The 72,089-nt window shown below is 31.3% G+C and overlaps 3 protein-coding genes across 3 annotated transcripts; all 3 read left to right on the top strand.

Moving 5' to 3' along the window:
• The first annotated feature begins 25,947 nt into the window (after positions 1 to 25,947).
• Positions 25,948 to 27,255, top strand: LOC112770527 (F-box/kelch-repeat protein At3g23880-like). The gene has a single exon (XM_025814871.1). It carries the CDS (start codon positions 25,948 to 25,950, stop codon positions 27,253 to 27,255), a length of 1,308 nt encoding a protein of 435 aa, XP_025670656.1.
• A 22,701-nt stretch (positions 27,256 to 49,956) lies between these two features.
• LOC112770529 (F-box/kelch-repeat protein At3g23880-like) lies at positions 49,957 to 51,231 on the top strand. The gene has a single exon (XM_025814872.1). It carries the CDS (start codon positions 49,957 to 49,959, stop codon positions 51,229 to 51,231), a length of 1,275 nt encoding a protein of 424 aa, XP_025670657.1.
• Positions 51,232 to 70,156: 18,925 nt separating this feature from the next.
• Positions 70,157 to 70,686, top strand: LOC140181491 (uncharacterized). Its single transcript, XM_072225105.1, has 2 exons — positions 70,157 to 70,369; positions 70,453 to 70,686. Exons 1-2 carry the CDS (start codon positions 70,157 to 70,159, stop codon positions 70,684 to 70,686), a joined length of 447 nt encoding a protein of 148 aa, XP_072081206.1.
• Positions 70,687 to 72,089: the final 1,403 nt, after the last annotated feature.

The raw sequence follows: 72,089 nt of genomic DNA on the forward strand, positions 1-72,089 counted from the left end.
TCATCTATAATGTCACACTTGAGGATAGAGTGATCCTCTGGAGGATGCTTCATAACTCCGTTCAGATTGAAGATCACTACTCGGCCATCTATTTCAAAAGAGTATGTTCCTAAAAAAGCATCTAATTTAAACTTTGAGGTCTTCAGGAATGGTCTTCCGAGTAGGATTGATGATGGCTTGTCTGAGTCATTTTGGGGCATTTCCAGGATATAAAAATTAGTGGGGAACGTGAGTCCCTTAATGCCTACTAGTACATCTTCAGCAACTCCAACTACTGTAATAATGCTTTTATCTGCTAACACAAAACGAGCTGCCGACCTTTTTAAGGGAGGGAGCCTTAAAACATCATATATAGACAAAGGCATTATACTCACACATGCTCCTAAATCACACATGCATTCAGAAATTATCACATCACTAATAGTACAATTAACTATACAAGGACCTGGGTCACTACACTTTTCAGGTAAACCTCCCATTAAAGCAGATATGGAACTCCCTAAAGGAATAGTTTCTAATTCATTAATTTTATCTTTATGTATACATAAATCTTTTAGAAACTTTGCATACTTAGGTACCTGTTGAATAACATCAAATAGAGGAACAGTTACCTCAACCTTTTTGAATATCTCTACCATTTTTGGATCAAGTTCCAGCTGCTTCCTGGGCTTCCTTGCAAGTTGTGGAAATGGGATAGGAGTGGCATTTTCTGCAGTGTCTGCGTCTTTTAGTGCTTCCTCCTGTGGTTGCACGTCTTCTTCTTCAGCCACGTCCTATATGTCTTCTTCCTCTTCAATATCTTCTATTTCCACTACCTCTTCAGCTGAGGCGTGTTCTGGTGGGTTTGGCTCCTCTTGGTTCCTCTCCTGCAGTGTGGTTCCGGACCTCAGAGTGATGACATTAATACCACCCTTGGGATTGGGTAATGGTTGAGAGGAAATCTCACTGGAGCTCAAAGGTTGGTTATTAGAGTTATTCATTGATCCTATCTGGGAGACAAGAGCCTGCAAAGTAGCGGTCAGGCCATTCAGAGTGGCATTAATGCTATTTTCCATGGTCTGCTATCTCCGATCAATAGATTGTAGTAAGTCATCATTGGCAGATGCAGAAGGATAGGTAAATCGAGAGGTCTGCTGTTGGGTATTCTGTGGTCCTTAGGACTGCCTTAGGTGAGGTACTCTGTAAGGCTGATTCTGATTCTGCTGCCTGTTGTTGTTGTTATTCCACCTCTAATTTTCCTGATTATCTCTACCTCCTCTGTTGTTGCTGTCTCTCCAATTCTAGTTAGAATTGTCTTGCCATCCGTGGTTGTAATTGCCACCTTGATTGTACCCTTGGTTGGGGCGGTCATAGAAGTTATATGTGGCTGCCACGGTGTTGTCTTCCTGCTGGAGCTGCGGACATTCATCAGTATAGTGGCCATAATCAGCACAGATTCTGCAGACTCTCTGTGGGATTAACTGTTGGTTTTGCTGTGGTGGAGAAGGTTGAGCTTGCTGAACTTGTTGTTGATTCAATTGCATCTGCTTCAGCAAGTTGGTCATTTCACAGATACTCTGAGTTAAAGCAGTAGTCTCTCTGCTAGAGGATACTTCTGCAACAGCTTTTGAACGGCCTTATTTCTGCCTGTGATTCCTAGTAGATTCAGCTAAGTCACTGATCAATTGCCATGCCTCATCAGTGGTCTTGTATTTTTTCATAGACCCATTGCTAGCACTTTCCAATGTGGTCTTATCTTGGGGCCTCATTCCCTGTGTGACATAACCGAGTAACACTATCTTGTCAATCATATGGTGGGGGCAAGCTTCCAGAAGATTATTGAAGCGCTCCCAATATTCATAAAGCGTCTCGGAGTCATCCTGAACAATCATGGAAATATCTTTCCTCAGTTTATCAGTAACTTCAGCTGGAAAGAACTTTTCCAAGAATTCTCTTCTCAATGTATCCCAGTTGGATACAATTGCTGCTGGTTGAGTGTAGTACCACTCTCTTGCCTTTTCCTCAAGAGAAAATAGGAAAGCTTTCAGCAAAATTGAAGTTTCATCTGCACCATCACGCTTAATAGTAGAACAGGCTACCTGAAAATCTCTCAGGTGCTTGATAGGCTCTTGAGCAGGTAAGCCATGAAACTTGGGCATCAAATTGAGCAGTGCGGTCCTTATTTCAAAGTCTGTAGCCACCGCTGGGTGATGCGCTTGAAATGGTTGCATTGTAAAATCAGGGGCTCCAGCCTCCTGGATAGTAACTCTCCTGGTTGCTGCCATGTTACCTGCACGTAAAACAACCAAATCAGTAGAACGGGGGCTGGTTTCTTTCTCAAATGACGTTTCAGATCCGCCCTTAGAGAGGACTAACCGACGCTGAGCTTGCCTTATTCATGAAATAGTTCTTTCAATCTCAGGATCGAATATTAGCAAGCTTGGATCAGGAAGCGAACATGTCATCTAACGAAAGAAACAAGCAGCTCATAGTAGCAAAATAAAATAAAATGCAAATAAATAAATTCCAATTAATAACTTTAGCACTCTATTGCAACTCCCCGGCAACGGCGCCAAAAATTGATGCGAGCGAAAATTGGCGAGTTAAGAATGATTATAAATATACGTTGCAAGTATAGTTCTCAACCAACCAGAAATCCGCTTATCAATTTAGAAGGGTGTCACAGAAATTAAAATTAAAATACTGGGAGTATGAACCCAGGTCGTCTCCCAACGAGTTGCAGAAAAGTGTGTTATTTTATTAATCAGTTGTTTTCAAAAAGGTTTGAGTTGAATGGTAGAAAATTAAATTAGAGAATTTATATAAATTTAAATAAAAGCCTTGACTGGGAGTTGATTAGCTGGAAGCCCTATTCGTGTTGGAGTACTCTCAAGATTAATTGACAATTGAGGGTTATTGTGTTTAGTTGTCCCTTACTAAGTAAGGGTAAGTCAAACGAGTTGGAATGCTGTTCTATCCACAAGTTCCAATCCACTCTTGGGAGGATTGGTGTTAGTGAATAGAGAGCAATCCAACAATAAACCCAATTACAATCTCTCTCTTGAGCATCCTAACTCAAGGGTTCCTTTCAATCAACTCCCCATCAAGTTAGGGAACTACTCGCTCATTGTAAATGTAAAATTCATAACATAAGAAAGGGAATTAAAGAAAGACATGATAAATAATGATCAAAAGATTAATTAAAAATAAAAGTAATTCTTATATTAATAAATGCTAAAATAATCCAATAGTAAAATTAAGTAAATTTAGGAACATGGAAGAGTAAGAGACAAGTAAAGAGAACGAACTAGAATGTCGAAGTCTTGATGAGGCAATAACTCTTCTCAATATCCCAATGTAAAATAATGAACATAACAAATCATAAAAACTATGAATGTGTAGAGAGAAAACCTAGAGGAGAGGAAAACTAGATCTAAAAACTAAAACTATGCGGAATGAATGTTGTTCTCGGTTTCTGCATGTTCTCTGGCTCTAGTCTGCTTTTATGGGCCGAAAACTGGGTCAAAATAAGGCCCGAAATCGCCCCCAGTGATTCTGCAGATTATGCAGATCGCGCATGTCACGCGGTCGCGTCATCCATGCAGTCGCATCATTCGGCTTCTGCTTTGCCACGCGGTCGCGTCGTCCATGCGGCCGCGTCACTCGTGCTATTCCATGCCGCGCGGTCGCGTCATCCATGCGGCCGCGTTACTTCTCGCTGGTCATCTCCTCAATTTCTTGTGTTCCTTCTATTTTTGCAAGCTTCTTCTCCAATCTCCAACTCATTCATGCCCTATAAAGCCTAAAACACTTAACACATAGATCACGGTATCGAATGGAATAAAGGAGGAATAAAATATATAATTAAAAGTCTCTAGGAAGCAGGTTTTCAATCATGCAATAACTTTAGGAAGGAATTATAAATGCATGCTTATTTAATGAATAAGTGGGTAGAGATCATGACAAAACCACACAATTAAACACAATATAAACCATAAAATAGTGATTCATCACACGACAACAGTAATGGCGGGAGCTACAGCAAGAACCCTCTTCTTCACCATCTTTCTCTCTTCCTCCTCCTTCACGCACCTCTCTCGTCGCTCCAATCTTATCCCACTCCTCACGCGCTCTAAGCCCATCATCAATGTTCCGCCGCCACGGTTCAGGACCTTCTGTTCCATTGCCACCGCTCTGGAAACTTCGAAAACTGATCACCAGACGAAGCACTCCATCCTCCTTGAGAAGCTCAGATTGAGACATCTCAAGGACAGTGCAAAGAGCTCAGAACTCAAGAATAAGGACCAAACAAAGAAGAATTCTTCTTCTTCTTCTGGTGAAAGTGAGAATTTTGATGGGGTGGTGGTGAAAAAGAATAAACTTTTTGGGAGTTTTGAAGAATTGGGTTTGAGTGAAGAGGTTATGGGTTCTGTTCGGGAAATGGGCATTGAAGTTCCCACTGAGATTCAGTGTATTGGTGTTCCTGCTGTCTTGCAAGAGAGTAGTGTTGTGTTGGGTTCTCACACTGGCTCTGGCAAAACCCTTGCTTACTTGCTTCCCCTTGTTCAAGTATACTCTTTTTCATTCTCTATGGTTCATGACTCACTTGTGTTAATTTCAGCTCATAAATTTGCATTTTTTGAATATTTGCTTCATGATACTTCCATTGCGTGTAAATGGTTAATTTTAGTTGCTTTATGTGTGAGATAACTTTTTACATGTCGGTCTAACTTGTTATTGAAATATTTGTCTGCTGCATTATATTCGTTTCTCCTGTTATTGAGCTTTATGACTTCAAGCACTAGTGTGTGTTTGAATGAGCTTATTTATTGGATTTAAAATAACTTCTAATCAAAAGCTTCCTGAGAAAAAAGAAAGAAATTATATATTCAAACATAATATTTTGCAAAACATGCCTTAATCTTATATTTGAGCCTGTTGAGACAACGCCAATTTGTTGCTGTAGTTGCTAAGTAAATTTAAGGGAATAAAATTCTCACGAAGTTGTAGTGTTTTATTTCTTTCTTTTATAATTGCATCACTATAATCTCTTCAATCTTCCTTCTATCATGTGAAGATATAAATATTTCCTATTACAATAATATAACTATATAATCCAACACATGCTTGTGTTCAATTGTAATTTCTGGCTTTTCAGAATATACTACAAATGTACAATAAATAAAGTGCATATATATGAATCTGGAAACAAGATATCATGTAATGATCTTTGTAAGGGGGACACTATAGTGATTATGTTTTAGAATGTTGCTCACTCACCTTCCATTTGTTTACCCTTGGTTGAAATTGTTCTATAGCTAGAAGCTAAGAGTAAGTCATCAATCTGACTTTTTTTTTAAGTCTTGCATGCTGTGCAAAAGCTAATTGATGAGGAGTTTCAGGGCATTGTACATCTGCGAACATCAACATTTCATAAAAAGATTTCTTCTGCTTGTCACGATTTTATTAAACTTTCGAGTTCTGAGAACAAGCTGGAAGCATTACTTCAGGTATCCTGCATTTTTCCACCAGTCTCATCAAGCCAAACACATTGATCTTTATGGTTTATTTTGGGAATCAGTGTAGCTTAAGTTATAAACCCCGGTTAAATTAGTAGATAATTAGTCAATAAATTAGTTTTTAATAAGGAGGATTAGAAATGTGAATATTATATTAAATTAGGGTAGAGCTCATCAAAACAAAAATTTTGACACCAATTTCGAAAAAAAGATCCAAGATTGGACCGAATGGGCCGAACCGGTTGAACCGGACCCAACCGGACCAGCCCTTTAAGTAAACCCACGTTCTTCTTCTCCCCATTTTTGGCAGCGTCGAAGAGCATCAGGGAGAGGAAAGAAAGAACGTCAAATTGTTACGCTAACTTCCAACTCCCGTAACTTTTCCGTCCGAGCTCCAATCGCCGCACTGTTTGCGGCCACGCGTTCACCGCGTTGAGCTCTACATTTCTACCAGAATAATTTCATAGGTAACTTGCTATTTCACTTCAGCCTCTCATTTCTCCCAATTTTCGAGTTTTGAGAAGGGGTGTTGAATTTCTTTTATTTTTGATGTTTTAGGATCCAATTAGCTTGAGGAAAACGTTCACTCTTGCTTATGTGAAGCTTGGGTAAGGTGAGGATACGATAATTCTATTTTATTTTTATTGAATTTGAGCTTTGAGTATTAAATTGGATATATATATGTTATGAATGTGTATTAGGTTGTGAATAAATAATTGGAGCTTGAAATTGTGAATACTGGAACTTGGAGGAAGCGGATTAGTTGAGTTTTGAGGGGCTGTCTTGGTTTTAAATAAATAGCTTTGGTCATTACGTGGAAATTGGCCAAGGTATGATTTAGGTTTCTTGCATTTAATATATAATATTCTGTGAAAACTTAGGCTAGACGACCATAGGATAAGTTGGAATGCAGGTGTATGTTTAATGTTTAGTAATTTGTCGATGAATATATTTGGTTGAAGTTTATTGAATAATTAGTTATTAATTTTGGATGGTGAATGTTGTTATGTTAATTTGGAAAGGATTATGGTTGAATGTTATTGTTGATGAACATGGTTGGTTTGGTGCTTGTTGATTAACTAATGATTTGGTGAATTATTGATTTGAGGTATAACTATTGTGGAGGTTGTTGTGATAATGAGGTATTTTGTGTTAAAAACCTAGGATTTGTGAACTATGATTCTTAGTTGAATTTTGGGTTGTTGGATTTGAATATTGTATGAGTATAATTGTTTATTCGAGGTAGATTTATTGTGGTGATTGTTATGATGATGAGGAAGGGTATGTTGAATTGAAATGAAAGCAGGTTTGGACCCGAAAAGGGTGGCAAAATCCGAGTTTTAGAGGAGATACTGCCGAAATTTTATAAAAATTAGAGATTTTGTTTATATGATTATTTAAAAAGATTTAGATTCAAAGGTTATATGGTTTGATTTTGAGTTATTAAGAAAATGAGCATGTTTTAAGTTTGATTCATTTAGAAAAGAATGAATTATGTTTTGAATTGGAACTATTGATGGACGGAATGGGAGGTGTGATAATGAAGGATAAGGATTGAATATGATTGACGTATAATGATGAATGAGATGCGATTGAGAATGATGTGGATGTTGATGAATTATAATTGAATTATTTATATGGCTTATGAATTTGAATAATCTGAGATACGAGATTCCCTGGATTAAGTGCCATGGCTTGCCACCATGTGTACCAGGTTGAAAACTCGATACTCTATTGACCCTACGACGTGTGACCGGGCACTATATAAATTCCCGGGAATGTTACCCCCATTGAGCAATATTGATTATTTGAGAAAAATCTATGCATAGACTCTTGGGGATGCACGTCGGGGGACAGTCTAAGGACAATTCAGACTTGTCGGGTTGGCTGGATAACCGACAGATGAGCCTCATCAGCCATAGGACAGGCATGCATCATATGCATATTACTTGAATTACTTGCTTGTGTATTAACTGGGTGTGCCTAAATGTACTTGCCATGTTAAATGTATATTTGTTATCTGCAGTACTTGTAACCTTCTTGTGCTTGCCTTTGTCTGTTTAATTGTCTGTGAAAATGCATGATGGAGTCGGAGGTATGGAGGAATGGCAGAATGGGATTTAGATTTAAGGTTAAGTTAAGTTAGGTTTAAATATCCTTAGTAACCACCTTTTATGGCTTATGTTTAATACTTTAAGCTCTACAATCTGAGTGTCGGCATTCTAGGATTGCCTCTGGCATTCCCAGGACCTTATATATTATGTGTGTGGCACCTTTACCATACTGAGAACCTCCGGTTCTCATTCCATACTATGTTGTTATTTTTCAGATGCAGGTCGAGAGGCATCTCGTTAGGCGTCTGGACTCTTGAAGCGGAGTGGTTACAGGGTTATTTTGTTATGCTATGATGTATATATATATGTACTTAGTTTTCTCTCCGCATAACTTGTTCTTTTGATCCTCCTAGAGGTTTATGGAGAGGCAGGATTGTGTATATGTACTTTTGGATTTTGGATATGTATGTATATATATGTAAATATTCTCCGGCCAGTCTTGACTTCGCAGGCTGAGTCAGGAGCTTGTTATTTTGTATCTTTGGCACTCTATTCCTACTTCTGTCATCTTATGTTTAATAGTTATGGTTTCCTTAGCACGCAGGTTAACCCGTTCCTAGAGTGTTGCGTTTTTATTTTGCAATTTTTGTTTCCTCTTTTCTTCAAGGCTCCTAGCATATTATAATTCTTCTGCTATTATATGTACTCATTTTATTTTAGAGGTCGTAATACCACATCACCTCTGTTTTACGACTTAAGCGTAAAGTTTTGTGTGGTAGGGTGTTACATAAGTAGCACAAATTGACTTTCTATTCATGTTAGGTAGTGGAATAATCAGTCGTTTGTTGCTGGTGTTAGTTAGGAGTTAGGACTTAGTAGATATTGGCATATTGGTGCTGTGCTGGCAATAAAAATACAACATCTGTCTCCCTTTCATTTTTTAGCAAGTAAATATCACTACATGTATCCTTTTCCTATCCAATGCAATGCCATTTCGTTTCTTTATTATCATCAACATACCGTTTCTTTATTACTTTGATATTATGTAGGTATCTAATATGATAGAATCTGAAATAAATACAATTTTAGCCATAGTTACTTTTGCGGGCTATTTGGCTTGTATGCGATATATGATTCGGCAAATGTCTTGTATTGAAAGATCAATCACCCAATCTCAACGTCATAGTAGAGAACAAATACGTCGAGAATTGATTGCTCAATTAGAAACACATTATAACTCACGTTCTATAATACGTATGAAAGACATGACTATGGCAATGAAAGATATTGCAAATGCTATCATAAGTTCGCATCCTGAAGTTTGGAAGACATTTGATATGAGGGAAGCTTTAACTAAATTAGGTTTGCAGGGCCGCTCATTTTGTGAAGCTCTTGAATGGCTTGTTACTCATCCTACTCTTCTAGGAGTATTTTTTGGCTTACCGGAAGAGCTTCGTCTTGAATGGTTGAGGAAAAAAATGGATTTTGAGTTTTAGAAATTTGTGGCAATGTTTTTAGATTTAAACTAATGTTCCTTTTTTATGTTATACTTAGTATGATGAAATCTCTACTATTTAGACTTTTATGTTATGTTTAGCGTGATGGAAACTCAAAACTTCTATGAAGGTCATGTGAGGTTGATTTATTGATATGGATTATGAGTATTTTGTTTTAAATTAAACTTTGTTATGTTTATGGCTTATGAAGTTATCTCATTTTTAATTTTATTATTTTTTAACAAAAACATGATCATATCAAATGAGTGTCATAATCACACACAAATAAAATTATAGAAAAAAAAGTTATGAGATGTTGATTTTTTTTAAAAAATAATTTAAATTTCTTATTTTTAAAAAAATTTCACCTATCATGATTTCATTGGTGAGATGGATCTAATTGGTGAGGTTGTGTTAGACCAATTTTACTTATAAGTGATTTATATAATTATATTATCTAATTTAATTGATAAATAAAATTATACTTAATATTTATTGAGGGGTAAAAATATCTTAGAGAAATAATGTAATTCATCAACAATTCATTCCAAATAATTGAATTCAATTCTATCTCATTAAATGAGTTAGTTGTTCCAAACTATGGAATTGAATTCCATTTCTTTAGGAATTCATTTCTTGATGGAATTGAATTCTAATTCCATCATTTAAAGGTGTCCAAACACGCTGTTTGTGTTTCTGTTGCGTTGGAGACAAAATTAAAAAATATCTCCCAACTGGTTACGAGACAAAAAAAATGTCTCTTAACTTATTATGAGACAAAAAACATAAATATCTCCTGAAGTTTCTTTGAAAAAGCAGTAATTAATATTCAGCAAAAAGGGGCTAAGATTCAATCTCCCCTTCTCTTAACCACTGATTACCATCACATTTATATATATTAAAAGAATTCAAGGAACAAATTTTAATATACAATTCCTATCAATGTTTTGCAATTTCCTTTTTCTCTCATTTTTTTATTCTCATTCATCTCTTCTTCCTATACCACATTCATATATAGAAATATGGAAGAAAAAAGTTATTTTAAAAGAAAAAGGAAAAGATTGGCTGAAATAAAATAAAAAATATTGGCTTCTTATACTTTATTTTTCATGTAAAAAGAAAGACACTTAAACTCCATTTAAACTAAATTGCATATTAATTGATAGATAGATACTATATATCCAAATATATAACTTTTCATCATGCATGAATATTATCTCTGATTCGGTTCATGAATCTATTCTTTAACTGATATGATCATCAATCTATATATACCCAAAAAATGTGATTGTTAGTGTGTGATCTATATCAATTCTCTTCTCCCTCCATTGCATATATAGCATTATGAAATTATGCTAATAATAATTGTGTATCAAGTGATTATCATACCAAAACACCAAGTCATAGAATAAAGATATAACAAATAGCAAATCATTCATTAAAAGAATATGACTAAGTGCCGAAACAATATGTGTGCCAGGCAAGACTTACATTACACACGGCATATTGAAAAATATGTTAAGTGAAACTCTTAAATTCTCAGCTACATGAGTATACCCTGAATAACTCTATACATTAAAAGAACGTGAGATACTTTTTCATCATACATTGCTGTAAACAATGCTATATAGTCTTATAGTCATTTTCATATTCAGTCCATGAATTTCTTTCAATTTGCTCTTAGTAGCTTTGGTTACTACACAATCTCTTGTCATAAAGAATAGAGAATAACACACCTTTGACTTTTGGAATATAAAAACAAAATATATCGTGTTCAATATTTTATCCAAAAGATGTTTACCTAACTAATTCAGTTGAGGGTGTCACTTGATTGGCCTCACTCGGGGTTTCTTGCTTTTTTTTTTGACTCGCCTCTTATGTAATTTCTGAACACAATAGCATAGCACAAATAATATAATAATTAAAAATAAAAATATTATTAGCACAACAACTACATCATCTCCAAGGATCAATGACGCAGATTAAACTGTGAACAGCCTAAGTAATATCATTTATGCTGAAAATAAAATCATGTAAATTGAGTACACATAAAAGTTCAAATCATAAAGAAAGAAACAACACAAAAAACAAGAAAGAGAATTGAAACCATTCAACAATAGCACAAAATTAAGATGAATACATCTCTTATTATTTTTGTCTTTTTCTTTGTACTTCTAAACTGCAATCGAGCAGCTACATCCAAATTCATCATATCAATGGCACACAAAAAAGATACGATTGAACTCGTTAGTACACATGCTAATGGAAAATCACGGTAAAATTCAAGTTCATGATATTTTCTCTAATATAATGCTAATAATCAATTATTAGTTAACTAAAAAATATTTCTTTTACACGTAGTAGTGACCTGTTTTTCAATTTAACATAAAAATGTTTGTTTCACAGGCAAATGAATCATTCAGACCGTTTTGGTAAGCGGAGCTTCAGTCGGGGCATCTTGCCAGCAAATTTCACACCTTGAGCTTTGCAACGGAAGTTATTCCATACAAAAGGAATCAAGTTAAGTTTTTTCTTAAAAAAAATATTTTAATAATTGTTGATCGAAAAATATTTTCGATAAGAGTGAATTGATTCGGAATGAGTCAGGTATGGTCTCTCAAGAAGATATATGCATGAGCATGAGGTTGGAAGTAATTGGCGCTGATTTGGATTTTGATTGTTTTGTTAATCGAGTAGGCCTGATCGAATAGGAGATTCGATTCGAAAAATTGAGTAAGGTCTTTGATGAGCTGGTCGAATAGTCATATAAGTGGGAAAGTTAGTGGCTTCTGTTACACGAGAAAATCATGGGAAATATCTACAATCACGTGACGGGAACAGTTACCAAGAGGGATTGCATTTCAAATTTGTAATTTGTATTTAATTGTAATTAATTGTAAATTGATTATCAGTTATGTAAGATTAGTCTATAAATACTAAGAAGTGTTAGGGAATAAGGGTTGGAACTTTTACTCAGAAAACACTCAAGCACATTCACATCCCAGAAATTCCTGAGTTTGCAATCGAGTAACTTTTCTGTAGGATTCCTTCCATCTTTTCATTCTTTCAGTTTATCTTTTTGTAAACTTTATGTTTTAAGCAAATTTATTTTCCAAGAGTTCTTTATCTTCATCTCTGTCCAATTTACATTTCTGCATCGTTTATTTTTAATTTAAAGTCTTTTGATCCAGTCAAAGGTATTTTATCGCTTTCCTTTAATTTCAACACAAACTTTTCTGTTTTCAATATGTTTTCTTTTCGAAAACCTTCCTTTTATTCTTTTCTTTGATTTATCAATTTTAATTTATTTTTATTCCCAATCCCGGTCTAATTGAAGACGCTTTGATGCACTTTTAGAAAACTGGTACCTGCAAAGAGGAGTAGGTTTCGCTCCCAGACCACTAAATATTGAACCACCATCGATTTACTAAAAATAGACAAAGCAAATTAGCACGCCCGGTGGGAAAGTTTGTAAATTGAAGTGTGTCAAACAACCTTTTTTCCAGTATTACATAGTGTATGCGATTACGAAGTGGGAAAATCATTCACATGGCTGATGAGATATCGATTGTGAATGGTGGTTCATCTACTAATGATAGCATACCAGTATCTGTGCAACAAGCCGATGTGTCTTCACGTTCGGAGGTTGCAATTGGAACTGAAAGTATAGTAGTTACAACTATTCAAACTGGAAATGTTGGACGTAATATTCGTCCACGTGGCCCTATGCCACCGTATCAGCCTCCATTAACCGCTGGTTGGCCTCCCTATGGTCTTCCTCCTGGTTATACCCCACCGGTGGGTGGTTTTATCCCACCTATCCGCTTTGAGAATATAAATGGAGTTAATAATACTCAGAACCCACAGCAATATTATGAGTATTCTCGTGATTATAATGTGGGCTCTACTTCGAATGCTGCTAATTCAATGGCAGTATATCGACAACAAGTGGAGAAAAATCACCATGACTTAGTCAATTTATTGACCCAACAGATGACTACAATTCTGAATCCTATGATGGCCGATCATGAATCAAAATTCAAACGTCTTGCTAGAGAAGTCAAGAGGATTGCTCGAATTGTTGATTATGATGATGGTGAAAGGCATAATGCCAGGGGAAATAATGAAGGAGTAGAAAATATTTTTCAAAATGAAAACAATATTTTGAATCAAGAAAACCCTTATATAATTCTCCGAGGTCAAAATGCTGATGATGTTTTAACCAGGTTACGTGCTAATCATGGTGGTGAATGTTATCAAGTTACTAGAATTGTGGAAGAAGTTTTGAATCGAGTTGGGCTTAATGTTGGTTTTATGAATCGACCACATTTTGTGTCTGTTTTTTTCCAAGTTGTCCAGATGGCTGAAGTGCCAAGAGGGGTAAAAAGTCCAAAAATAGTCACAAAATTTGCTGGTGAGGTTGGAGAATCAACTACTGAGCATGTTGCTCGTTATTTGGTTGAGATTGGGAACTTAGCTAATGATGAAAATTTGAAAATGAAGTTTTTTCTTTTTTCGTTGACGAAGAATGCATTTACTTGGTTTTCAAATCTTAGACCAAATTCGATTACAACATGAAATTAGTTAGAAACTTCTTTTCACGCTCAATTTTATCGAGGAGAAATAAATGTGGCAGTTACTGATCTAGTGGCTTTGAAATGTGAAGATGGTGAAACTATTGATGATTATTTAATACGTTTCAAAAATGCTAGGAGTAGATGCTATGTGTCATTACCCGAGAGTGAAGTAGTGAAAATAACAACTATGGGGTTAGGATTTTATATGCGCAGAAAATTTCTCAATGTACATATTCCTGATTTAGCCCATTTGGCTGAGAAGGTTTGACAGACCGAACTCATGAGAAAAGAGAAAGAAAAGTATAGAAATGAACAAAGATCAAAGAGTAAACCTTTTACTCGAAAAGAAAAGGTTGCTTATGTAACCATGGAGTCCTCAGAGGAGGAAGTCGATTTCGAAATGGAAGTCGATTTAGCCAAACTTAAGAAAGGCCCTCCATATGTTTGTTCTTTGTTGAAGAAATTGCCAAGTAATGAAAAGTCGAATGATTCAAAACTGAAGAGTGGAAAGAAATATAGTTTTGATATTTCGAAATCTTATCAGATTTTTGATGTGTTGCTTAAAGATAAACAATTAATTTTGCCTGAGGGTAGAACTTTGCTTTCTGTGAAAGATTTAAAAGGAAAGCCTTACTGTAAATTTCATCAAGCAACAAGTCATTCGACTAACAGTTGTGTCCGTTTCAGGGACTTAATTCAAGAAGCGATAATGGAGGGACGGTTGAAATTCGATGATGGTAAGAAAGAGATGAAGGTATATGTGGATCCCTTCGAGGTTGATGCCAGTTATGTCAAACCTTGCTTTGGAGTGAACATGGTGGGCGTCCTATGACTTTGATGTGGCTCTTGATGATTTTGAGTCACAGGTTAGATTAGTATACCCCAGAACAGGGGATGGTTTGTTGGATTTCTTGGTTCAGCAAAAGATTAAAGACCGGGACGTATCTCTGTGTCCACGGTGCAATACTGTTTTTGATGCTGAAGCGGCAGCAATTTTGAAAAGGAAAGGATGAAGAAAGAATTGGCTCATAGAGAAGAGCAAGCGCGCCAAAGACAGCCAATTAGGCATTTGGAGGGTTCTAGTTCAAAGACTCCTCAAGAGAATGTATCTACACCTTTAAGCCGTTCTCAGGCCATAGGTGTTCAGTGGATTAGGAATCGTCAAGAATTCCAGAGACGCGATCATTTGTATCGACGTAATCCACAGTGGGGGCATTGGGCATCTTCTCGAAATCAGTATTCCTACTATCGAGGTCGTGGCAGAGGTTATCCACGAGGGAGAGGAGGAAGGAGAAGTTTCAATCAGAACAAGAAACTTTCAATTGAGTCAGGCAAGGAAATAAGCAAGGGGGCAACACCTTCTGTGCATTCTAGAATTGTTTTTCCTTCTTATGGAGAAACTTATCCTAAAGAGATTCCATCATCTGCAAAGATGGAAAAGGGCAAAGCAATAGCCCAATCTTCTGGAATTGATAAAAACAAAAATGTTGATGTTGATGAGGAATATTTCGATGAGGGTGATGATGACATGGTTGGGACAATTTCTATCATTCCAACCGAATATTTGGGGGAGTATGAAGGTGACCCCAATAAAGATTACGATTTGGAGGATGAGGAAGTTTTTTCCTTTATCAGAATCGAGGATGAGCCGGGTTACTTTTTGGGGCCTACTGAAAAACAAATGTCTCATCTCCGCCCACTTCATATAACAACTACTTTGAGTGGGATAAAGGTAAATAAAGTTCTAATTGATGGTGGTGCTGCAATTAGTTTGTTGCCAGAGAGGATGTTAATCAAGGTAGGAAAGCATCTTGACGATTTAGTCCCTACAAACATTGATGTGACGGATTTCAGTGGGACTTCAACCCCAGCCAGAGGACTAGTAACTTTGACTGTGAAGGTCGGCTCGTCTGAGCGTAATACTGTCTTTGTGGTGGTTTCCTCAAGAGCAAGTTATAATGCTTTGTTGGGGCGAGATTGGATCCATGGTGTGGGGGCCGTACCTTCTATTGTGCATCAGAGCGTGCTCTTATGGACTAAGGAGGGAAAACCTAAAACCGTCAAGGCATATTCGAATTTATATGTCGAACAGATGCATGTCGATTTCAGGATTTATAATCGTAAGTTGAAACCCTTAAATGTTGATCGATCACTGAGCCCTTATAATTGTGAAGGGTGCTACTTGTCTTCGGAAGGTCTCTCGGTGAAGTTACGCTATCCAGAATTTGGTTTGGAGCCAACTGGTTGGGATTGTCTTTCTTGAAGGCTTTGGAGGAAATTCTCTATGGATCAGGTTGAAAAAGTTTCTGACTACCTGGTAACATTACATAATTATTTAAATAATTCTTAGTTATTAGAAAATAAAATTGGTTCTGCTGATGAAGTTGAATCACATAGGGTTAGTAATACTAGTAGTTAAGATGTGCCGATTTGACATCTTTAGTCGAATTTAATTATGATTTTCCTATTTCTTGTAATATAAGTAGTGATGCAAGCCGGACTGCTGATTTAATAGCAGAGGCTCATTATGCAGAAAATAAAAATAATGATGTTTTTATCCATGATCAAGTCTCTTCTGTTTCTGATAATTCTATTGATTTCACTTTTGATTGCATTTATGATCTCGAACCATTGGGTTTTGAAAAATACTCAGTAAATAATGATGATTATTATAAAGGGTTTGAATCTCAAGATCCCTTAGAAGAAATTAATCTAGGGACTCCTGATGATGTTCGAATTATATATAATTGTAAAGATCTTGTTGATCCTTTTCGAACTGAACTCTTTAATCTTTTACGTGAGTTTAAAGATTGTTTCGCTTGGGATTATCATGAGATGCCTGGTCTCGATCGTTCACTGGTAGAACATCGATTAGCATTGAAGCCTAATGCTCGACCTGTGAAACAGACTCCAAGACGATTTGCTCCTAAAATTAATATAAAGATTAAAGAAGAAATCGAACGATTGATTAAAGCAAAATTTATTCGAATTGCACGCTATGTTGAATGGGTGTTTAATATTGTCCCTGTTATGAAGAAAAATGGGAAGTTGAGAGTATGCATTGATTTTCGAGATTTGAATAATGCTACTCCGAAAGATGAATATTTTATGCCTATTGCAGATATGTTAATCGATTCTGCAGCAGGAAATGAAATACTTAGTTTTATGGACGGTTATTCTGGATATAACTAAATTTTCATTGCAGAAGATGATGTGGCTAAAACTGCTTTTCGATATCCTGGGGCATTGGGTACGTATGAATGGGTAGTTATGCCTTTTGGCTTGAAAAATGCTGGAGCAACATATCAGCGGGAAATGAATGCTATTTTCCATGAGTTTATTGGAAAATTTATGGAGGTGTATATCGATGACGTTATGGTTAAATCGATTTCAGTAAGCCAGCACATTGATCATCTAAGGAAGGCATTCCTTACTATGAGAAAGAAATGTTTAAAAATGAATCCTTTAAAATATGCTTTTGGTGTGTCAGCCAGAAACTTTTTGGATTTTGTTGTTCATAAAAAAGGGATTGCCATTGATAAAAATAAAGCAGATGCGATATTGGCATTGTCTGCACCAAAATCAAAGAAAGAGGTGCAGTCATTTTTGGGTAAAGTGAATTATCTTCGAAGATTCATTTCGAATCTTTCGGATCAAACTAGGGTCTTTGCACCTTTAGTGAAATTAAAAAATAATTCACATTTTGAATGGACAACGAAGCATCAATCGGCGTTCGATTCGATTAAAACTTATTTGTCTCAAACCCCGATTATGGCAAATGTTTGACCATTTGAACCTTTGAAATTATATATTGCAGCATCTAATGATACTATAGGGTGTATGTTAGCCCAAGATGATGAAAATGGGCAAGAACGAGCAGTTTATTACCTTAGTCGAGTATTAACTGATATCGAAACAAGGTATTCCCCAATCGAAAAATTGTGTTTGTCTCTATATCATGCTTGTATGAAATTAAAATGTTATATGGTGGCCAAGTCGGTGAAAGTTATAGCACAAACCAATTTAATTAAGTATATGTTAAGTTTTCATATGTTAAGAGGACGTTTGGGGAAATGGATGCTGGCATTGACGGAATTTGATTTACAATATGTTCTAGCAAAGGCTGTGAAAGGACAGGTCATTGCAGATTTTCTTGTGGATAATTCAAAAGATCTGAATGACCAGGGAGCAAATATAATCGAGGTAAAAATCGATTATTGGAAGTTATATTTTGATGGGTCGAAACATAACGATGGTGTAGGAGTTGGGATTTTAATTGTTTCACCAGAAGGAATCTTGTCGAAATTTCTATTTGAAATAAAATATCCCTATTCGAATAATGAGGCAGAGTATGAAGCGTTAATTTTGGGCCTTGAAATTTTGATTAGTAAAGGGGTATTGGAAGTTCAGATATTAGGGGATTCCTAGTTAGTTTTGAAGCAGTTATCCAAAGAATTTAAATGTAACAATGAGAGGTTACAGAAGTATTTGACAACCGCTTGGGAATTGTTAACTTCTTTTCGAAAAGTCTCTTTGGTTCATATTCCAAGGATTCAGAACGAAATAGCTAATGAATTAGCCCAAATTGCTTCAAAGTATAAAATCGGATCAGGGACTCTTGAGTCTTTAATAGGTATTCATCAGATTTTAGTACCTGCAAATGAAAGAGAAGTTTTATTTGTTGATGAATGGGAGGATACTGATTGAAGGAAGCCTATTGCTCAATACTTGAAAGAGCCTAATATTCTAGTTGAAAGAAAGATAAAATTGCAGGCAATAAATTTTGTTTTAATGGCTGATGTACTATATAAGAAAGGTATCGATGGGAGTTTATCGAGATGTTTAGGTCAGAGTGATCAAAAATTTACTTTGGGTGAAGTTCACAATGGAATATGCGGTGCTCACCAGGCAGGAAAGAAAATGAAATGGATGCTATATCGCAATCATGTATATTGGCCAACTATGATTAAAGATTGTATTGATTATGCAAAAGCGTGCCTGGAATGTAAAAAACATGGCTCGATTCAACAAATTCCTACATCCGAATTACATTCAATAATAAAGCCTTGGCCATTTAGAGGTTGGACTTTAGATTTAATTGGATTAATTCATCCTCCTTCATCCAAACAACATAAGTTTATCATAGTAGCAATTGATTATTTTACAAAATGGGTTGAGGCGATTCCCTTGATCGAAGTAAGTAAGGGTGAGATAATAGATTTCATTGAGGAACACATTATTCATCGATTTGGAATTCCTCAAACATTAAGTACTGATCAAGGAACAATGTTTACTGGTCAGTGGGTTAAAAGTTTTGCATCTTCAAGAAATATCAATATGGTTACTTCGACTCCCTATTATGCACAGGCTAATGGGCAAGTAGAAGTAGCAAATAAAATTTTAATAAGTTTCATTAAAAAGCATATTGGAAATAGGCCTCGAACATGGCATAAAACTTTAAGCCAAGTGTTATGGGCCTATCGGAATTCACCAAGGGGTTCGACAGGTACTTCGCCATTTAAGTTGGTGTATGGTCATGATGCAATACTACCATTAGAAATTAATTTGAATACTTTAAGAATATCAAGACAGAATGATTTGCCAGTTGATGATTATTGGAATGCAATGTTCGATGAGTTTAATGAATTAGATTCAGAATGAATTTTGGCACTTGATAATATGATTCGACAGAAAAAAAGTATTGCTCGAAGTTATAATCGTCGAATCAAGGAAAAGTTTTTTTTAAATGTAGGTGAATTAGTTTTGAAGGTTATTTTGCCAATGGAAAAGAAATTGAGATTTCTTGGTAAGTGGTCCCATACTTGGGAAGGCCCATTCCAAGTAATGAGAACATATTCTAGAAATGCTTACCAGATCAAAGATATCGAGTCAGGAAAAGTGGTTAACTCGATTAATGGGAAATACTTGAAACTTTTCTATTGTTGGAAAACATAGAAGTTCAACATATATATAAAGTTCAGAAAAGATGGAAGTTATTACAAAAATAAAATTAGAAATAAAAAAGGAATTTAAGGTGCCACTAGTTTTGCCAAATCGAAGTGCAGCTTTGCCCTTTTGTTTTCCAGAATTGAAAGCACTTCAATTTGTTTGAACTTGTCAGCTTGGATTTTCTCAAGTTGTTTTTCATATTCTCCCCGCTTGGTATCAATTGAGACAAGTTCTTGAATAAGGTGATGTTGATCTTGTTGGGCTATTACTAGAGGTTTGGCTATAGTGGCTCGACTTTGGCGTATGGTGGCAAGCTATTCCTGAATTTGAATTAATTCTGCTTCTAGTCTTGCTTCTTCTTGATCATGAAAAGCTTGAACAGAAATAGCATGGGAGATTCTTAGATCAAATTCCTCACGAGAAGCTTGAATTGGTTAAGCGGTTGCAAGACAATTTTCTATATTAAATTTGGCTGTGGCTTCTTCATTTTCAATTTCTTGGAGTTGAAACTGAGATGCAACGCTCTCATTAAGAAGTTGTTTGAACTCTTGAATTGAGGCAGAATGTGGTGTGTTAGTTGGGAGTTCAAAAGAAGAATTTAAAAGACCAGCCAAGAGTTTGTGGAGAATTGGATCATTAACCCATGTGGTAGGTGGATGATCCAAGAGCTTGATGAGTGATCGAAGTTGTTCCCAAACGTCAGGATCTAATTCGATTAAAGGCCTTGATGTAGCAGGTCTTGAGATCACTGGTACAGGCACTGGAATTTTATTTTCTTGGATAATTTTATTTAAGACAGAAATCAAGTTGTCCAAGGAAGCACTTGTAGGGGAAGTAGAAGCACTCGTTGTTCCAGGCCTTGGCCCAGGAGGAGTTTGAAGATTAGCTTGAAGTGAAGAACTAGGTTGCAACTCGGGAGGAGTTTCTAAAACCTTGGATCGAGAAGAATCTGAATTGGTGGTGTCAGCAGCCTTAGAAGCAGAATCGGAGTCCGGGACCACTAGGTTTTCTGCGAAGAATGCAGCATGATTGTTTGGTGAAATTGACTCAAGTATATGTATTTCTTCTGGAGAATATTGCAAAGGATTTGTTGTTGGGTCAATCACCTGTGTCGTATGGAAAGAAGGTGGAAAAGCGGCTGGAATTGATTGAAGGGACCCTGTGAATTAAATCGAATCATGTGATGTGGAATGCTCTGGGTCATTTTGTTGTTGCAGAATTGGTTGTTCAAGAGCTCCAGCAGATGAAGTCGAATGGGCAACATTAATGGGCTAGTACAAAATGTACATAGTTATAAGTCTAAAATTTATTTTAAAGTTCAGTAAAATTTGTGTAAAGATAATTGTGTTACCAGAGGAAGTCTGGATCCTCGTACCAGTTGAGAGCCAGGGTCAGAATCGGCTGCATCTTCCGATTGAGAAGAGGCAGCAAGAGTGTCCTTGTTGGTTGGTTCACTTTCATCAGCACTTTCGCTTGATGATGACAGTACTAACTGATAAAAAGTACAAAACCAATTATGGTTAAGAAAATACAAATTGAATAATATTTCGAGTTCAAAGAAAGAGTTATGAATAGAAGAGTTACTCTTCGAGAGGTTCTGGTAGGAGTCCTTCTGCTCTTATGTGGCGGTGGTCGAGCAGCAACAGCTTTCTTTTTGTGAGTCCTTTTTGGGGAACTCTCAGTGACAGCTGTTCAAACAGCAGTTTGTTGAATTTCTTCTAAGGTACGAGTGTACCTTGAATAATAAGCAGCCCACCATTCGAAACAAGACTTGGTGATAAATGAGCTGCGTTCATAGATCAAGAAGTTGAAGCGGTCTCTTCGTTTTTGATTTTTTAAGAGACAAGTGTTGAAATCTTCTTGAGATAACAGAGTAATGTGACAGAATGGTTCACTGTGTCGAGGCTGTGGTGTTGGGATAGCTTGAGAAAAACCCAGTTATCTAGCAGTTAAGTGAGGAGCGTACAGGGTTATCTTGAACTTTTCTTTTTTATACTGTGGCAACCCTATTGGTATCACCTGAACAGCCAACAGGTTTGTCCAAGTTCGATTTGTGAGTTCATTTTCCTCATTAGTATTTGGAAAAAGTAAACGATCAAGTCAAGCAGGGCCGCGATTGCGACGCAAAAAAGGAGTAAAATTGAGTTGATCGTTATCAAAATCTTTGCAAGAATGAAAGAGGGAGAAAACAGCCCAGAATCTGTCTTCATCCGATTGAGTGTTTGGAAAATTTGGTTTGTAATTTGACAAACGAAAACCTTCAATATATTGTTTGTCAGTACTGCCACCTTCAGGTTTGGTCATAAAATTTTCAAAAATGGCATTAAGTCATAATTGAAGGAGCCAGAGTGGACCTCCTGTATTGATTATTTTATTGTCTCAGAGGTCACAGATAAATTGACCAAGTTCTTCAAAAATGTGCCCTAAGAGAAGCTTGGCCAAGTTGAAGCTTTCCCTTCATGTAAGAGAGCAGCCAGGGTGATACGTGCTTCAAATGTTCGTGATATGAAGAGTTCAAGAGTTATTTAGAAGATATTTTAGTTTACATTTTTAGAATATTTTATTTAATGTATTTTGATTTTGTTTATTTAATTACTAGATTGGGCCTTATGTTTATGGGCTTTAGGGTTTTCTTTGTTTTAACCTAATAAGAGGTTATAAATACCTCCTTAGCTATTGTAGTCGTAGTATAGAATTTTTAGAGGTTTCAAAACCCCTTTTTGGTTTCATGATGAAACCATGATGTGGACAATTCAGGTTGAGGAGTCCCTCTCTTGTTACATCGGGGAATTGGGTAGAAGGTTGAGGAGTCCCTTTGAATCAATTCCCAAACTATAGCGTTGACAAGTTAGGTTGAGGAGTCTCTTTCTTGTTGCGTCAAGAAATTGGATAAAAAGTAGAGTGATTCTCTTTGTATTCAATTTCAACTTATCCTTTTTATTTTATTTCAATTACAATTAATCTTTTCTATTCAATTTCAATTCTTGTCTTGTTTATCCTTTTATTTTCGTATCATTTGGTATCAGAGCTCAAGTATTAGATTAATTATTATTAATCTATATTTGTTCTTCTTTTATCATAAAAAAGAGTCCAGTGTATGTTGCATCTTTCTTTAAGTTCTTATGTTCTTGTTTTCGTTTGTATTTCATTATTGTTTAAAAAAAAGCATAAAATGCAAAAAAAAAAAAACAAAAAAAAGGAAGAAAAAAAACAAAAAAAGAAAGAAATTATCTTTCTTGTAATTATTGTCCTTTTCATATATTATTTTTTTTCACCTACAAGATTCGAGGACGAATCTTTTTTTAGGAGGAGAATGATACGTGCTTCAAATGTTCGTGATATGAAGAGTTCAAGAGTTATTTAGAAGATATTTTAGTTTACATTTTTAGAATATTTTATTTAATGTATTTTGATTTTGTTTATTTAATTACTAGATTGGGCCTTATGTTTATGGGCTTTAAGGTTTTCTTTGTTTTAACCTAATAAGAGGTTATAAATACCTCCTTAACTATTGTAGTCGTAGTATAGAATTTTTAGAGGTTTCAAAACCCCTTTTTGGTTTCGTGATGAAACCATGATGTGGACAATTGAGGTTGAGGAGTCCCTCTCTTGTTACATCAGGGAATTGGGTAGAAGGTTGAGGAGTCCCTTCGATTCAATTTCCAAACTATGGCATTGACAAGTTAGGTTGAGGAGTCCCTTTCTTGTTGCGTCAAGAAATTGGGTAGAAAGTAGAGTGATTCTCTTTGTACTCAATTTCAATCTATCCTTTTTATTATTATTTTTATTTCAATGTATCTTTTTATTCGGTTTGAATCCTTATTTTCTTGTTTATTTTTTATTTTCGTATCACAGGGGAAGGAAAAGCTTTCACATTTGTACACTTCAAGAACAGAACAAGATTGCATTTAACCAGTAAAACGAGAAGGCCACATATTCATTGTCTGTGATTTCTGTACCATCTTCACCCATGTTGTGGGCAATGAATTCACTGTAAGAAGTGTTGAAGACAACATTGTATTGATACTTAGATTGCATGTCAGGGGTACAATCTGGAGAATTTATTGGGAGTCCTTTAATGGCAGCGACATCGAGGAGAGACATTCTGATCATTCCGCAAGGAAGGTCGAAGTTGTTGGTTGTTCTATTCCAGAAACAAGTCACCGCCCCAATCATCTAAGGGTATGTAGTGAATGAGAAATGAGAAAGCCTTAGTAGTTCTTGTATTCCTAGGGCTCCCCAGATAGCACTCTTTGTGGGCTCGAGGCGTCGGTACCAAGTTGTGAAATCGAACCCTCGAGGATTGATTTTTGGATTGTTTCGGAAGGGTTTTTGGTTGATGAAATGAGAGATGTTGAAAGCTTGGTTTATTAGTAAATCTTCCCCTTCAGCATTTGGGAAGAAAGAGAGTTTTTTGTCTGCTCTATCAAGAGTCTTAATTGGTCCAAGGAAGCAGTGTGTATCTGCGCCGATTGTGAAGGGATTAAGATACTGGTGTCGTTAATCTGTAAATGGGGATTGTCAATGATTTCATCATTGATTTGATTAAGAATACAAAGAGCTAGCGGAGATGGCGGTGCTATTACATGACCTTTACCCTTATCTTGAGTAGTGGCATGAGAAAAGGAACCAGCCATTGTCAAAGAAAATAAAGGAGGTTGAAGGTTGAGAATTTTGTGAAGAAATTCTTGGTGTAGAGAAAATTCAAAGAATGATGAGGTTCCAGAAATTTGAACAAAGGAGAAAGTGATGAATTTAAAGTATCATTGTAGCCGTTACTGTGGAAGGAATGCAAATAAAGGTAACTCCACGAGGAAGATGAAGTGGTAGAGAGAGAAATCGCAAGTTTCAGGAGACGTCTTGAGTGGGTCAGTAGTAATGGAGAGTTTAAATGAAAATTATTACTGATTTGAAAACTGACGTCTTTTGGATTAAGTGTTTTATTCTTCGATAATGTTATCGAAGGCAACCACATTAATCCAAGGGGGCAATTTGTTGATCGAAAAATATTTTCGATAAGAGTGAATTGATTCGGAATGAGTCAGGTATGGTCTCTCGAGAAGATATACGCATGAGCATGAGGTTGGAAGTAATTGGCGCTGATTTGGATTTCGATTGTTTTGTTAATCGAGTAGGCCTGGTCGAATAGGAGATTCGATTCGAGAAATTGAGTAAGGTCTTCGATGAGCTGGTCGAATAGTCATAGAAGTGGGAAAGTTAGTGGCTTCTATTACACGAGGAAATCATGGGTAATATCTACAATCACGCGACGGGAACAGTTACCAAGAGGGATTGCATTTCAAATTTGTAATTTTGTAATTTTGTATTTAATTGTCAGTTATGTAAGATTAGTCTGTAAATACTAAGAAGTGTTAGGGAATAAGGGTTGGAACTTTTACTCAGAAAACACTCAAGTACACTCACATCCCAGGAATTTCTGAGTCTGCAATCGAGTAACTTTTCTGTAGGCTTTCTTCCATCTTTTCATTCTTTCAGTTTATCTTTCTGTAAACTTTATGTTTTAAGCAAATTTATTTTCCAAGTGTTCTTTATCTTCATCTCTGTCCAATTTACATTTCTACATCGTTTACTTTTAATTTAAAGTCTTTTGATCCAGTCAAAGGTATTTTATCGCTTTCCTTTAATTTCAACACAAACTTTTCTGTTTTCAATATGTTTTTTCGAAAACCTTCATTTTATTCTTTTTATTTATTTATCATTTTTAATTTATTTTTATTCCCAATCCCGGTCTAATCGAAGACGCTTTGATGCACTTTTAGAAAATTAGTACCTGCAAAGAGGAGTAGGTTTCGCTCCTAGACCATTAGATATCGAACCACCATCGATTTACTAAAAATCGACAAAACAATAATAAATGGTTATTTTAGTTTTTTTTTCCCCTTCTAGTTATTATATTTATTATCACGTGCACCACCGTATCAAACTACTTTGCTGTTTATATTTAATTGATCGATTTAGAAAAGTTTTATAATCTTAATTTATGCAATTGTAAAACAAAACTATATCTGCCGTCCAATTTATACAATTTGTTAGAAATTCAAGGCAATCTAGTAGAGTTCTATTTAAAACAAATTAGTGATTAGTGATTAGTGATCTAACTCTAGACAACCCAAATCGGTTGATTATGTGATTTTCAGATTTTGATCAATATTTTTTTTGTTGGGTGACTAGATTTTGATCAATATGGATTAGCAATTTAGATTCCATCGAATTGAAAAGCCTGCCAATTAAAAGGGCCCATCGAGATGCTAATGAAGTAATGATGAAACCTGAAAACCTACATATAAATGCTAATGATCTAGCAAGTTGCAACATAAACTCAAATTCAAACTGAGCAGCTTGGGCCGACGATATGCGGATTGCGGAGAGGAAAGCACCGAGACGGCTGGAACTGGTCAGTTGTCCCACGGCAAGAACGCGGCTCTTAACAGACCTTCCGGAAGAGACAATAATCGAAATCTTGCTGAGGCTTCCGGCAAGGACGCTTGCTTCCTTAAGGAGTGTGTGCACTTCATGGAGAAACCTAATCTCCGCCCCCGACTTCACCTCTAACCACCTTCGTCGTTCATGCTTACTTGATCCAAGTTTGACTACGCCACGAATTGCTTATTACAATGGGGCCTACAGCTATGACGTCAGATGCGGCAGAATCGGACTTCTCTCCGTACGCTCAATCTTGGATGATCCTTCCGAGCCTACTCAAGTCGATTGCTTCACGGAACAACACTACTACGGAATCATTGGTTCTTGCAATGGATTGTTATGCTTGGCTGATGCAGATACCTTCAAATACATGCATGCCATCTTGTGGAACCCCTGTACCGGATTCACATTCGAACCTCCGGAAATCAGCGGTGAAGTCCGCTTTTGTGGCTTTGGTTATGATTATCTCAGTGACAGTTACAAAATTTTTGCAACTATATGGAAGCAAGGGCGATCTGATTTTGAGTTTAGTGCCAGAATTTATACATTTGGGCCAACTTCGTCATGGAGAAAAATTGATGATATCCCATTAGCTCTATGTGGTTTCCCAAGTGACCATCCTCGTTGGGTTCTTAATAGGAAAGGGGAATTTTTTGGTAGTAGCAGATTATGCACTCTGAATTGGTGTGTTAATCATGTGGTTCTTTATTTTGATTTGGATAAAGAGACTTATGGTCATTTTCCTCTGCCTGATAGTGAAATAGATTTAGATCATAATTTTCCAAGGCGGTGCACTCACTTATGTGTCTTGAGAAACTGCCTTTCTGTTTGTTCTTACGAGCATAAGAGAACACGCCAGTGGATTGTGTGGCAGATGAAGGAATATGGAGATGCTCAATCTTGGACTAAATTGGCAGTGATTTCGAACCTTCCAAAATTCACTTATTCAAATTATTCAGAACATTGTTTACAACCTCTTTACATATCGGAAAGTGATGTTCTTTTGGCATTTTTTCCATTTCGCGGCATAATTTTATGTAACTTAAAAAATGGGAGCGTAGAATTTCCTGAGATTGACGGCTTCAACACAAGGAACCATCCTTTGTATCTATGTTACGGGTATAGGATAGCTTGTATCCACCATGAAAGTTTAGTTTCACCAAATGGTCTTCAAAGCAACTCATCCAAAATGCTGCTGCGCTTCATCAAACCCAAATCCAAGCCTATTGACTCTTAAAAGCCTATTTGCGCCTTCTTTTGGTGAAGCCTTTCTAACACTACCAACTTGGTTTTTAATGTTATCGAATTTATTTATCTTAGTACTATGTTTATTTTTCAATTGCAATTTATTTCTTTAAGATAATTTGTTTGTTCTTCTTCCTGTTCTTGTCAGATAATTCTTTTCGCATTTAATTTGTGCACTGATGAAAAATTGCAATCGGATTAAGACAAAAAAGCTGAATTTAAAAAAAAAGTTTGAAGGAATATTTCTTATTGATGTAACAATCAGCTTTTTTTAGCTTTCCAATTTCTTCCTCAATATAATATAGTGATTACCCCACCCCCCATTCTTTTAAACTCATTATAAGCAATGTATAAAAAAATTTTATGACAAGACTATTTAGAAAAAGGTCTCTTTTGTTAAAATAATTAATGACTATTCATTCATGGGAAACAATGACATGTAAGAAATAGAATCTTTAAGGTGCAAAAGTATCATGAGGTTTTGAAACATTATACAGAGGCTATTGATTCGAATCCGATGCCAAGGTAACAATACTCATTAAATAGAGGTGAATGCTGATCATGATCTGTTCAAATACTGCATTTCAAGTTGTAAGTGCTTAGGTTATCGTTAAATTCTAGGTTATTGTATAAAAATAATAAAAAAAGAATATAAGATTGCCCTTGTTTTCATTAAAGCTTGGGTTATAATATATGGACGTTTAAAGATAGAAATATGTTTTCAACGTCTCTTTTATAGTTTGATTCAACCTGTCTTTTAATTTATGTTTTCATCCCTAGTTTTCTACGTGAAGTAAGGTGGTAATTCAAATTAAATCATAATCATCATAATCATAAGTTAAATCTTAAAACCCAATGGTTTAACTGCTGATGTGACATCCCCTCCTTTATTCTTGAGTTTTTTTAAACCTTTTATTTTTTGATATTTTTAATTTTTTTATTTTATTCTGTCCATATTTTCAATGCTCGTTTTGCTAAAAATTGATGTTTTCAATTTTTTTTCTTTTATTCAACATATCCAAGCAGATCCAGTTTGTCAATACATGTGTTATTGTGCAGTGTTGCTTTTATTTTATTCAACATATTCCCGTTTAATACATGTATTATTGACCATTGTTGTTTTCAATTGATTTTAATGGTTTGTTTGATGTAAATAAATGTAAATGAAATTCACAAATCACTCTTTGTATCTGTTCTTGATTTCTTCTTCTGCCTCTCAAATCCCAAATTGGCTTATAGGTCTTTCCAGTTAGTTAAAAATTTATTTTTACCAAATTCTCAAAATTCTCCAATTCCCTCAATTCTCAATACAATTCACTCCTAAACTATTCCAAAATCTTTTCTACACATTCCAAATACTCATTCATCAATCTTCAACCATTCCAAGCCAAAGTTAACCTACTTCTAATTTATTTATCCTATTTTATCAATTATATCCATTTTCATCAACAGCATATACCATTCCAATATCCAAATTCCCAATCACCCCATAATCAATCAATTCATTCTCATACAACAATTCACAACACTTACATCAACTTATCACATAAGGATTTTCTTTATTAGGGAACCTAATAGCTATCATCACTAGAAGCATATCTAAAATCTCTCCAGAATCAAATCACTTCACCATTAAAATTTTATTTATTCATACTGAATTGAAATACTACTATTATCAAAAATTCTTTTTAAATATTATAATAATTAACATGTTTGTGAAAATAGATATTTTTATTTTTATTAATTATGATCTTTTATTATTTAATTTTTTCTGACATGTTTTTAATTGATCTCACTTTAAAAGTTTATAATGAGATATCGCACTTAAAAAAATAATTGACAAAAAAAAGTGTGATAATCTATTTTTATAGTTGTGGAAGTTGCTAGAATAAGGGTAGCATCCGTGTAAGTAGCATGGGACATTACTCTTGAAGGTTTTTGATGGTCTAGAGAAAAGGGGTTGAATCTATGACATTCTTTAAGACTTGATTAGTAAAGCCTCAAACCAGAACTTATAACTTAGCTTCTGTTTAGTCTGCGAGATGGAATACGCAGGAAACAATTTCATTTTGTCTTATAAATCGTGAAAAATAGAATTAGAGCAGGGAAGAGAAAGATGACACAGCCATGTATCCTGATTCAGTTGTCCAGTGCAATGCAACCTACATTTAGTCTCCACCACAATGTTGGTGAAATTTTCACTATCTTTTCAAGTATTATATATACAAATTCTCAAAGACTCAACATAATCCTATCAAGGACACACCAAACTTCAACATAAACTTGACTTGGCTATGTAACTACCTAGACTTAACACACTAAGTATGTAACACCCTAATTAGCCTAAACTTTACCTCGTGTCGTAAAGCAAAGGTTAGTCAGAGATTACAACAGTTCTAAGCTCATACATAATATATATATATATATATATATATATATATATATATATATATATATATATATAGAAGTTCGATGAAAGAGACAGCTCAAAAAGCAAAATTTAAAAGCGCAAACGTATTATTGAAGCTACTAACTTAAAGCATAAGAAATAGATACAATATAACAAAATATCATAGTATAATATCATAAGAATCTAGCCACGGCTCGCGGAGTTTAAGCCGGCTAGGCATATACAGATATACAGGACCAGACAGTAAAAACAGCTTATACAAGTTTTGTTCTCTCAAATACAAGCCTCTAGGCAAAACAAAATACAAAAGTGAGAGATGTATAAACAAAATAAACAAAAGACTCCAAAGGTATCATGATCCTCCGCTTCTGCTACCATCCAGGCAACTCACCGAGATGGGTTGCAATCTGTATCTAAAAAACACAACAGAAATATGGTATGAGAACCAGAGGTTCTCAGTATGGTAACAGTGCCCAGTGATGTAGGATATAATACCCCGGGACGCCAAAGGCAATCCTAGACTTCATATCCCTCATAAGATTCAATCTTAAGGCATACTAAAATAGATATGCATGATATATAAATTTTAACATAAATAAACAGGGTATTCTATCTTAAAGGATTTCTATTCTAACCAAACACCGCTGTCCCACAACCTTCACCAACCTACCCTCCATGCGATCTCATCGCCACCGCCTTCCAAACCTCCTCAATCCCAGTAGAAAATCACAGTTATATACAATGCAAGTAAATCACAAGTGGAAGCATATAAAGCAAGTACTCAAGTAGCAATTAGACATATTATACAAATAGGCATACAATTACAAGTCGGCAAAGCAAACAAACAGATAGAAAATGCATATGATGAATGCCTGCCATATTGGCTGTGATATCACATTGTCGGTTCAAATGCCAACCCGACACATCTCTATGGAGATGTTGCCCTTCGGAATCATCATTGGGAACCCCCGAGATATAGTGCTCGGATCACTGTCCAGGGTTTTGCGCCTGCACGTTCTATAGATCCGAAGGGATGCGAGCGGGATACTCTTGCCACAGACCTCACATCTCAACGTAAGCGAGATTTAACCACCGTCCTTACGCCGCCGCCGCTACCTCGACAGGCGGGATCCAACCGCCGTCCCTGCCGAGTGCATGGCGTCTCACATTCTCAATATAAAATCAATACTTCAGTGGTTTTCAGAAAACATTTTCAATATAATATGGATCCATCATCTCATCAGAGTCCTCGATTCATCCTAATCACTGTCAATTCACATTTTAGTTTTCGAACTCAACAGTTCATCATTTCTCACTTCACATATCAATCTACCTTCACATACCATCAAACCATCCTCAGTACACCCGAAACCTAAGTCTCCGTTTTCTAATTTTTCATAATAATCATCAACTAAGCCCTTAGGTTATTTTTCATGTTCTCATGCTCAAAATCAAGCCCAAAAGTCTTAAAATGGTGTTATAGAAGCTTACAATCTTGTTGGGAAGGTGAAATAGTTGAAAACAAAGTTTAAAATTGAGAAACAGGGCGTGTGCGTGCGCACACCCAGAAAGATTTTTAAAAGCGTGCATACGCACAGCGGTGTGCGTACGCACAGGTACGAAAGTTCACAAGTCTGTTCGCTCGCACAAGCTGTTATAGCGCCCCCAACAGACTGACCTTTCCAACGTGTGCGTGCGCACAGGGCTGTGCGTACGCACAGGTTGCAATTCCTCATTGGTGTGTGTGCGCGCACAAGCTGTGCTAGCGCTGCAACTAGCACACCCTTCCCTGCCTATGCGTACGTACATACCAGAAATCATAAAATTCTGCAACTTTGCAGAATTTCAAATTTTTACACCAATCTTTGAATGATCATAACTTCCTCTACAAAATTCTAAATTTTACAAACTTTATATTAATTCGAAGAGTTTTCAATAAACTTTAATTCTAAACAACTTTCAATCAATTTTAAAAACTGAGGCAAAAATTATGATCAGACAAAGTTCACCAAAATTTTCTTTTTATCCAAACTTACAAAAACCTCAATTTATCAACTTTCACAAACCACCCCCAACCAAAACAATACCAAACTCCCATTTTTAGCACAATCTACCCTCTTAGGTCATAATTCACCATTTACACCAATTTTTCCATTGCACTTCATCATTCTCAATCTCAATAATCAAATATATATATATATATATATATATATATATATATATATATATATATATATATATATATATATATATATATATATATATATATATATATATATAACATTCCAAGCATATATCCACCAATCATCATTCTAGCATTATCAATTTGTCCTCATCAACTCAACCATGATTCATATTGGTAATCAACATTATTCATTCATTCAAATCCATCATATCTCAACTTCATCATTTAATCACATCAACAAAATCAATTTATTATACATCATCAACCAACAATCATCAACAACATATAAATTTCCAAACCTATCCTATGGGTCACTAGCCTAAGTGTCTATGAATATTATATACTACATAGAGGAAACCGAAACCATACCTTGGCCGATTTTCTATATGCCAAAACTCAAAATTGAGTATACAATGATCACCAACAAGCTTTCTAATACAATCCAAGCTTTCAATTCCACTTCAACAAGCACCAACAAGTTCCAATAGCTCCCAAACTCACAATAATCAAACTATATATGCATAAACCATCACAAATCAACCTAGGACTCCATATAAACATAATCTCACAAGGGTTCAATGCCTCTTACGTTTTCCAATAGCTTTGGTAGCCAAAATTCAATGCTAGGCAAGGATTAGAGTGAACCTAAACATCCAAAATCATAAAAACTCACTTAATCAAAAGCCCTAAATTTTCGAAATTTTGAAGAGAAGAACTGAGAAAATTTCGTTATTACCTCACTACTTTCTTGGTTGGATTTTGTAGAGCTCTTCACAAGAAACGCGTAGTCGCAAACAGTGCGGCGATCGGAGCTCTATAGCTCAAGTTATGAGCTAGAGAAGAAGATGGTGAATAGTGTTTTCTTCTTCCTTTCTTCCCCTTTCTCTTTCAGCTGGTGGTGTTGTGTTAAGTGTGTGTTATGGCTGAAAGAGGTTCATTAATGAGCTTTTTATATGTTGGGCTTGGGCTCGGTCTAACCCGTTAGCGTTTTTACCCCATTTGGCCCAACTTCGGGTCAAACCTTTAAAATTAACACCCGATTTTCTATTTTTAATATTTTTCTAAGGTTTTTGACTGTTTTCACTTTTTCTCGTGCAGCACCGGGCAGACTTGAACCGGTTCAACTGATTCGACTGCCGGTTTGCGATTTTTCACGGTTTTTTACATAAAATACATTTTCTAACTCAGAAAAATCTATTGAGTCCAAAAATCACATTTAAATCCTCAAATTCTCACTCTAACTTTTTGGAACCTAATATGGGTAATATTAATTACTTAATTAACCGGTTGATTAATTGAGGTTCTTACAAAGTACATACCCAACTTAACAATGGGATACCTCTCAGGTACATGATACAAAACAGAAATACAACCAAAAAAAATTCTAAAATCAATCTTGACTTTTCTCTCTAAGTATCTCTCTTAGCCTTTTCTCTCAATGACATGTTCTCAATGCCTCACTTTCATACCTTTTACCACTGAATGAAAACAAAGAAAGATACAACGTTAAAACAGAATATTCAACAATAAACTATAAAGAAGATGATGATTCACAGCCTTGACACTATAAAATGAACTTGATTTAGCACTCTTTGATGAAGCTCTCTATCTTAGCGGAATGTTTCTTTGATGTAGAGAAACACTATCCAAAACGTTGAACTCCCACGGGAAAGCTTTCAATGAAACTTAAAACTTTGGTTCTCTCTCCTTATCTTTAAACTGAAAATTGATTTTCCTTTTGAAAGAGATCTGTTTTCAATACTTAAGGTTTACTTCACAAAATCAGCTTTTTGAATCTAGAGCTAGTTAAGGTCTTTCTTCTTCTTTCTTCCATCAGCCCAAAAAATCAGAAATTTTTATTCAGAAGATCTCAGAATACTCTAGAGGATTCTAGAAGACTTTGGAAGGTCATAGAGTATTCTAGAAGAATGTGAATGTATATAGAAGTTTGAAGAGTAGTATGAAATAATCTAAAAGTATTTAGAGAATTGTGGTAGGATGAATTTTTACAGTGAAGGTTTTAGATGATCAATCTGAATCGTTGATTAGATTTAATTCTAACTATCCATTGAGGATATGGATAGCTATAAATAGGAGTGAGAGTTAGAGTTTGGGTGAGTGAGTCATTTGTAACAAACACTTGAGTAATAAAGTTTTTTTCCATCAAAGTTTTTTTTTTTTTTGTGTTTTCTTGTGTTCTTAGCTTTCTTGCTAAATATTGAGAGTTAAGCTGACTTGATCTTAACTCAAGAGGTTGAGTAAGTTTGAGTGCCGGCACTGTAGCGTTAAAGTGTGTCCAAAGTCGTGACAATTTGGTATCAGAGCAAGGTTTGAGAGGGAGTACAAGTGATTTGTGGGTATGACTTTTAGTATAACCATGGAGCATGTTGAGTTTCAAAGGGGAAGGGATACTATTCATTCTCAATGGGAAAGCAAGAAGGTGCGCTCTTTAAGTGAGTCTAGAGATAAAAACTCTAACTTCTTCTTAGAAGTGAGAGTTTCGATGTTGGAGAATGTTCTATCCTCTATGGATGAGCGCTTCCAAAAGATAGAACACGACAAGGTGACCCTCAAGACTCACATATTGAAAGAACTAGATGTTTTTAAAAAAAGCATACTCAAAATCGAAGAGAAATTTGATAATTTCTTGAAGCTATTCGAGGAAGTTCGAGTTTGATTCAAGGAGGCAAAATCTCGACCAACCATTATAAAGGAGACGACAAAGATTGATCTCCCCAAGTCAAAGGAGCTCAAGGGCGCGAGGGACGTTCGAGAGGTGGAGAACTTCCTATGACAAATGGAGAGATACTTCGAAAACCAAGGGGTGATCGAAGAAGCAATAAAAGCACGCACTGCAGCTCTCTACCTTTCTGATAATGCTACTTTTTTGTGGAGAAAAAAATGCATAGATATAGAAAATGGTACTTGCAACATAGGCACATTGGAAGATTTTAAAAGGGAGTTGAAAAGATAATTCTTCCCTGAAAATGTGGTCTATGAAGTAAGGAAGAAGTTGAGGGAGTTGAAGTCACAAGAGTACGATTAGCGACTACGTAAAGGAATTCACTACTCTCACGCTTCAAATCCCCAACTTAGCATCAGAGGATACATTGTTCTTCTTCATTGATGGACTCTGACTTTGGATAAAGCAAGAACTACAAAGAAGGAATGTTAAGGATATCGATGAAGCCATTGTGGTGGCTAAATCACTTACCAAGTATCATCGAAGAGACTCTAAACCCAAATCTTTTTTCAAGCCTATGTTTACTAAAGGTGGGAGAGACAAGGAAAAGAGTTTTTCAACCAAGAAAAAAAATACTCTTAAAAAAAATACGAAAAGTCATTAACCATATATGATTCCTAAATTTTTGCAGTTTAAAGCACAAACTTATGCATGATAATGAATTGAATATTCTAATATGAAAACATCATTCATTTATTTTTCATCTTCCCTTTCAGTTTTACACCAATATACCTCATACCAAAAGTAATTAAGTTAACTTCAAATTATATATAAGTTAGAAACACATCTAGATGTGATTATCCAAGCAGTCATTTTCTAATTTTACACCGGTCTCTATTATGAGTCAAAAATCACAGGATGAAGCTCTAACAAAGTATTATGATTGTTGAGACCGCAATATAATTTAATTTCCATAACATACAACCTTTACCCAAATTATAGTAGCATCAAATCTTATAAAAAAAAGATCACACGGTCGAGCCATGGCTTCCAAAAGAAATCACTTTAATATATGATTTGTACTTAAATATATTTAATATAAAGTATGTGTTCAAAGATCCTAAAAGTATACAATGACCCGAATGATTTATTTGTCACTATAAATCTCCTTAAAAATCATTTGTATATAATAAAAGAATTCATCCAGTAAGAAACAATTTTTAATATACAATTCCTATCAATGTTTTGCGATTTTCTTTTTCTCTCATTTATTTTTTATTCCCATTTATCTCATCTTCATGTACCACATTCATATATAGAAATAAGGAAAAAAATTATTTTAAAAGAAAAAGGAAAAAGATTGGCTGAAATAAAATAAAGAGAAAATTTTATGGCCAACACTTTTATTAAAATCTAATCAGCATTTAACTATCAAGAAAAGAGTGTGTAATCTTACACTATTAGATGTAATCTCACATCATTAAAAATACTAATAATGACTAATTAATAACTACAAATTACAAAATGTACTGACTTCTAACACAACATTGGCTTCTTATACTTTACAAGTGTAATAACCCGTGCCATGCACGTGATAAAACTGAAATTATAATTTTAAATTATTCTATTAAAATTAATTTGAATTATAATAATTTAATTAATAAATAAATAATATGATGTGCATTCTTTGTATTTTTTTAAATATAGTATTAAATGTATTAACTCGAATGTAGCTATTAAGTGTATAAAAATTATGTTTGAATTATGAATTCTCTAAATGAAATTACCCCGTTTAAAATATTTAAATTATGATTTAAATTTTCTTTTTTTTGATGTATATTACATTTTTTTCTTTATTTTACTATTAATATGTTGATATTGTAAGTCTAAATTACAGTATTTTACTTAATCTTGACTGAAAAAGAAAATAGTTACGTGTTTCTATCATTTAATTTATTTAATACATAATGTGTTAACACTAACGATATTTAAAAAAAATATATTGATAAAAATAGATATAATATAATTACAAATATAACATAAATAAATAAAATATATAAATAAATGCGAAATCAATATGTTTACCAATGTCTTTGTTAAATTTTATAAATTAGAGAATAAATTATGTATTTGGTTGCTTAGTGATCACATAGATGATCAAGTAATTAGATTGTAAATTGATCTCATAGTGTATATCTTATTTTTTTCTCATTTTTGAATGAAAGCGAAAATTAAGGGAGTAAGTAGTAATATATAAAGAAAAAAATTTTGCACCACAACACATAATTATAATCTAAAGAAATATTCATATTAAAATTTTACATACTGCAAATCATGAAGATCAATCACAATGTACTGGTCACTTCTCTCTATTTTTGACCATGATATGAGTTTTTCTTTTCTAGTCAAGAATCTAATAACATCTAATTAAACAAAAAAATGAATTAAAAGTACCAAATTAAGGACAAATGAGTGAATAATATAAGAAATTATAACTTCAAACGTGTATAAAATAAAAAGAATTTACTGATTTATTTTATATTAAACGATAAAACTAACAATAGTATATTAATAAAAGGATATACCTTTAAAAAAAGTCACAATATAATTTCAAATATTTTCATAAATAAACTGTTAAAATTTTTGTTATCGATAAAATGATGCTATTATACAATTTTTTGGCAAAACTTAAAATCAAAAGAAAAATAATTTTGTGTGGATTAATATAAATTAATTACGTACCAAATAAGTAGAATCGTTCTTTTGTTTGTTTCAATATATCAGCATGAGCAAGCAAATTAAAATAATTATCTAGAATTTTACGATCATCGACCAAATGTACTATACCTGACTCCATCTTAAAAGATATTTTTCACGTGTGTACAGTCAGAAGATATATTCCGCTTGATTTCTCGATCTCAAAATTTGAGAAGACATAGATTTTCCTTTCTACCAATTCATTCTCAAATATTTTTGTCAAATAATTCTTGATTGAACAATGAATTTTATCGTATTGCAAAATAAATTAAATATAAAAGCTATTAGCATTTACAAAGCTATTAAAAAGAATTGTCTTTGACTTGATTGAACAATGAATTTTATCGTATTGCAAAATAAATTAAATATAAAAGCTATTAGCATTTACAAAGCTATTAAAAAGAATTGTCTTTGACTTGTGAAATGGTGTACTTATAAAACTAACTTAAAATATGAACTACAAATATTTATAAGAATTTAATTTTGATGTACTGACAGTGTAAAGTAGTTTTACACGTGTATCCAATTACGTAATGACACATCAATAAAAATAAATACATTTTACATTGACTGCGTGAATGGTCATCCAAAAGAACGGATGTGATTGCACGACTATGTAAAATGCTTTACACTGTCAGTGCATCAAAATTAAACTCTATTTATAAATTGAACATAGCATTACTTGAAAAAATTTAGTAAATGAATCAATGAATCTTATCATCTATTAGAACTATTTCTATGTAAACCGTCTTACTCTTATCAAACTTGAATGGAACTTTTATAGCCTTATAATTCTTGTCTTTATTTTTCATACTTTCTCTTCGTATAATCTACTATAGGTGATACTATTAATAGGATCGTAGTCAATAATCATTAGGTATGAAAAAAAATAGAATAAAGACTATGTGAAAATTATAAATTTTTTAAATAATAAACATGAAAGAAAATTTACTGCTTATTATATATACTAATAATATGTCAATAATTTTTAAAATTTACTAATAATACTAATAGTTTAAAGATAATTTTACTATAGTTATAATAAATTTAGTTATTACTCTAAATGAATAAAATAAATAATATATTTAAAAACTAAAGAAAAAAAAGATTAGCAGTAATCATGTTTATAATGTTCCCATATTTTTTTTTTTTTGCTTGTTATTCTTTCACTGCAATGTTAGATCAAAGAAACTCCCTATATATATATATATATATATAGGGAGTCAATGCACAAAGATATGTTATCGTAATAAAATATCACACTATGAATAATTATATTTGTCAAGTAAATTTATTTATACTCTATATCTATTATATTATTTTATGTAAAATTAAAATCTACTCTTCTAATTTAATATTATATATATATTTACTTCTTACATTGTCTAAAATTAAATTAGAATTATGTCTAAAAGCTTAACATGGTAAACAGAATATAATTAATATCTAATATTTTAATAATTAAAAACCTAAAATAAGTTAATAAATAATAATAATAATTAATACCTAAAATATCATATATATATATATATATATATATTTGTTTTTGATATTGTCCAAAATTAAATTGAAATTATGTTCAAAGTCTTAATACCGTAATTGAGGTATAATTAATACTTAAAATTTTAATAAGTAAATACCTAAAATAAGTTAATTAAATAACAACAATTAATACCTAAATTATTGAAAAGGAATTTTTAATAAATGTGAGGAATAAAAATAAAAAAAATTAATAAATAATATTAGTGTTTAAATGAAAGAGTTGATAAAGAATAATAATTATAAGTAAAAATAGTATTTTTATTTTGGAAAAAAAAATACATGAGAAATTGTTTAATAATCCGTACCATGTACATGATAATAAATTGTTCAATAATTCGTACTATGTACTTGATAAGTTTGAAATTATAATTTTAAATTATTTTATTAAAATTAATTTAAATTGTAGTAATTGCATTTATTTTTTCTTAATCTAGTGTTATGTGTATCAACTCTAATATAGTTATTAATCGTTTTTGTTAATCTACTTTTTTTCCCCTAAATTTATGATTTAAAATAATTATTATAAATATTAATAATTAAACAAATTATTATATTATAATTATTTACGTTTTATTCCTAAAATTGAAAACATATTATTTCTTTTTTATTTAATGGTTTTTTATTTATACTACCAGTATATATTAATCGATTAGTCAATGGTTTTTTTATTCGTAGGATATATTTATTTATTTTATTTAAATCATTTTAAATCTTCCTTATTTAAGTATATATATATTAAGTCACATATATTAATTATTTTTTTATTTTTTTATTATAAATAATTATTTTAGCCTACAATAATTATATTGATTTTATTATTCCATTAATACCATCATATGCGTAATAATATTCATAAATCATACTAATTTCTATATTTATTTATATGTATATATATCGATTGTTTAGTTAATAATTTTTTTATTTTTAGAATATATTTATTGTTTTAAATCATTCTAAATACTTCTTTATGTAGTTTATATATATAAATTGTATGTAAATATATTTAAATCGTACATATTAATTAATTTTTTTTATCATAATTAATTTTTTTGAGTCTACAATCATTCAATAATTTTTTTATTCTTTATTATTAATATCATCGTATGTGTACTTTTTATAAATTATAATAATTTTTTTATTTATCTATACATATATATTAATTTTGTTAAATAATTCTAAATATTTGTTTATATATATATATATATTAATTGTACATATAAAATTTTAAGTCACATATGCTAATTATTTGTTTGTTATGATTAATTTTTTATATATATTTATGATTATTTTTTATTTTACAATCAAGTAATAATTTTTTATTTTTTATATCCATGCATGTTTCTCAATTCTTTTTCATATGTATGATTAACAATTTTTTTTAAATGGTGATATTTTAATTTTTTTTCTTTCACGTATTTTTATATATTAGCAAGAAAGAAAAACCACGTATTGTGACTCTTTTTCCTTTTTTGCGCCTTAATCTTAATTAATCAATCTTGTGTCCAAAACAGATGTTAGTTAATCTTAATTAAACTTTTAATCATTCTAATTTATTGATGAATTACATTTCTCTTAATAATTGCATTACTATTCTGAAATACAAAAAAAAGGTGATACATATATCAAAAAAGAAAACAAACTTTAAAAAAATCATATTAAAAAGTTTAAAAATAACATATCCATAAAGAATAGTCATAATATATAAATGGAGACAACAATTTAAATTTCTCTAAAACTAATTTAATCAACTACCAATATTAGAACTAAATTATTTAAATAATATTTAATCTATTCTAATTCTTAGATACGTATAGATTAGAGTCATTCTCGTAACAACCAACCGAAATAACATCATAAGATCGAAAACTTAGAATCGGTACAAATTCAGACTATCTTCTTGTTAAAATTGTCAAATTAAATTGACTTTTATTCTCTTCAATGGCATTGCATTAATGCACTAAAAGACCGGTAGTTTCTGAAAAAAATACAATATGTTATAAAATTATTTATAATACAAAAAGCTTAAGAGAAAAAAAATTTAAATATAGTACCAATCTTTGAATTGCATCTTCAAGGTTGGCACAAATTTTTCAAAATTGAACTTAAATTGAGAAAATTCGATCTCATTATATACTCCACTTCGAATATTTTTGGACAATTAAATATGGGATGTGACTTGAACTTGACCTACAAAACTCCTTAGAAACAATTGCCCAATCAAAAAAGAATAACAGATTAGAAAAAAAATGCTTTGATTCTTATATTTAGACTCACTAACCACAAAGAAACACTATATATAGCCTTTAGTAGTACAAAAATAATTATAGAAATTAATTATTGCAATATCAATTTACCCCTATCAACGTTAGTATCATATTTATAGCAATTAGAATTATAAATTTATGTTTAACTTTTTATATAATTATGATATTTTTTAAATCAGTATAATTATGTATTATTCATTAAATGCTAATTGTAATATAATTCTAATAAAGATATTTTTTAAAATAAATTTAGAAGAGAGAATAGTGCCTTTATTTTGAAAAGAAAATAAATTCATGAGAAATTGACACCTTACTTTCATTAGTTGGGGGAAAATCCAATTTTAGAATATTAAGTAGATTATTTTATATAATTATAATAAAGATATTTTTCTAAATTGGTATAATCATGCATTATTCATTAAATGCTAATTGTAATATAATTATAATAAAGATATTTTTCTAAAAATAATTTTAGAAGAGAGAATAGTGCTTTCATTACATTAATAGTACTTTCTAAAAATAAAGATATTTTCCTAAATTAGTATAATCATGCATTATTCATTAAATGTTAATTGTAATATAATTATAATAAAGATATTTTTTTAAAAATAATTTTAGAAGAGAGAAGAGTGCTTTAATTATATGAAAATAGTACTTTCTAAAAATAAAGATATGTTCCTAAATTAGTATAATTATGTATTATTCATTAAATATTAATTATAATATAATTATAATAAATATATTTTTTATAAAATAATTTAGAATAGAGAATATAAAAGTTCATTTTGGAGGAAAAACGGAGTCATGAGAGATCGATACGTCACCTTCATTAGTTGGGGGAAAACCCAATTTTAGTATATTAAGTAGATAGATTGACTAATTGCAAAGGATATGAATTTTTAATGGAGATACTTGCTACTATTAAAAAAAGTTTATATAAATAGAGACACCTGCTAAGTATATATAGTAGATTATATTGTCCACATTAATTATATTACAAAATTTTGAGAAAAGAAATAAAACAAGAGATATATAAATATGTATAATATTATTACTATATATGAAGCAGGTTTATATTGCTATAATTATAGAGACTTACTATAATTATATCAATTTTGATTATGACTGTAAATAAATAAAATAGGAAACAATCAAAACTATTTTTTTCTTTTTATCGTCAAAATTTACTGTAAATATAAAAAATAAAATCAATAATGATTAAAAATTTGATTGAGAAATAAAACTCCATAATCTAAATTTAATTAGATAACTAATTAATCTTATGTCCATATAATATTATTATTATTATATACTGATTAGAATTATATTGGCATATATCAATTATATGAAGTCGAAACTACTACTACTACTACTATTATTATTATTATTATTATTATTATTATTATTATTATTATTATTATTATTATTGCATAATAGGTTATTAGTCACGTGAATTATTATTATGAAGTCACGTTAATTATGCTTGAAATTGATATAATTGCTATAATGGCCATATATTTTCAATCACATCGATTATATCAATTTAACTATATTAATTATATTCAAATTATTAGTCAATTATTTTAATGAAAATTCTTGCTATAATTAAGTTATTTCTATATTATTATCTTGTATCAGTTGTTATAATTAATTCAATAAAGATATTTATTCGATATATATGTTCTCTATATTAATTATATACCAATATTTATAAGAATGAGTTAAAAAAAGTAATATATAAATATATATAATATAATTTTTATATAAAAAATAAAAATAAATGGATATAAACTGTATTATAAAAAAAATAAAGTTTATATATAGAAATAACAAAAAAATCAAGTAATTATTTATTAGTTTTTTTGGTTTTTATTACACTTAATGAAAATTGAGTGATCTAAAAAATAAATATGGAAGTGATATGCGCACGTATATTAATACAGAAAGAATATATATTCAAAATTAAAATTTATCCTTTATAGATTAATTCAGTTAAATGATAATACATTAATTGATAATTAGTTTAATAATATATTAAATATTAATTTGATATAACTATAATGAGAATATTTTTCCAAAATAATATAATCATACATTATTTATGAGCTAATTATAATGTAATTAAAGATATTATTATGACATAATATTTACTTTCATTGTATTACACTTTGTATATATTATCAGAAGATGTATGTTTCATTATTTTTTTTAGATAAAATCTATTTTTTTTCAGCAAAAAAATTGTGTTTAGGTCAACGATTTACTATATGTTTAGGTAGAGATGTTTTTCGAATTTAATGAAAATACAACTAAAGAAATAAAGGATAAAAATAAACTTAAATATATCTTACAGTACTTCATTTTATTAAAATATTTAAAAATAGCACATCCACGAAAAATACTCATAATATATAATTTGAGATAATAATTTAAAATTTTATAATACTAATTTAATCAAATACTAATATTAAAACCAAAATACTTAAACAATATTGATTCTATTCTAGTCCTTAGTCACGTATAGAACAGAGTCATTCTCGTAACGACAACCAATTGAAACAACATTGTAAGTTTGAACATTTAGAATTCGTGCAAATTCAAACCATCATCGTGTTAAATAAGCTTCATCATCCGCTATCCATGCAATGTGGCAAGGTATAGAATTGCCACACCGAGAAACCAAACTAACCCTTATTCCCCTCAATGGCATTGCATTGCATGCAGAAGAAAGCCGGTAATTTCTGAAAAAAAATCACAATATGTTATAAAATTATTCTAATAACGAAAAGTTTAAAATAAGAAAATTTAAATATATTACCAATCGTTGAAATTACATATCCGAGTTTGTCACGAATTTAGCAAAATTGAACTTAAATTGAGGGAATTCAATCTCATTATGTACTCCACTTCAAAGATTCTCGGGAAGACGTAAAAAACATGGAGGGGATGGAACTTGAACTTGCCCCATAAAGTTCCGTGGAAACAATTCCTCAATCAAAAATCGAGCTCCTCCCAAGAAAGCTAACTTTAACCACGTTCCATTAGGTTGGTCATAATAGGTGAGTAGATCCAACCATCCTTCCGGTAAAGTAGAGATTATTGCCCCTTCTTTGAACGCTTACATCCATGTAGTTGGAACCCGAATCAGTGAAGACAACTCGATGAGGTATTTCATGGATGTGATGCATTGTAAATAATTGTGGCAAAAGACAATCGAACTGGAACATTAGACGATAAGAATAACTTAGAGCAACCACAATTAATACATTATCAAAAGAATAATATAATAGAATGAGTATATGAAAAATATTATAAAAAATTATAAATTGTACCTTAAAAGGATCAACTTCAATAAAAAACGAAGAATACATTTTTATTCTATGAAGTAGTAAAAAAAATATAAAATTATGAGTTGACTCTCAAATTTAGATTCATGTACCACAGAAAAATACTATATATAGACTTTAGTAAAACAAAAATAAATATGTAAATTATTTATTATTAAGATAATTTTTTATTATATACAGTAATTTTGCATCATATATTAATTTTGTTAAAATTATATAAGTTTATCATATCATAATTAGAATCATTATCTTCAATCATAATTAGAGAAATCTCGGACAATAAATAAGAATATTATACCTAATATACACATATTGAAATAGAAAGGGGTAGAGATATATTATATCATGGACGGTATAATAACTAAAAATGTTTGAAATAAATATCATAAGAAGATAGAATTATAACGGGTTAAAGTAATAAAAAAATAACTTGTAGAATTATTATATGCTAATGCTAAAAATAATTTTACGTAACTCTATTATAATTTTTTCGACTACCAGTGATAAATTATTATAATTTTAAGATGTTACTTTACCCACGTGATAATTTCAATGTTATTATTATAATTTATTATTATTATTATTATTATTATTATTATTATTATTATTATTATTGAATAATAAATAAGAATTAAAATTATATCAATATTTTTATAATTAATATAATTAAAATAACTAAAAATATTTAAAATTAACATACGTTATTAATATTATAAGATTTGATCATTTTATGATTAGAATCAAATATTCTTATCATGATTACTACGACCGGTGCCATTATCATATCATTATCATTTATTATTATTATTATTATTATTATTATTATTATTATTATTATTATTATTATTATGATTAAAAATATTTTTAATTGATAATTGAAAAGTAGTTTAATAGTGCATTCAATATTGACTTGATATAATAATAATGAAGATATGTTCCTAAATTGGTATAATTATATATTATTCATTAAATATTAAATATAATATAATTATAATAAAGATATTTTTTATAGAATAATTTAAAACAGATGAAAAATTTCATGTATTTTGGAGGAAAAACGGACACACGATGGATCGCCACGTCACCTTTATTAATTGGGGGAAAACCTAATTTTAGTATATTAAGTAGATTATTATTATTATTATTATTATTATTATTATTATTATTATTATTATTATTATTATTATTATTATTATTATTATTATTATTATTATTAAAATGATTAAAAATATTTTTAATTGATAATTAAAAAGTAGTTTAACAGTGTATTAAATATTGACTTGATGTAATAATAATGAAGATATGTTCCTAAATTGGTATAATTATATATTATTTATTAAATATTAATTATAATATAATTATAATAAAGATAATTTTTATAAAATAATTTAGAATAGATGGAAAATTTCATGCATTTTGGAGGGAAAACGGACTCACAAGGGATCGCCACGTCACCTTTATTAGCCGGGGAAAAATCCAATTTTAGTATATTAAGTAGATTTTTCATGTAATTAAAAAGAAAGACACTTAAAATTCCATTTAAAATATATCCATATTAATTGATAAATAAATACTATATATCCAAATATATAAATTTTTGTCATGCATGAATATTATCTAGTTCGGTCCATTAATCTATTATTTAACTGATATGATCATCAATCTATACATATTCAAAAAATGTGATTTTTAGTGTGTAATTTATATCAATTTTCTTCTCTCATTCATTGTATATATATCATCATAAAATTATGCTAATAATTGTGTACTAAGTGATTATCAGATTAAAACACTAAATCACAGAATAAAAATATAACAAATGGCAAATCATTCATTAAAAGAATATGTGAGTGCAGAAACAATTTGTGTGCCAGGAAGACTTACGTGCATGGCATATTGAAGAATATGTTAAATGAAACTCTTAAATTCTCAGCTACATGAGTATACCCTGCATAATTCCATACATTAAAATAACGTGAGATATTTTTTCATTATACATTGCTGTAAACAATGCCATATATATTATTTGTTAATCTTATAGTCATTTTCATACTCTGTCATTGAATTTCTTTCAATTTGTTCTTAGTAGCTTTTGTTACTACACAATCTCTTGTCATAGAAAATAGAGAATAACACACTTCTGACATTTGAAATATAAAAACAAAATACATCATGTTCAATGTTTTATCTAAAAGATGTTTACCTAACCAATTCAGTTGAGGGTGTCACTTGATTGGCCTCACTCGAGGCTTATTGCTTTTTCTGATTCGCCTCATGCAATTTCTGAAACAATAACATAGCACAAATAAAATAATAATTAAAAATGAGATTATTAATAGCACAACAACTACATCATCTTCAAGGATCAATAGCGCAAATTGAATGATAAACAACTTAAGTAATATCATCTATACTAGAAATAAAATCATGTAAATTGAATACACATAAAAGTTTAAAACAGAGGGAGAAGAACCACACAAAAAATAAGAGAGAACAATTGAAAATTTTCAGCAATAGCACAAAATTAGAATGAATACATCACTTATTATATCTGCTTTTTTCTTTGTACTTCTAAACGGCAATCGAGCAGCTACATCCAAGTTCATCATATCAAGGACACACCAGAAAGATGCAATTGAACTCGTTAGTACACTGGCTAATGGAAAACCACTGTAAAATTTAGGTTCATGATCTCTTCTCTAATATTACTAATAATCAATTATTAGTTGACAAAAAAATATTTGTTTTACAAGTAGGGACCTGTTTTTCAATTAGTTAACATAAAAATGTTTGTTTCACATACACATGAATCATTCATACTGCTTTGGCAAGCGCAGCTTCAGCCAGAGTACTTTGATAGCAAATTTCACACCTTGAGCTTTGCAAAGGAAGTTGTTACTTACAAAAGGAATCAAGTTAAGTTTTTTCTTAAAAAAAGGGTTTTGCTATTGTGTAGAAGAGAAATTCTTTCAACACATGTAGAAATCACGTGTCGAACAATGACATAGATAATGGAAATAACATACCAATGCATAATAGAGCAGCAGCATCAGTACGAGACCCACATATTTTTTTACTTTATGTCTAGTAATGTTTGTTAAATACTTAAATTTATTAGTACCTACAATTAAAAAGAGAATTTATATATGCATAAAAATACAAAAAACCTTTTAGAAAATTTACAAAATTTTAAATAAATTCAACTATTTTATTTATTGCTAATAAAAAGCTACAAATAATAATTAATAATTTTTCTATCCCTGCTAATAATAACAAAATATAAGTTTTTTTAAAAGAATTATATTCTACATAAATAATATACTTATTATTAAATTCTTAATATATATATATATATATATATATATATATATATATATATATATATATATACTAAACATTTTAATTTAGAGAAATAAAAATATACAAGAAATAAAAATATACTTATTTTCATATTTTATAAATAAAAATATATAACATTTTAATTAAGGCTGATAATATGTACTCTATTTGCGGGTACATAACTTTACCCAATTTAATCGGCTAGAGTTGTCTATCTGATTTGTTACGGATAGGGTAGAACGCGAGTAGAATTTACTTGTGGATATGGTCGAATGCGAGTTCAGAGTATACCCTATTCTATTCTACCAACATTTTTAATATATTATATAACATATATTTAAAATTATAAATTATATATATAGTGAATAAATATTAAAGCCATAATTTTTTTCTTGTAAAAACTCAAAATAATCACTAAGTTAATAATTTAAATTATTAATTGGACTATAGGATTTAGACTCTACTCTAATCCTATCCAAACTCTACCCTAAACCTGTCCATAAGTTGAAAACTTTTTAAAAACTCAACTTTAACCTTACTCATTCGCATCTTAAAGTTTTCAATCCTATCTTATCTAACCCTGCCTGTAGAAAAAAAATTTTAAACAAATATAAAATTCAATCATTTCATATTTCATACATATTTATAAAATAGAAAATAAAAAATTAAGTTTAAATTAAAATTAAAAATAATAAAATTAAAAAATCTAAAATAAAATTACAAAGAACATGTTCATCAAATTCTTAATAAAATTAAAATAACACAAATAAAGATAAATGTCTCATCACTCTTCTTCTAATTCTAAATTTTTACAATATTACTCTTTAAATAACAAATATATTAAATTAATAATTTAAATTATTAACTTAGTAATTATCTTGAATTTTTACAAGAAAAAAGTTGTGGTTTTAATATTTATTCACTACATATATAATTTTTAAATTTTAAATATCTATTATATAATATATTAAGAATGTTGGTAGAATAAGATATGATATATTCTGAACCCGTATTCGATCCTATCCACAAGCAAATTCTACCCGCACTTATCATATTTGCAGCAAATTAGATAGACAACTCTACTCGATCAAATTAGGTAAGGTTATATACCTGCAAATAGAGTATATATTATCAGCCTTAATTAAAAAGCTATATATTTTTTTTATAAAATATAATAATAAAAATATTTTTATTTTTTGTATATTCTTATTTTTCTAAAATAAATTTTTTAGTATATATATATATATATATATTAAGAATTTGATAAATAAATATATCGTTTATGTAGAATATAATTATTTTAAAGAACTTACATTTCGTTATTATTAGCAGGGATAAAAAAATTATTAATTTCTATTTGTAGCTCTTTATTAGTAGTGGAATTTATTTAAAACTTTATAACTTTTTTAAAAGTCTTTTTTATTTTTATGCATATATAAATTCTTTTTTTAATTGTAGTTACTAATAAATTTAAGTATTTAACAAATATTATTAAACATAAAGTAAAAAACATGTGGGGCCTATTGATTGCAGAATTCTAACTTTATGGATCCCATACTGATCTCATATATTGATATATTAGTTCTATTACTTGTGTCATTGATCGACACGTGGTTTTTAAATATGTTGAAAGAATCTCCTTTCTACACGGTAACAAAACCCTAAAACAATATTTTAATAATATAATAGTTATTTTAGTTTTTTTTTTCTTCTAGTTATTATATTTAGGGTTTATTATCACGTGCACCACGGTATCAAACTACTTTGCTGTTTATATTTAATTGATCGATTTAGAAAAGTTTTATAATCTTAATTTATGCAATTGTAAAACAAAACTATATCTAATATCCCGTCCAATTTATACAGTTTGTTAGAAATTCAAGGCAATCTAGTAGAGTTCTATTTAAAACAAATTAGTGATTAGTGATCTAACTCTAGACAACCAAAATCGGTTGATTTATGTGATTTTCAGATTTTGATCAATATGGATTAGCAATTTGGATTTCATTGAATTGAAAAGCCTGCCAATTAAAAGGGCCCATGGAGATGCTAATGAAGTAATGATGAAACCTGAAAACCTACATATAAATAGCATAGAATAGATTGATCGATGTAGCAAGTTGCAACATAAACTCAAATTCAAAGTGAGCAGCTTGGGCTGACGATATGCGGATTGCGGAGAGGAAAGCACCGAGACGCCTGGAACTGGTCAGTTGTCCCACGGCAAGAACGCAGCTCTTAACAGACCTTCCGGAAGAGACAATAATGGAAATCTTGCTGAGGCTTCCCGCAAGGACGCTTGCTTCCTTAAGGAGCGTTTGCACTTCATGGAGAAACCTAATCTCCGCCCCCGACTTCACCTTCAACCACCTTCGTCGTTCATGCTTACTTGATCCAACTTTGACTATTGCCTACAGAAATGGCCTCAGTTGCGGCAGTATCAGTCTTCTCTCCGTACACTCAATCTTGGACAATGCTTCCGAGCCTACTCAAGTCGATTACTTCAGGGAACAACGCTCCTACGAAATCATTGGTTCTTGCAATGGATTGTTATGCTTGGCTGATGAAGATGCCTACCATTACATGCATGCCATCTTGTGGAACCCCTGTACCGGATTCACATTCGAACCTCCGGAAATCAGCGGTGAAGTCCGCTTTTGTGGCTTTGGTTATGATTATCTCAGTGACAGTTACAAAATTTTTGCAACTACATGGAAGCAAGGGCCATCTGATTTTGAGTTTAGTACCAGAATTTATACATTTGGGCCAACTTCGTCGTGGAGAAAAATTGATGATATCCCATTAGCTCTATGTGGTTTCCCAAGTGACCACCCTCGTTTTGCTATTAATAGGAAAGGGGAATTTTTTCGTAGTAGCAGATTATGCACTCTTAATTGGAGTGTTAAACATGTGGTTCTTTATTTTGATTTGGATAAAGAGAGTTATGGTCATTTTCCTCTGCCTGATAGTGAAATAGATTTAGATCATAATTTTCCAAGGGGGTGCACTCACTTATGTGTCTTGAGAAACTGCCTTTCTTTTTGTTACCAGGATAGGAGAACACGCCAGTGGATTGTGTGGCAGATGAAGGAATACGGAGATGCTCAATCTTGGACTAAATTGGCAGTGATTTCGGTCCATCCAAAATTCACTTATTCAAATTTAGATCGTTGTTTACAACCTCTTTACATATCGGAAAGTGATGTTCTTTTGGCATTTTATCCATTTTTCGGCATAATTTCATGTAACTTAAAAAATGGGAGCGTAGAATTTCCTAAGATTGACGGCTTCAACACGAGGAACCATCCTTTTCATCTATGTATCGGGTACAGGATAGCTTGTATCCACCATGAAAGTTTAGTTTCACCAAATGGTCTTCAAAGCAACTCATCCAAAATGCTGCGCTTCATCAAACCCAAATCCAAGCTTATTGACTCTTAAAAGCCTATTTGCGCCTTCTTTTGATGAAGTCTTTCTAACACTACCAACTTGGTTTTTAATGTTATCGAATTTATTTATCTTAGTACTATGTTTATTTTTCAATTGCAATTTATTTCTTTAAGATAATTTGTTTGTTCTTCTTCCTGTTCTTGTCAGATAATTCTTTTGGCACTTTAATTTGTGCACTGATGAAAAATTGTAATCGGATTAAGACAAAGAAGCCGAATTTAAAAAAAAAAGTTTGAAGGAATATTTCTTGTTGATGTAACAATCAGCTTTTTTTAGATTTTACCCCCACCCCCATTCTTTTTAAACTCATTATAAGCAGTGTATAAAAAAAATTTATGACAAGACTATTTAGAAAAAGGTCTCTTTGTTAAAATAATTAATGATTATTTATTTATGGGTAACAATGACATGTAAGAAATGAAATCTTTAAGGTGCAAAAGTATCATGAGGTTTTGAAACATTATACAGAGGCTATTGATTCGAATCCGATGCGGTAACAATACTCATTAAATAGAGGTGAATGCTGATCATGATCTGTTCAAATACTGCATTTCAAGTTGTAAGTGCTTATGTTATTGTTAAATTCTGGGTTGCTGTATAAAAATAATAAAAAAAGAAGACAAGATTGCACTTGTTTTCATTAAAGCTTGGACTATAAATATATGGAAGTTTAAAGATAGAAATATGTTTTTAACGCCTCTTTTATAGTTTACAACATGTCTTTTAATTTATGTTTTCATCCCTAGTTTTCTATATGGAGTAAGGTGGTAATTCAAATTAAATCATAATCATCACAATCATAAGTTAAATCTTAAAATCCGTTGATTTGACTGCTGATGTGGCATCCCCTCCTTTATTCTTGATTTTTTTAAACCTTTTATTTTTTGATATTTTTTATTTTTTTAATTTTATTCTGTCCATATTTTTAATGCACGTTTTGCTAAAAATTGATGTTTTCAATTTTTTTGCTTTTATTCAACATATCCAAGCAGATCCAGTTTGTCAATACATGTTTTATTGTGCAGTGTTACTTTTATTTTATTCAACATATTCCCGTTCAATACATGTGTTATTGACCATTATTGATCATAGTTGTTTTCAATTGATTTTAATGGTTTGTTCGATGTAAATAAATGTAAATGAAATTCACAAATCACTTTCCGTACCTGTTCTTGATTTCTTCTTCTGCTTCTCAAATCCCAAATTGACTTTTGGGTCTTTCCAGTTCTCTATGGTTGCATGTGGTGGTTGAACGGTTCCTTTTTCTTTGGCCTGTCCGATGGTCCCCTCTTGATACGTGTCATGATTTTTGAATATAAAATCCTATTGGTTACTAGAGTTGATACTTAGGTACGCACAATATTCATACATCCAATTTTCAATTAAAATTTTAACATACATATTTATTTTCATGCAACATAGCACCAACATATATCACAATTTTTTATATATAATTCCTATCAATGTTTGACAATTTACCTTTTCTCTTATTTTTTTTTAATTCTCATTCATCTCTTCTTCCTGTACCACATTCAGATATAGAAATAAGAGAAAAAAAGTTATTTTAAAAGAAAAAAAAAGATTGGCTGAAATAAAATAAAAAATATTGGCTTCTTATACTTTATTTTTCATGTAAAAAGAAAGACACTTAAACACTATTTAAAATAAATTGCATATTAATTGATAGATAGATACTATATAACCAAATATAAATTTTCATCATGTATGAATATTATCTGATTCGGTCCATGAATCTATTCTTTTAACTAATATGATCATCAATCTATATATACCCAAAAAATGTGATTGTTAATGTGTAATCTATATCAATTCTCTTCTCCCCTCCATTGCATATATATCATTATGAAGATATGCTAATAATTTTGTACCAAGTGATTATCAGACCAGAACACTAAGTCATAGAATAAAGATATAACAAATAGCAAATCATTCATTAAAAGAATATGACTAAGTGCAGGATCAATCTATGTGTCAGGCAAGACTTACATGCATGGCATATTGAAGTATATGTTAAGTGGAACTCTTAAATTCTCAGCTACATGAGGTACTTTTTCATCATACATTGCTGTAAACAATGCCATATATATTATTTGTGAATCTTATAGTCATTTTCATACTCTGTCCATGAATTTCTTTCAATTTGCTCTTAGTAGTTTTGGTTATTACACAATCTTGTCATAGAGAATAGAGAATAATACACCTCTGATTTTTGGAATATAAAAATAAAATAGTGAATTCTATGATGTAAAAAGAAAGATTCTTTTACATGTGTATGTTTATGTTGTTAAAAGGGTAGTGTGACAAGTATTTGAAAAGAGAGTAATTGAAGAGACAAGATTTGACATATTGCAAGTAAAATATAGTGTATTTTTTTTTAATTAATTTTTCATCTAAGTTAATAATTTTTCTTCCCACTTATGTTACCTTGAAAAAAAATTCAATTAATTATTTTTATTTACATAATAAATATCATCTGAAAAATTAATTTTTACACACAAAAATTTATTAATATTTATTTTAAATTAAATTAATGAATATATAATATATATTAAAAAAATTATCATCTTTCTTCAACATACTTTTTTCGTTTAATAAAATAATAAATATTAAATATTCACTCAATAACATAGTTTATTCATTGTAAAAAATTAATAATTTAATTATAAATAATAGATTGCATCTAAAATATTTCAATAATAACTTGAAGTATTTAATTTTTTTTAGATAATTTTTTTTTGAAATATTAATTATTAAAAGATTTTTCTTTTTTAGTATTTGAAATTTTCTTTTAATTATTTTTTATAAACAAATGTAAATAGATATTTTAATGCAAACAAAATAACAAGATATGATCTACATAACACCGAAAAATAACTATATTTTCTTATATTTTTCTTGGTGTTTACAATGTTTTTCTATATCTCTAGTGTTATGAGTCACCAAAAAAAAATGTATGGTGTTATACAAATTTTGGGTGCACATATTTTTAGTGAATTTAATTTTGATATATTGACAGTATAAAATGTGTTTTATACAGTCGTATAATTATATTTGGTCTTTTGGATGACAATAAACACTGTCTATAAAAAGTAATTATTTTTGTTAATGAAGTGTTACGTCATTAAATATAAATATAAAATTATTTTATACTAACACTATTTTAAAATTAAATTTATTTTTAATTTTCCTTTATAACAAAAAGCAAAATTTCTTATTGCAATTTTCATTCTTAAAAAAAATCAACTCTCCCAAAATATATATTCTCTCTTTCTGTACCATAAAAATGGCAGTATTACAAATGCTATTTTGACATCAATATTTTTTAAATAATTAAATATAATTTTTTTATTAATTAAAAAAATTTAAATATATAAATAATTAATAACAAACTATTTTTATAAGATGTCAAAAATATGTGGTGTTTGAATAATATTTTTTTATAAATATCTATATGTATCCAGAGTAATATTGACAGATACATTGATATAATATTTAAATTAGATATATATAAATATTACCGTTAATTTAAATGTACGTAAATACGTAAAGTTATATGTTTTTTGGTTGGTTAAAATATGTATATTTTTATATTTGTAAAACTGAATATATCTAAGTCATCAAAAAAGAAAAAAAGTATATATTAAAATAAATAAATATTAATAAATTTTTGTGTGTAAAGTTAATATTTTTGGAGAGAAAGAGTGTACATTCAAAAAATCTAAAAATAAAAAAATCATACAAGATCTAATATTATCTTTAATAATTAATTAACATAAATATAATTAGCCTATTTAATCAATACATTATTTACATGTTACATAAGATAAAATATACTACATTTTACTTGTAACATGTCAAATCTTGTCTCTTCAATTATTCTCTTTCTAAACACTTGTCACACTATCCTTTTGACAATACAAACATACACATATAAAAGAATATTTTTTTTTACATCATAAAATTTACCAAATAAAATACATCATGTTCAATGTTTTATCCAAAAGATGTTTATCTAACCAATTCAGCTGAGGGTGCCACTTGATTGGCCTCAATAGGGGCTTCTTGCTTTTTCTGACTAGTCTCATGTGCAATTTCTGAAACAATAGCATATCACAAATAATATAATAATTAAAAATGAGAATATTAGTAGCACAAATAATATAATAATTAAAAATGAGAATATTAGTAGCACAACAACTACATCATCTCAAAAAATCAATGAAGCAGATTGCACGGTGAATAGTCTTAGCAATATCATCTATGCTGAAAATAAAATCATGTAAATTGAACGGTGAATAGTCTTAGCAATATCAATGGCTCATTTGTTTTTGGGTTAAATTACACAGTTAGTCCCTACACTTTCAGTAAAATTACAAATTGGTCCCTATAATTTAAAAGTTTGTAATTGGGTCCCTAAAGTAAATTAAAATTTGTAATTAGATCTTCAATAATGTTTACCGTAAAAAAAATACACATTTACCATAATGTCCTCTTCTTCTTTTTCTCCTTTTTTTTTTCTTCCTCCTCTCTTCAGAAATTTTTTTGTTATTCTTTTTTAACAACAACAATAGGGCTTCAACAACAACAATTCCAGAAAGATAACATTTCAACAAATCAAACAATCAGAAATTTAATTCAACAACCAAATCAACACACAACAACAATAAAATCAAAAAATAAATCAAAATCAGAAACTGAAGCAGTCACAAAAATAAAAGCAGAAGCAGTAACAGAAGAAGAAGCAGAGGCTCAAGCAGAAGAAGAAGCAGAGACAGTCACAGAGGAAGAAGCAGCGCCGGCGGGGTCCCCCTCCAAGCTTAGCCGGTGCCGTCCCCCTCCCCCCCTTCCCCCTCTTCATTTCCCCTTTTCCCTCTCCCTCCCCTCCCCCTTCACGTTTCCTTTCGGCTCCCCCTCCCCCAACCCCCAAAACGCGTTTCCTTCCCCCCACCCCACTCTTTCTTGTTGCTGCTATAATCTGTGCTCCTTGGAGAATTAGATTAATTGCTTCCAGTAAACAAGTCTCAGTAATTAAAATCTAAATTTACTTTATCTACTATGAGTTAAAATTTCAGATTCAGAAAATTGAAGAAAAATATGAGGTCTAACATTTCAAGCAGAAGCAGAGAGAAAGGTTGAGTAAGAATAACAGAAAGAGAAGCTTTGAGAGCTTGAGAGGGAGACAAGAGGTTGTCTTCCCTGGAAAGGAAGCAAACAACATCAACCATGCACACTTTGCCAACGCATCTACAGCACTCTCCTCCTTCTACTTCTCATTCTTCTTGGAGATTCAGATTTCAACAAAATGAGATTTACGATGGAGTTAGGTTTCCCGATCCAAAGCCCCTCTGACTTCAACAATGTCATAGAAGCCTTCGGCTGGGAGGAGTTCCCCTACCACGGTGGCGCCGCTCCCCACAGCAATGTTATTTGCCGTGTGTTCATCGCCAATGAGTCTCTACCGAAGCCGTTCCCGAAGTAGTCTTCACAGGAGCAGGTAAGAAGGGAGAATTAGCCATGGCTTTGAAGAGTGATGGTGCGATTGTTGTTGTTGTTGTGATCTTAAGAGAGGAACTTGATTGTGAAGGTTGGCATTGGAGCGTAAAGAATTGAAAGAGTATGTGAGGAAGTAAAGGAAGAGAGAAATGGAGTTGAAGATGAAGAGGAAGAGGAGACATGAGCGTAAAGAATTATTGTTGTTCCTTCAATTCATGACGCTGGGGAGGGGGTGGGATGGGTTAGGGATTTTTTTGTCATTTTTAAATAGTTAAATTATAGTGTTGGTCCCTATACTTTTACTAAAATTACAAATTAGTCCTTACTGTTAAACACGTGCAACTCACATGCTTAAAATAGCGAATATACTGAGGAATATTCTGTTAAATCAAACGGTGTTTGAACGGTAGGGACCCAATTACAAATTTTAATTTATTTCAGGGACCCAATTACAAACTTTTAAACTATAGGGACCAATTTGCAATTTTATTGAAAATGTAGGGACTAACTGTGTAATTTAACCTTTTTGAGAATTATTTATCTAGTTTCATAATAAATGACATTTTTTAACTTGAATAATTTATTAGTTAGTTTGTATTTATTATACCATATATTCAATAATTTATTGAAAATAAATATTAATATAATGAATAAAAAAATAATTTGAAAAAGATATCGTTTAAAAAATAAGGACAAATAAACCGCTAACCAATTTAAATTTAGAGACAATTAGATCCCTGTCCATTTTTGAACCTGACACGTCAACATTTTCCGTTCAGAGTTATCGGAGAGCACCGCGTTGTGTCATAAAATAAAAGTTAATAGTCAAAATCATCCCTGAAAGATACCCCGATCTCTATTTTGGTCCTCGAAAGATAAAGTTAATCGAAATCGTCCCCAAAGATACACGACTTGGTCACGTTAGTCCTTCCGTTATTTGGATGATGACGTGTCATGTTAAGTGCCACGTGGCGCATGATGACGTGGTGGGTTAATGCCACGTGTCAGATCAGTGACACGTGACACGTGTCACTTGACATGTAAAAAAGTTATTTATAATAAAAATAGTCCTTGAAAGTTCAGATGTAAGTTATTTTCATCCCTAAAATTTTAAAAATTAATCGAATTAGTCCTTATATAATTTTTTTATTTTTTTGATAATATTAAATTTGAAATATTTTTTGATACTACTAATTTTAATAGAAATATAATTGACAAACAAAAAATTAGTAATTGTATCTTTTCTTCTTAAAATTTTTTTCAATAAAATTATCTCTCTCCTTTAATTCTTCTCAAAATCTCTCTTATTCTTTTCTATTCTAAAACCTTTTTCTTACATTATCACATTTTGCTGGAATATATATATACTCAAAATTGAAATGTATGTATTTGTTAACCTAAACAAAGTTATATGCTCAAAATTAAAATTTATGTATGTTAACCTAAACAAAGTTATACCATTATTTTTTCTACTACATCTTTTTTTTTTTTCATTACGGTATTACTTACATATAGGATGTAATGGTAGTGATATTAAAAGTCAAAATTCAATAAGATCCACAAATTTTGCTTCAATTTCAAACTTTACAAAATATTATTATTATTATTATTATTATTATTATTATTATTATTATTATTATTATTATTATTATTATTATATATGCTAAACGAATTGCTTCTTAAGCGTACTACATGCAAAGATCATAATAAATTTTTGTGTGTTTCATATGTTTGAGATAGATTATATAATTTTTTTTAATACATAAATTTTGATTTTGAGCATATAACTTTGTTTAGGTTAACAAATACATACATTTCAATTTTGAGTATATATATATTCCAGCAAAATATAATAATATAAGAAAAAAAATTTAGAATAGAAAAGAATATGAGAGATTTTGAGAAGAATTAAAGGAGAGATAATTTTATTAAAAAAAATTTTAAGAAGAAAAGATACAATTACGAATTTTTTGTTTGTCAATTATATTTCTATTAAAATTAGTAGTATAAAAAAATATTTCAAATTTAATATTATCAAGAAAAAATAAAAGAAAATTATATAAGGACTAATTTGATTAATTTTTAAAATTTTAGGGATGAAAATGACTTATATCTGAACTTTCAAGGACTATTTTGATTATAAATAACTTTTTTACATGTCAAGTGACACGTGGTGCCACGTGTCACTGATCTGACACGTGGTATGCCACGTGTCCCTGATCTGACACGTCAATAAATCATCTTGTGACACGTGGCATTAACCCACCACGTCATCATGTGCCACGTGGCACTTAACGTGACACATCATCATCTAATTGACGAAAGGACTAACGTGACCAAGTCGTGTATCTTTCAGAGACGATTTCGATTAACTTTATCTTTCGAGAACCAAAATGGAGATCAGGATATCTTTTAGAGACGATTTTGACTATTAACTCCATAAAATAAAGAACAGGAACCAAAGTGGATCGGTTTTTCTTGAGGGGTCGCGTTGTCATTCTGAAAAATGGACAGGGCCAGATTGATAGTTCACTCTTAGTGCAGGCAGGGATGGTCCCAGTAACACAGAATTCTAATATAACCTTCATATCAAAGTTATGAAAGTAAAAAATTTAGACAAAATCTCAAGAATTCAACTCAGGATTGAAATTAAACACTACTTATCTATGAAAAACTTAAACTACAATGAACAAATCAACAAAATATTATGCAATCAGGATTGAAATTAAACACTACTTATCTATGAAAAACTTAAACTACAATGAACAAATCAACAAAATATTATGCAATCAGAACATAAATTAAGATTAGGGCGACTAACCTAGGTCACGGGGGCAAGCTAACGACGATGAGGAAATGGCTGTCCTGGCTGCAGCGAGAGAGCAGAGTCCTGTTGGCGCTGGTCCTAGGATCGCAAAAGATTAGAATATCAGAACAGAGTGGAAAAGAAGATGAAGCCGTGCAACGGTGACTCACCCAGCGCACAATGGCTACGACAGTGAAATTTATGTCGTGTTCCTTGCGACAGCGACAGGGCAGAGGCTCTGGGTGGGGGCAATCGATGCTTGTCCTGCATCGGAGAAGATGAGAAGATGAAATATCTGTGAAGAGGATAGATCCAGTTAAGGTGGCTCACCTAACTTACGGTGGCTGCGACGGCGACGAGAAGGAGGAGGCGGTCTTAGCGGCGGCGATGGGGAAGCAGCTCAACCTGGGAATCTTCAATGCTTGGAAACCTTTGTTTGGTGTGAGAATATGACATGAGCCCTAATTTGTTTTTGTAAAATAGGTCAATTTGAAATTAATAATTTGGACCGAAGGTAATCTGGTAAGAAATTGTTATTTAAATTTTAGCTTTTATTTTTAAAAATTTTAGTTCTTTGTATTTTTATTTTTTGGAAATATTAAAAAGATTAAAATTTTAAAAATAGAGACTGAAATTTTAGTTTTAATTTTTTACTAATAAACACAAGTCTCATTCCAATATCTCAAAATAAACATTATCTTACAGTTATTCATTGGTAGAAAAGTGTTTGTATAACAAATTAAAATAAATTTAGTTAGGTCAAGATATTTTATAAACAAATTGTATTTAATAAAGGGGTATTATGGGAGGTTGATAGTCTTACCACGTCTATTCCACATGAAATTAAGTAGTTTATTCGTGATCTGAGATATCCCAGTTTGACTGAGTTAGAGCCACAGTGGGAATAGTGGCCTGCAGCAACAAAAAAATATAGTACAAGGGAGGGTTATAGATAGTTATTAGAGAAAACCTTGAATTGTAATGTCAATAGCAACTAGAATTGGTTATGGAATACTAATATTTCGAAAAAGTTCAAATTCACTATGTGGCTTGACTTACATGATGCTCTACCCGACTGAGACCTTTCGATTCAAGTGGCATTTAGTTTCTTCAGATATGTGTAAGAGATGTAACTAGGCACAGAAAACAATCGAACATTGCCTTAGAGACTGTGAACGATCAAAGGCAATTTGACATATGTTGGATCTTAGTATTTTGGACTCGACGACTGGTACTACTCTTGAAGAGTGGTTTCGAAAGGTCTTGGCTGACAATGAGGCATCTTTTGGTGCAGGGCTTTGGTGGGTATAGAGACATAGGTGTAATGACATACTCAATGCTGACAACCCTTGGACAGACCACAAGGTTACAGGAATCAAAACAATGCCTTTAGGTCTCTCCAAAATTGCCTGTGTTGGAAACCACCGGCGAGCAACAATTTTAAAGTTAATTGTGATGCAAGCTTGTATCTGGATTCAAATTTAGCGGGGTTCGGGTGTATTATTAGAGATTTCAAGAGAGGTTGGATCTCGAGCTGCTCTGGAAGCATTTCCACTGGTCTATCATCATATGTAAATTTTTTGCTGCTTGGAAGGGGTTGGTTTTAACTTGGGATTGCAGTTTGAGGGATATTACATGTGAAACGGATTGTCTTGACATTCTACCCATCATGTATGATCTTACAAGTGGGTATTCATCTAAAGTAACAGATTTAGTTCACAAGATTCAGGAGTTTTTATCTCGTCCTTGGCTTGTTCACGTTGAGTGGGTGTCCCCAAAAGCAAATAGAGCTGCGGATTGGATGGCTATATATGGTGCCAAGAGTACGTGTTTGTTTGGGCGCCGTTAAATCGATAAAAAATTTTTCTTTTTTCAATGAAAAGAGATCTTTTTTCACTTTTTAGTGTGTTTGGCAAATTTTTAATAGTAAAATAAAAGCACTAAAAAAATTTTAAAAAAAAATATCTTTTTTGAGAAGTTACAATTTACATCTTTTTTTAAAATATCTTTTTTTAAAATATCTTTTTTTCCTTAAAAAAAGATAGTTTTCACGTCATAAATGAACAAAAAGTACTTTTATCTTATTTTACCCAAACATAATTGATAGATAAAAAGATATTTTTACATGAAATATCCAAACATAAAATTACTTTATTTACTTTTGTAAAAGATATTTCAAAAAAGATCATTAAAAAAAGATCTTTTTTGAGAATGACGTCCAAACAAGCCTTAACTCTAATTATGTTATTTGGTCTGAGACTTGTGTTGATCTCCAACAAATCATCCGAATATAGGACAGTATTTATTTTGTTTCTTTACATATTTAGACACCTAAAAAAAATTGTATTTAATTTGTTAGGCAATGTTAACTATTTGAGATCTAACAGCAGAGAACCAACATTCTTATCATTCTCAACTTTAGTAGTTGTGAACTAACTTTGGTCAACATAAATTCATCATTTTTTAACTACTCTTAAAAAAATCTATTATATCTATTATTTATTATATATCTCTAATTTTACAACTAAAATATATCACATGTCACTTTTTCATTGCAATTGGAATTAAATCTTTTCCTTCAAAATTAAGGAATTCTCCTCTCCTCCTTACTAATTTTACAACCAAAATGTACCACATGTCACTCCCTCATCTATCTATTCTATTATATAAAAATCGAATTTCTGCACTTAATGATGGAGCTGACGTGGCATGCTTCTAAGAGTGTTTCCCGATTTATTTCTTTCAATTCCGTAAAATAAATCAATTATAACTAATTAATGATATCAATTAATTAATTTGATTAAACATTCAAATCTCACAATTTATTGTAATTTATATAAATTAATAAATTATAATTAATTATATCAATTAATTAATTTAGTTAATTATATTAATGATTTGATTTGATTTGATTGGAGTAAATATCAAATTATTTTAGTAAATAATAAATATGATAATGAAATATATGAATTAATTTAATTAGTTTATTTTTTTCAATGATATCTATTTATACGAAATCACAATGTGTTTTACCCATTCGTTCTCTTTTCTCTCTTTTCTCTTTTTCTCTCTCTTTGATCTCTTGTGTTTAGGACTTTAGGGTACAATTTTTGTAATTTATTTCATTTTTATTTTTTTTATCACTACTTATATATTTCATTTTTTTTATATTTTCTAATGTTTTTTGTCTATTTTAGTTGATCATCATTAGGTGCATATTTTTTTCCTTCGAGCTTTTGATTAACAAAAGAGATGTGTCTTTTTTACGGTGTTTTTAAATAATCTTACTGTAATTTTATTTTTTAATATTCTCTTTTATCATGTGCACTTCATGTGTCTAAGGAGTTGACTTAAAGTTATAATATGATATATAAAATGATAGTATGATTTATATTATGCTGAAATATTTGGACATTATCGTATAGATATTTTTGAATTTGTCCATTAAATTCAATCATATAGGATCTTGAAAATTATGCAATTATGTAATTATTTATTTTTTCATAAAATTATTGTATTGGTCATTTACATTAATGAGACTATTTTTGTTATTAATATTTATAAATATACTATTATCTGTATAATTAATTAAATCATCTTATTCGTTTAAGTTTAATTCTATTGAATTAATTATTCGAAATGTCATCGCTATTTCTATTTTTAAAGATTTTTTTAATATTATTTAATGATTATAATAACATGATGATAGTTAAAAAAGACAGAACAAAAAAATTTTTAATGTGAAAATAAGGTAAAAAAATAAATTTATTTAATGTGAAAATAGGGCAAAAAGAATAATATATGTTTTTTTTAATAGATAATTATTGTAAGGCATCAAAATCTCTAATAATTATTAAGAATAAATGATCGTTATAAAAACAATGCTAATTTAAATGATATACAAATAAACTATGTCAAACATAACGTACAACTTAAAAAAGTTACTTATGAAAAAATATAGTTTATAACATTTATTTTTTTTACTATTTATTTCAAAAAAAAAATCATTATTACTTAGCAATCTTTATTTTTTTAAATTCAATATATATATATATATATATATATATATATATATATATATATATATATAATTTTACTCTTTTTTGGATAAAATTCTACTTGTGATGGTAATTCTTCTAATGATGTAAATGCTAATAATTATATTTTTACTTTTTTATATAATCGATATATTATTAATAATGAATAATAATTAATCTCTCATATTTTTAATCAAAGTATTTTGATGATAGTTTCTATTTATTGATGTTAATGGTTGATTTTTTTTAAATAAAATGCATTATAATTTTAGATTATTTCATAATTAACAATAATGCTTGATTATTTCTTTAAAAATAAATGATATTATGATTTTAAGTTATTTTATAATACATAATTAATGTTCATAATACTAAATTACTCTAAATTTTCTATTTTTTATGGTTAGTAGTTAATCCCAAATTGAAAAGATTATGTTGAATTATTTAATAGTCCAAAAGTATAATTGAGGTAATTAATTTAGTTTATTTGTTTATTAATATATTTGATCGAAATCATGAATGATAAATAAGACAAGAAAATAATTAAAAAATAAAATTTTAGTAATTACTAAAAATAAATAAAAAAATAAGTTATAGGGTATTATTTTATTTAAATTATTAATAATTAAAAAATAGAAGATCGGTAATTATTTTAAATATACATTGAATTCAGTTTTATGAATAATTTATTTAAATTGTTAATAAAATTTTATAATTTTCAGATTTATATCTATTCAATTTATGTATTTTATTTTATTTTGCTTTAATAAAAAATTAAAACGTGTCTTTTTAATTATTTTTTTAGAAAGTATAGTGAAATGAGTTGCTAAAAGCATTCAAAGGTCTGAAATTGGGAGCTAGAGAGGAGTTTGGGACTCTGTGTTTGAGTCAGCTGCAAATTTCAAGTGATTTTAAAGCTGAACTTTTAAAATCTCATCAAGACGATAAAGAGTTACAGAAAGTATTGCCGACAATTGAACAAGGGAAGCAATGGAGAGTGTCAGAGGACAAGGACGGATTATGGAGGTTTAAGGGCCGAATTATTGTGCCGGACGTCGGAACTTTACGGCAGGATATCTTTAAGGAGGCGCATAAAAGCGGGTTTTCTATCCATCCGGGAAGCACTAAGATGTATCAAGATCTGAAAATGATGTTCTGGTGGCTGGAAATGAAAAATGATGTGTGTAACATCCCGTTACCCTAGGCCTTACCTCTAGCCATAAAGCAAAGGATAACAAAGTGCCACAACAGTTCTAAAACTCATAATATAATATAATATATATATCCAAAATTTTATATAACTAAAAGCTCGATGAAGGAATAAAAGCTCAAAGTTGCATAAAGCGGAATTACGAAATGCAAAGCGTTCACACATGGTAACTAAGCGCGTAGGCACGGGCCAAACAGGACATAATATATATAAAACCTTGTAGATAGCTCCAGGATACACAAGGTAATAATTAAATTAAACAAGATATATAAGTATGATATACAAAAAAAGGATTAGTCACAGCCTGCGGAGTTTAGGCCGGCTAGTCAAACTGAATACAATAGAGTTTTGAAGTTTAAAATAGTAACAACCTATCTCTCAAAGTTTTTTTTCAGAGATAAAGCCTCTAACGCAATAACATTAAATATACAAAAGGTGAGAGAATACTACAACAAAAATAAAGTGAAATAAAACATAAGGGAGACCATCCTCCACTCTGTCACCATATCCGCAAACTCACTGTGGTGGGTTGTGACCTGCATCTGAAAAATAACAACAACATATGGTATGAGAACCGGAAGTTCTCAGTATAGTAACAGTGCCCAATATGTAAAATGTAAGGTTCCAGGACGCCAAAGGCAATCCTAGAACTTCACACCAAACAGATATTCAAGCTTAAAACAAATAATTAACTTAAAATGTAAATCATAAACAGGGTTATCTAAACTTAGGGGATTTCTAACTAATATTAATCACACCGCTGTATCCCACAGCCTTCACCAACCTAACCTCCATGCGATCCCCTCGCCACCGCCTCCCGATTCTCCTCAATGCCAGTAAAACACATTTAATGCAAACAAGTAAAGTACAATTAGTATTCATGTATAGCAGGTAAATCAGCTAGCATTTAGAAATATTATTCAAATAGGCATAACTCAAGTAATTAAAGCAAATAAGCTGATAGAAGATGCATATGATGAATGTCTGTCCTATTGGCTGTGATATCACATGTCGATTATAGTGCCAAACCCGATACAAAATCCGATCGGCAACTCCCGGATTAGTCTCTCTGTTGCGCATACTCAGGAGGAATAATTCTGAGAGATGAGTGCCCTGTCACCTTCTCCTTTCAGAGGAAAACATTCCGAGGGAGAGTACTCTACCACCTTCCTCTGGATGCCGCATGATTCCGTAGGTTAGTCCCCTACCACCTTGCAACCAGAGAGAAAATGTATACTCAGGAGGAATAATTCCGAGGGATGAGTGCCCTACCACCTTCTCCATGAGAGTGAAACGTGAGTGGGAAGTCCAGCTTCAACCCTCACATCCAAACGTAGGCAGGAGACTGCCACAGCCCCTATGACGGCATCGATACCTTGACAAGCGGGAGCCTGCCACAGCCCCTGCCCGAGGAGCATAGCGACTTAACAGTCCCAGCATAAAACAATATATCAATGGTTTTTAGAAATTATTCTCAGTACTCAGTAAAGTCATATTTCAACTCCGAGACCTAAACTCGTCTCAACCACCATCAATCTGTAATTCCATTACTCATCAGATTAATCATCATTACAGTACTCTGTCCTCTCATTCAACTAATCCATCCTCAGTACTCAAGGAACCTAAGTCTCTGTCTTCTACTCTTTTTACTAGAAAATATCTAGTTAAACTCACTTATAGTATTCTCTATATTTCAAGGCCTAAAAACAAGTAAAAAGGTTTTAAACAAGTGTTACAAAAGTTTGCAAGCTTGTCGGGAAGATAAAACGGTTAAAAACAAGGTTTTCATTGAGAAACAGGATAGTGTGCATACACATTGGGTTATGCGTACGCACGCCCAGAAGAGTTTTCTCAGCTTGATGTTGTGTGTACGCACAACTTGCAAATTTCGCAGGGTGTGTGTGCGCACCAGAGTGTGCGAACGCTCTCAACAGTAGGCATAACCCTGTGTGTGCGTGCGCACCATAGTGTGCATACGCACGTTTTCTGAAAATCACAGGGCATGCGCACGCACACAAGTGTGTGTACGCACAAGTGAAAACATGGTCCCTGCTCAGAGCACGCGCACAACAGTGTGCGTGCACACACAAACCAGAACTCACAAATTCTGCAGCATTACATAATTTCAGATTTTCGACATCAACTTCCAACGATCATTTCTTTTTCTACAAAATTCTGATTTTCACAAAATCTATACCGTTTTAAAGCTCTTTGAATTATATTTTATTTGATACAAAATTCAATCCATTTAGAAAACTGAAGCTCAAGATATGATCCGCCAAAGTTAGCCAAAAATCTGTTTTTACCAAAAATTTTAAATATCAAATTTACCAAAACTCTCAATTCAAAATCAAACTACTCACAACCCAAAAAATACCAAAACAACACAAAAGTCCACACCATTCATTCCTCAACTCAACCATCAATAACATCTCAATTACACTATTCCAACCAGTGACGGATCCAGAAAATTGTCACTGGGGGCAATGCATATATAATACGATAATATTTTTTATAATTATAATTTGTTATGGTAAAATATAATTAGTTTTCAAATTGTTTAACAAATAAATTTATGCACTAAAATAATAAGTTAAAAAATAATTTTTTATATTTTCTTTCAATTGTCAATACAATCAAATATTTTTCTTTTTATATATGTTATTGAACAATCATTTAAAAATTCATTTCCTATATGATTACAGAATCGACTTTTTATAATATTTATAGCCGAAGAGATTTCTTCAACTAATATTGTTGTTACTGGCAAACCTAAAACTAATTTTAAAAAAATACCATATAAAAAATATATTCTTTTGGGACTATGTAAATTTTTTTTATTTTAAAAATTAAGCCATTTAATTTCAGACAACATTTTTTTTATTTTCATTTTTTTTAGTCTTTCATTTATTAGATTTTAAAATTTTGCTACAAATTTTAATATAGGAAATTTATTAAAAAAATTCTTTGGTAATAATGATTTACATAAACATACCAAAAATTTAAAATTATTTTTAAATATTCAAATAATTTAGATATTAATTTTTTATTAATATTAAGCGAACTAAATATATTTTTAATGGATAAATTTTTAATCTTTTATAATAAAAAATATTTAATGGAATCAAAATTTCGCTCTTCATTATATTTATTTAATTTTTTTAATTTGTTAAGCACTAAATTAACAAATAAAAAATAATTTTATTTTAACATTGTCTGTAATGTATCAACTTTTAATAATAATAAATTTATTTACTAAAATTGAATTGATGTACTTTATATTGGTGTTTTTATATATTTATTATTGATTAATGTTTATGTTTTGTGTCTTTTTTTTTTCTATTTCTATACACTGAGAAGTGTATGTGAACCAACAAAAAAAAAATTAGTGGGGTCAAATTTATTTCTTGGGTGGGGGGAAATATATATATATTTTTTAATGTATTCTACATGAAATTTTATGAAAATTCAATGGGAGCACTTGCCCCCACATGGTTGAAGATGATCTGTTCCAACCCATCTAAATTATTATTCATCAACGTCTAAATTCAACCTAAATCACATCAAAACTCTTAAATTCCATCATTATTCACTATACAACATCCAACTTTTAATATCCTAACTTATCAACTCCTTCAACACTTATCAATCCAAGCCAAAATTTATCATCAACAATACTCATAGTCATCATCAATCAAAATCAACACCAATACCCATCATGTTATTATCATAATCATACTCCCTTGTATACATCTCACTCAACCTTCATCATAATTCATATACCACACATTTCAAAAACTCCGTATTGAAGGTTGTTCTTATGAAATTGTTATTGAATTGGTCCTAAATTTTTTGAAAAATTAGCCGTCAAGAATATATTTGATACAAATAAAAATTTTTTGGGATAAAACTAAAATAAAATAAAATTTAGGGATATTTTTGAAATTTTTGCCAAATTTCAAAAACAAAAAATATACTTTATTTTTTTTTTGTTCGGACGGACATAATTCGATAAAGAATAAATTTATCGCTTTCGAAGGGTTTAGTGAAACCTTACCTTATCCAACGGTATTAGGGGCAAATCTAACAATACTCCAATACTAAATCACCCATAAACAACCAAGAACACAAAAAAAAATTCAAAAATCCAAAGTCATTTTTGAGTTTTAGGCTAGGACAGAAAACTGGAGCTAGAGAAAGAGTTCTTGCCAACTTTTCTTAGATAGAAACGAAGAGTTTGACTAGAGTTTTGCATGACCACAAATGGCTCGTCGATCAGAGCTTCGTAGCTCAAGTTATAGTCACTGAAAGTGGAGGATGAATAGTGACCAAACCATTTGCTCTCTTCTCTTTCAAAGCTGCGTCCCCTTTCTTGTTTTTAGGGTCAAAATGAGCTGAAATCTCATTAAACATGCATATATATGTTGGGTCTTGGGTTCAGTTTAGACCCGATCCAACCTGTTAGTATTTTAGGTCTGTTTGTCCTAACTTTGGGCCAAAATCTTTAAGATTACTATCCAGTTTTCAATTCTAAATTATTTTCGTCCTTTGAAAATAATAAATTCAATTTTTTTAAATCTTATTTTCCAAAATACGTGGTACCGGACAGACTAAAGTCGGTACTACTAGCTTAAGCACTGGTACGAATTTTTACAAAAATTTTTCGCAAAAGATACATTTTTCCACTCAAAAAAATTCATTGAATTCAAATTTCACCTTTATATTTTAAAACTAACACTCCTATATTTTCGAATCCATTTCAAATAGTTAAAAATATTATTTTATTAAAATGATTATTCCGGTTCTTACAATGTGGCGTTGCACGTTTCTAAGTGCTTAACTTGTTAGAAAATCAAGATTGAGCATCAAAGACCATTATGAACCCTTCAGCCCTTAGAGATTCCGCAATGAAAGTGGGAGAGCATTGCAATGGACTTCATGTCGGGCTTACCAAGGACTCGGGCCAGATATGATTCCTTTTGGGTGATTGTCGATCGACTGACAAAGTTAGCCCACTTTCTCCCCATTCGAATGAGTTGTACATCGGAGGAGTTAGCACGGCTGTACATTAAAGAGATTGTGAGGTTGCACGGTGTGCCTACTACCATTATATTTGACAGAGATTCCCATTTCACCTCAAGGTTCTGGAGAGCCTTTCAGCGAGCATTTGGGACTCAGTTGAGTTTAAGCACTACATATCACCCTCAAATAGATGGTCAATCAGAGAGAACAATCCAAACCTTGGAGGATATGCTGAGAGCTTGTGTTTTGGAATAGCCGGCGAGTTGGGATTGGTATATGCCACTAGTGGAGTTTGCATATAACAATAGCTACCATGCAAGCATCGTGATGGCTTTGTATGAGGCTCTATATGGGAGGAAGTGTCAATTTCTGCTATGCTGGTATAAATCTGGAGAGAAGAGCTTGTTAGGGCCTGAAATTATAGCTAAGACTACTGAGCAGATAAAGAAAATGCTTATCACGCAAAGCCATCAAAAGAGCTATGCTGATCAAAGGCGAAAGCCTTTAGAATTTGAAGAAGGAGAGCATGTGTTTCTGAAGGTTACTCCAACAACCAGAGTGGGTCGAGCGATCAAGATGAAGAAACTGAATCCCACTACATCGGACCATTTGAAATCTTGAAGAGGATTAGGCCGGTGGCTTATAGGATCGCTTTACCGCCGCATCTTTCGAAGCTGAACAACGTATTTCACATGTTGCAGCTTCATAAATATACTCCTGATGCAAGTCATATTCTGGAATCGGAACCGGTTCAAGTACGAGAATATCTGACGCTTTCAGTAATTCCAGTTAGGATCGACGACATCACCATCAAACGTTTGTGCGGGAAGGAAGTATCATTGGTGAAAGTAGCTTAGAGTCGGGTTGGAATTGAAGAACATACTTGGGAGCTCAAATCGGATATGCGGAAGGACTACCCACACCTCTTTTCAGGTAACTAAATATGAATTTTGAGGGCGAAATTCTTAATTAGGTGGGTAGGATGTAAACCCCGTAATATTAGTGAATAATTAACCAATAAATTAAAATTTTAATAAAGAAAATTATAAATATAAATTTATAGTAAAATAAGATAGAGCGAATTAAAACAAGAATTTTGACACTAATTTCAAAGAATTTGGCACAAAATTGGGCCAAACGTGTCGAACTGGACCCATACTGGGTCCAAGGCCCAATCCATCATCCCAGTAACTTAAGAAGAGTCAATCTTCTTCTTTTCTTCATCTAAAAACATGCTGAAGCAATGCTCAAGGCAAGGGAAACAAGAGCAAACCCTTGGCTTTGATTTCAAACCACCGTATTTTGCTATTCCGAACTCCGATCACCGCACCATTTGCGGTCACACGTTCGCGGCGTCGAGCTCTACAAAGCCCGATGCACAATTTAGTAAGGAACTTCCATTTTCATTCTCAGCCTCTCTTTTCCCAAAATTTTTGAAATTTATTAGAGTGGTGTTGAAATTTTGCTTCTTCGATGTTATGAAGTCTGATTAGCTTGAGGAAAACATTCACTCTTGCTTATTTGGTGCTTGGGTAAGGTGAGAATCCTAGAATTCTAGCTAATTCATTGATTTTATGTGTTGAGTATTAAGTTTTGGATAGATATATATGAAAATGTGAATTAGGTTTGTGTATATGTAAATTGGAGCTTGATTGTATACATTGGAGGCTTGGTGGAGTTTGGGTATCATTCCTCGGGAGATTTTGGATCTTTGGGGCTGTGTTTGGTTCCTTGGTATTGTCTCGGATTATACGTGGAAATCGGCCAAGTTATGGTTTAGGTTTCTCGTATTTAATATATAATATCTTGTGAAAACTTAGGCTAGACAACCATAGAATAGGAATGAATGCATGAGTACGTAAATTATTTAGTGCTTTAATGATATATGTTGAACAAGGTTGAGTTTTGGTCTGTTGTTGATATTGGTAATAGAATGCTAAATGATGAATTAATGATGTTTGACAAGGTATGAGGATGAATATGAGTTTGTGATGGATTGTTGACGAATCTTGTTGATTAAAGTAATGAATTTAGGTATGAGATTGTATATATAGAAGTATAATTGATTGAGATAGGATGTGGAGATTTTGGCATTTTAAATGGTATGCTGTTGTGCTGAATATATGTATAGGAGCTTGGATTTGAGTTTGGTTTCTAATGAAAATTGAGGTTTGAGGTTTTTGTGTAAAATAGATTTTTGGCCGAAATTCGATGAGCCATAACTTGGATTCCAAATCCCCAAATTGTTTTAAACTTATTT

The sequence above is a fragment of the Arachis hypogaea genome, chromosome 18 (assembly GCF_003086295.3).
Source record: "Arachis hypogaea cultivar Tifrunner chromosome 18, arahy.Tifrunner.gnm2.J5K5, whole genome shotgun sequence".
In the NCBI taxonomy this organism is placed as follows: domain Eukaryota; kingdom Viridiplantae; phylum Streptophyta; class Magnoliopsida; order Fabales; family Fabaceae; genus Arachis; species Arachis hypogaea.

Bases quoted from the DNA above. Each gene is read 5' to 3' on its own strand.
- LOC112770527 (XM_025814871.1), top strand. From the start codon at position 25,948: ATGCGGATTGCGGAGAGGAAAGCACCGAGACGGCTGGAACTGGTCAGT.
- LOC112770529 (XM_025814872.1), top strand. From the start codon at position 49,957: ATGCGGATTGCGGAGAGGAAAGCACCGAGACGCCTGGAACTGGTCAGT.
- LOC140181491 (XM_072225105.1), top strand. From the start codon at position 70,157: ATGGCTTTGTATGAGGCTCTATATGGGAGGAAGTGTCAATTTCTGCTA. The intron at 70,370-70,452 runs GTTACTCCAACA...GAAATCTTGAAG, and splicing joins GAGAGCATGTGTTTCTGAAG to AGGATTAGGCCGGTGGCTTA.